We start from the raw sequence: 59,391 nt of genomic DNA, 5'->3' as shown, positions 1-59,391 counted from the left end.
TCTCGTTTTTCGCGCGCACGTTTTTTAAACTGTTAAACGATGCTTTTTTTTACAAAAAGTTTCTATATGAAAGTTGCTTAAAAAAATTATATTGATCCATTTTTGAAAAAAAATTAACTAATCCTTAATTAATCACGCACTAATGGACTGTTCCGTTTTCCACACGCACTAACGCGCACTGTTCCGGATGGTAACCACCAGCAACCAACACAGCTTTAGTGCTGCATATGTGCAACCTCCTCAGATTTTCAGCTGTGTTTCATGTAAGCCCTTTTGAAAGGGAAAAACAATTGCTCAAAATAGGGGTAAGGTTGTAGGGTTTTTTTTGGGGGTGACTGAAGGGTATGGCAATAATTTCAGTGTCAAAACACCATAGAACATTTGATCATATAAATTAGCAAGGTGTGTATTGATTATTGAAGGGCAGATTTTTACTTTGGAGTTATTTGACTGGGGATGTTAAATCATGAGTTCAATTTGAATGGCCATCGATCAGTTAACATCAGAAAACGAGGCAGCCCTTCTGAAATTCTTGAATTTGTGTAGTGATGATGAGCATATAAAGCATATGAGCAGGAAAAGGCAGCCAGCAATATCAAATAAATATAGTATGAACAAAAGTGAAGTTTGTTGTGCCTTTTTTTTTCCTTATCTGTTTCTTACCTTTCTCTCATCAGGTAAAATAAAATAGAAAAACAAAAAGAGAAGAGGGCAGGAGATATGAGCAGAGCAACCGGCTTTGCTTCTTCCACTTCTACTTTATCCTGTTTTCTTAGCATTAGTGCATTGTTCACCTTCATCGCCATTTGACAACAGCGCTTAGTTTTTTTTTTAAAAAAAAAGAAACTGACAATAACTCTCCAGTACATTACTTAACTCATCGACAATAGGAAAAAAAAAGAAATGTATATGGTGATTAATCAAACACTCAAAATCACAATTATATTTTCTTCTAGCTAGGAGAAGCTCAGATATATTTGTTTCATAACAAAGGTGAGGTTGTCAAGATGATAGGTGACAACAGGGAGTGATTTGTATGAGGAAAAGGGATCTGGTTCTGGAGTGGCAAGGGAGCTTAGTATCTGTCTAACTTTTTTCAAAACTATATATATACTAAACAAATTAGAAAGCAAAGAGAGCATCTCCAATCTGTCCATGAAATTCTTGCCTTGAACAAGGGAGAGGAGCATCAAGGTGTTTGGGGCAGTGCGGGGAGTAGGATCTAATGGCTCGACTAGCAGCTGTCTTAAATCTGGAAAGTGTGTGGTTATATATTGTGTTTAAAAGCACTACTACTATGTACTACCTCCGTCCTAAAATATAAAAATCTAAAATTTGATATGTTAAGATACGTTGTACTAGGAAATGTCTCATCCAATTCTAGGTTTTTATATTTTAGGACGGAGGGAGCAGTAGTATTAGTAACTATTCGCATGTGAAATCTTCTGTACTCCTCTTTTCCAAATTACCTGTTGTTCCAGTTTTGTCCTAAGTCAGTATTTGTATCTTTGATCATTAGTTTTCCGAGAAGAGTTCGTATAATTTAACATCATAAGGTTTGTAATTTTAAATTTACCATGAGAAATACTTATAAGTTTATATGTTGTTAAAATATATGAATTTATAGAAATTAATGGATAAAGATATTATTTGACTTACAAGAAAGCTAAAAATAAAAGGTATGATGAAAAAAATAATTTTGTTTTTGGGCATTTGCAGGTAATGCCTCTTAAGCTGTGTTTGATATAGCTGTTGTTCTTAGCTAATTAGTGGCACGAAAAACGAGACGATCCATTAGTTCAAGATTAATTAAGTACTAAATATTATAAACTTTAAAAATATATTTGTTGATTTATAAAGAAATTTCAATATAGTAAGTTTTTCTATAAGATGTACCATCTAATAGTTTATTAAGTATGCTCATCCCAGCACTACCTTAGTGCAGTCTCAATCCTCTACCTCAGTTAGTTTCCATAGTATTAAAATACTACCATATAAGAAAAAAAAAAGCCAAGGTAGTAAGAGAGTTAACGAGGAGAGAGGGGAAAAAAATATGAAGAAACAGCTCTACGCAAAAATTAAAAATGAAAATGAGGAGATATGTGGATGAAAGAAGAGAGAAGACATGTGATAGAAGATAATTTATTGTGAAAAAAATCATCCATTGAATATATAGTTTCTATATATAATGTCTATATGACATGGTGAATATGAAAACTATTTTATAGCTTCTATATTGCGATTGCCCTTGGAATGCATACTTAGTTATATACTGTGCATATCTTACGGAAAATATAAAGTAAATCAATTTTACCTGAGGTAAAATATCGTAGATGTAGAGCATGCTATATCAAGTGTGCATGCAAAAACGTATTTATGCACCGTGAAAAACTTGTTCCTTTAAAATAAAAGAGAGTGAATTGCACTTTGGGCCGGCTATTATTGCATGAGTTATATTTTAGACTAGGTTATTTCTAATGTTATCACTTTGGTCCAGGATTTCTTACCCTCTATTGTACATTGAACCACTTTTTTTGTCTGCCACTCCTTGATTTCATTAGCAATCTTATCAGCAACACAATAAACCAATCAATATTTCATCTAACCTTGATTTCTTTACTCCTTGATTTAGCTGCTTGACTTCTAGTTTTTCCCTTAAAAAATCATGTGAGCTTAGAACAAATCACTCTATTGAGCTTGCATTCGGCAGCTACAACAGCCAGCGATCATGAGGCTTGGTTTTTGTTGGCTCCTCAAGCTCGGGAAGACGGGAACAGAGCAGAGAGAGAAGGGATCCCAGTGCTATGCTTGATCATCTATTCATCCTTCAGATCCATGGCGCAGGTGCTTAATAGAAAAAAAAGGAGGAAAGAGAAGAGATGGAGAAGAAGGGTGGTCCAATTTAAAACTATTGTAAATTTATATAGTCCAAAATGATAAGATAACTTTACCCCTTGTCCAAAGTAAAATTTTGGTAAAATTTTATAGCCTAAAGTGCAATTAACTCAAAAAAAATATATAGATCAGGTATGACGATCACAATTCATGTTGAAGAATAAACAAAAAGTAAACAAGAAGATAAATATGAAATCAACAGTAAAGGCTTATCTTTGTTATCAAACTAGATGATGCCCCGCGCTTTGCTGCGGGATGTATGTTACATATTGGAGAAATGATGAAATGATTTGGATTGAAATATTATGAAAATAATTTGAGAATGATGATTTAGCATGTGTATGCATGTTTAGTTTTAGAATGAAATAAATTGCAGATATAATTACTATATACTTGTATGTTGAGTTTTGTGTGTTTAATGGGTTGGTGTGGCATGCTTGCATGTAGGTTTTAGACATGCTAATAAATACTATGCTTGCATGTTGAGCTTTAGGTATTTAGTGGGCAGTAGCTTTATAGAAAAAAGGGATTAAATCATTCACTCTAGCTACAAATCATATGATTCTCCATGGAGGGAGTAATTTCACATAACATTGTTTCTTTTGTTTTGCACTCACCTTTAGCTAGTGAAAATGATAGTATTTAAGAAAGGGAGAAATATTTTTTCCAGGAAGAGGAATCACATTTTTTTTTTGACGAGAGGAATCACTGATTTAGTCCCTCAAGTTCCTTGCAGCAAAATTTTTCCACCTGGGACCCTAAATTTTTTGTTTTGCTTCCATATTGTTGATTCTTTCTTTTACATAGTTCCATATTGTCAATTCACATTAAAGAAAAGGAGGAAAAAGGAGAAAGGGTGCACATTGAGTTTCATATGTAGGGGACCCACTGCTACCTAAGAGCATCTCCAGCAATAGGCTTTATTTTAAAGCCCCTAAAAGTTAAATGAGGGCTACCCCCATCTTCCAAGGATCCAAAAAATACCTCTAACTCTAGCAATAGCCCCTATTTCTTAGTCCCTACTCATGTTTCTCTTTTATTTTAACATGCAATCCTTGTTTACACAATGTTTAACACCACAATAATTAAACATAAATATTTCTAACGCGTATAATTGAACCATAGTTAAATTTACAATTTCAAACGCCACAATTCAAATCCAAAATCAAAATTTTCAAACATGTAAATATGGTGTGGGCAGAATGCCATATACAACAACATGCAACCAAAATTTATAGTTCACCAATGAAAACGAAAATTGCTCACCAACATGTCATTGTCTGTCTCCATATCACCACAATAGGCTATGTGAACCCAGTGATGCATTATTTTTTTTTGCGGAGATGCACTATATAATTTAAAAATAACACACCCTACAAGAATGAATGGTTCAATCATAAAAATAACAAATCTAAAAGTAGTACATATCCTACTAGCAAATGACACTTAGATAATTGCAGAAATTAACACAAAAGGACTCCAAGAACCAATCGTGGAAATGACATATCCTACTAGCAAAGGACATGTGGATCATCCAAAACGATCCAACTTATTCCATCGAAGTGCTCAAACTTCTCCATTACCGTCACCAAACTCACCTCCAAAGCCACTACTACCATCAAATCCAACATTAAGGGCAGCCACCTTTGAAGCTGCAATTTGTGTCCTCATAGCCAACACATATGTTCTCACATCTGGTTCCAATGTGGAAACATCACAAAACATGATCTTCTGTTCTTGATCCCACACTAACTTACGCTCAGCAAATAAGAGCTTGTGCTCTTGAATCTCCTTAGTTTCCTTCCATCTCTCTTCTTTCACTTTAGCTTCTTTCTCTTTGGCGTCAAGCAAATCTTTCATCGCCTCCTTGTATGGTCCATCTTCTCCATTCTTCATCTTCTCCTTTGCTTGCTTCCTACCCATTGGTCTTTTTTTAGCACTTGGCTGTAATAAATCAGGAGTTGTACTCTTCCTAGCATCATCTCCTTCTTCATCTTCTTCACCAGCACTCTTAATTGGGGTGGAAGACTTCCTAGACCTTGGCCTCTTGTGGGATTCTAGAGTTTGAAACTTTGGAGAATTCCTCAACTTGAGCCAACAATGATTAAACTTAAATGCCCTATTCTTCGATGCATTGGATGAGTACAATGCCTCAGCTTCAAGAACCTGAAGCAAAATTCAAGTGTTAGTTCACATACATACAAGATTGTTATTAATAATAATGAATAAACAATTTAACTTACAAGCTCTTGATGTGGTATGCCACTTGGATGTCGACGCTCAATTTGCTCGTAGCAGCCCTGAAACTTGCTTACTTCCTTCTGAATGTTACCCCAAAGTGCTCAAGAGAGTTTGCATTCCTATCAGACTCAAAATCACAGTTAGCATGGTAGTGCTCTGCAATCCTTTGCCAATATGCCTTCCCTGGTTGCTCATTGCCAATAATAGGATCCGAGCTAATGCTTTGCCATGAAATGCACAGTTGAATGTCCTCCTTACGATTAAAGTTGCTTGATCTTTTGGCTCTTCCTTTTGCACCATTTGTTGAAGTATGAAGGTCTTCATTTTGCATTGGCAAGGAATATGCCTCAACATGGGTCTCTTCGGACATCATGCACATAAAGGAATCACATTCATTTGCCATCACAATCTAGTCACTGCAATAAGTAGATAAATTGACAACTTCTCCAATCAATCTCAGGAAAAATGGCAGATGCTAGCTAATATATGTTGGTAGAATGCATAATGGTAGCAAATTTTTCCAATCATTAGAATTTAGAACAGGTTATGCTAGAGCTCTACAAAATTGAATTAAAAAGAAAACCATATAGCACCCCAAAGCAGCTTATTTTTTTTCTCTTTTTTAACAGTCTACTCGAAGAACCTGCATATAACTAACATCGGTACAAATAAAATTGTGTAGCTCAGGAAATTAAGCAGCACTACACCCATACCCTCTAGAATACGATCACAAGATTTCAACTGGCACAGTGTCTCAAAGTCATGCATATTGAAAATCACACTGAAAACCATATAGCACTATCCAAAACTTACAATTCCCAAAACCATATTAGCTTGATCCAATTTATCTTTCCCCCTGCTAATTTCAGTTACAGTTTTTTTTTGTGTTGACCTTATTACTAATGCAATTGTTTAACTACTTGAAATCAATCATCATTACATGAGCTCACCTGACCATATTATACATGGATTCAGATTTTCATTTGTCAATGAAGGAGTTACTATCCAAACTATGTTTCCTATACGCGTATGCATGGCTATTTTTCATATTTCTGAAACTACAAGATTAGGAACCTACTTTCAATAAATTAGATTATTCAGGAAAAAATCAATCAGATCATTCCAAAGAAAGTATAATTACATATGGATTATGAGATTAATTATTGTATTAATTAACAGTCAAACATTTGAGGAAAACAAAATCACATAATAAAACAACAAAACCATCTCATCGTGGAAGGTTAGTTCCTACCCATTTCTTCTCCAAATATACATTTTCGTACTGACAACTTTTCTCTCAAACACGCTAGGTGCTACCATATAACTCAATCCACAAATCCACTAGAAAAATGAAAACATGATACCTTCAACTAGCGCAACTAGCACCAGGGAGAAGGGCGTCAGGATCCAGGAGGATATTGCCAGGTGGGCAGGTGGCCGGCCAGGAAGGAGGGCACCAGGGAGGACGCCTGCAGGGGAGGAGGGTGCCGCCGCGCCAGCCAGGAGGAGGATGTTGGGAAGGAGGAGGCCTACCGGGGAGGAGTGTGACGGGCAGGGAGGAGGGCGCCACCCGGGATGAGGGCGTCGGCAGGGGAGGAGGGCGCCGGCCAGGAGGAGCGGCGTAGATCCGTGGAGGCGCAGCTAGCGGGATATTTCACGTGAAAAAAGAAGTGCCCGCGTGTCTCTGCCGCGGATGGGGGCTGCGGAGAAAGCCCCTGGGACTGGGGGCCTGAGGGGATAATTTGGAGGCCTTCCTATTTTAGGGGCTTTAGTAGGGGCCTTATTGGACCTGATTTTTTAGTCTCAACTCTCAAAATTAGTATAGGGGCTGTGTTTAGAACCTCTACTGGAGATGCTCTAAGGGAAAATATATGGAATGGAGCCTCTGCAACCCTAATTAGTGTGGATCCATCTTATATATATTGTCATCACATAATATTTCATGATAGGAAAAACTATAAGCTATAGAACTTTAACACCGCTGAGGTCGATAACATAGCACACCTCAAAGTTTAGGTGGATCAAACACGTTAGCCACTTGCCACTAGGTCATGGCTGATCAGTGACAGTACATGGTGGATTGGTGCCGCCCTGATGCTTAGACCATTGCTAAGATTTTCAGCCCGTGTCAAAAGACAAAAAAAGAGGTTTCTATTTAACAAATACTAAATAAACAGAGTACATTTTACTTCAATCTATATAAATATAGAAAAATTGCATGAATTTCATGTGATCAACGTCAACTAGAGCTATACCAAAGGAACTTACTAACTGACAACGATGGTGATGATCATGACTAAGTAGGAACTAAGAAGAATTATCATATCATAAAGCAGTGATTCAGTTCTCCTTACTAAGCGAACAAATATAGTGGAACCTTTACTGCCTGGAATGCACATTCACATCATCATCATGAGCTTTAGTTCTTTGAGGTAGCTGTAGCCGAGAAAAAACAAGCTTGTTCTAGCTAAATAAGTGAAAGAGAAAAAGAGACTTTAAAAAATAGAACAAGAAGATCTTAAAATTATATTAAAAGTGCATTTGGCTTTGACTGGATTATAAAATAAGAGGTTATTTTTTGAAGGGAAGATGTTGGGTTCTGGACAGCAAAGTTGGGTCACGTGTTCCACTATGTCATATAGGACGCTCCGTCTTTGGTTGAGGTAGTGCACTATGATTAAATTTACAATTTTTGTAACCTGTTATTGAATTTAGGTTTCGTAGAACTCCCATCCGGTTAATGAAATGGTCGACAATTTTGTCGACAAGAGTTTTTTTCTTTAAGAATTTTGTGTAACACAATATATAATATATGTTTTGAGATAGGAGATACAGTAGGTAGCAAGGCCCTCGTAGCGATGTCGCAAACTTACAATAGAAGGTCAGGCCAAAGTTATAAAATTTGATAATTTGATTGTATTAACACTTGTGGCAATGACCACGTGGGACCTTCTCGAGTCTACGACGGTAAGTCAGGATGTCAAATAATCAAAGTACTCCCTCCGTCTCAAAAAAAGTAAACCTAGGAGGGGATGTGACATTTTCTGGTACAACAAATCTAGATAAAGGGCTGTCCAGATTTATTGTATTAGGAGATGTCACATATTTGCTTGAGTTTTTTTTTTTGACGGAGTACAGTTTATATAGGATGTTAAAAAAAGAAGAGAGAGAGAGAGAAAGATATCTCTGGGCCAAAGGTAGGGTCGGACAAATGGGCCCAACAGCCAATACGGTACTAGTTACGTAGCCCAGCAACATGGCGCCATCCGTGGAACGGAACGGGCGTCCCCTTCCCGTGTCTTATCCACTCCCAACGTTCCATTCTGTGGATGCTTCCGCCACCGCCACCGCCCAACGACCAGCAGCAAGCAGCTCAGCCAAGGGGCTCCCCATCGTATCGATCCCCATTCGCGCCGTCCTCTTCTTCTTCTTCTTCTTCTCGATTCATAGGTGTGGTTTCCATTTCTTGCTGTGGTTGCTGGTTGAACTAGCTTTTGCTTTGCTTGGATTGTGTTTTGATTGAGGGGTTTGTTAGTGTTAGCAATCTAACCCAAGATATCTTTGCAATTATATGCTCCAGTTAATCCGTCAGGCTTTTGTTGCTTGCTGCTGCTGCTGCGGTGGCGGGTGGGGAGGAAGGATGCTGATTGCGGCTGATTTCCCGGGAGATTCGACGGTGTCCCGATGCGCATTCCCCGGTTTGTTCTGAGTGATGATGCGGTCTCCGTTTCGTGATCTTTGATTGATGAGCCGTTCCGCGGTAAGCTCTGAAGGCGGCATTGCGCTCCGGCTCTTCGTGGACTGGAGGATCCGGCGCCGGAGGGTCTGCGCATGCAAGATGTTCGACACTGGTTCCCAAAGGGGTAGGGTGAAGCAGCTGGTGGCTTTTGCCAAGAAGAGGAGGCGGCCCAAGAAGCAGCCGTCGCGGCGGCCATGGTGGAAGGCGTGGTTCTCGGACTGGAACGACGAGGAGGAGAGCTTGTCTGGCTGGAGGGAGGATGAGGAGCTGCTCGAGGAGGTTGGCGGCGAGGAAGGGCTGTCGGACGACGAGAAGTTTGAGACGTGGAAGAGGAAGGCCGAGGCTATTGTCGAGCTGCGGGAGGCGCGGCAGGATGCCATGAACGCGGAAGGGCGCTCGTGGGAGGATTGGATTGGCGGGGGCAGTAGCACAGCGGGGGATGGCGGCGGTGACTGGGGTGGGGATTTGGATGTGTCAGACCTGATAACGGATGATCCTACAGAGATAGTGAGGGATAAAGGTTTGATTGAAACTTTCAGAGACTCTGTAGATGAAGATTACAATGACATGCTGTTTGAAGACCGGGTTTTTCTGTATGCTTCAACGAATTCGGTGAGCTCTTTACCTATCTTGTTTTCTGTCACCAAATGTTATAACCCACTGTCCAGTGATAACCATGAGATACTTGTAATGCTTTTTGAATATGATGAACTACTTCCTCCGTTTCATATTTTAAGTCGTTTTGACTTTTTTCTTCATCAAACTTCTTTAAATTTGACCAAATTTGTAGAAAAAATTAGCAACACCTATCACACCAAATTAGTTTCATTAAATATAGCATTGAATATATTTTGATAGTACGTTTGTTTTATGTTGGAAATGTTACCATATTTTTCTATAAACTTGGTCAAACTAAAAAAAGTTTGACTGGTAAAAAAGCCAAAACGACGTATAATATGAAATAGAGGTAGTACTATATAATATTGGAGTGCATAATATAGCAACAAACTTTAATCTTTACACCTTACAATATTATCGAACGCTGAGGGTCCATTTTGATGGTAATGATTTTGCATCTGGTGGCTGGTGTATTTTGACCATTTTGATGATTAAAAATTAAAAATGTTAAAAAGTGTAGCAGCATTATATTGTTATATTAAGACCCTAGCAAATTGGATCTAACAAAAGAAAGTTTGCACTTTCAGGCCAAATTTCTAGCATTATTGATTGTGATTCCATGGGTGTTGGATTTTCTGGTTCATGACTATGTTCTGATGCCATTTTTGGAAAGGTAAATCCTCTCACAGTGTTCCATTTTTACTTTCTTAACTTTTTCCCCTCACTTCTTAATGTAAGAAAATGCATTCCATGTACACCCAATCTGATGTTTAGGAATTTATAAGGTGAAGTTTCAAGCACTGATGATATTCTCAGTTTCTCACTCTCTGTGCTTCTGAAATTACATGCGATCAATAATCATCTATGCTAAATGCAGAATTGATTACATGGAACATTACACAATAACAGGTACGTCCAGAAGGTACCACTTGCTGCTGAGCTGCTTGATGTAAGGCGCAGCCAGAAACTCCTGATGGTAAAGGACATAAATACTGAGAAAGCAAGATATCGTTTTGAAGTAGAGATTGGTAAATCTCCTCCACTTTCTGATGATGAGCTCTGGTCAGAGTTACGGGAAAAAGCGTGAGAAACACTCTAACTATTATACTTTCTTGCCTTGTTGTAACTTCTGTTGATGCACTAGCATTGTCTGACATGAGCAATGGACCTTCTATCCTGCAATTTCATATGTTCAATCTTAACAGATCTGCTCTGCTACTTGATCAGGATAGAGTTGAGAGATGAATGGAGATTAGAAAACCGAAAAGCGTTTGCAAATATCTGGTCTGACATGGTTTATGGAATTTCCCTATTCCTTCTTATGTACTTCAACCAGAGTAAAGTATGTTTTATCAGATAAGCAGCTTTGTTTTTTTTTTCCATCTTTGATTGTGTTCCAATAAATTTTTCAGCTTTCTGAGTGTGCATGTGAGCTAAGTGATTGGTTATAAATAAACACCCCACAAGTTGACAAATTTCTGCACTATTAGGCCTCTCTCAGAGTTATCCGATTTCTGCTGTTAATACATAGTACATGATGATTTTGTGCCAAAAGAACTGCAGTGATGAACTGACCAGAGTATTCCCCCATTCTATTTGTACCTGGTTATACATCATACTTTTCTGACCTAGTGCAGTAGTAAGACCACCTCAGTTTCTGCAATATGTTTGATTGTTAGTATCATTTAGTAACACATACCTGGAGTCCATGATTTATGTACAATGAATTCATCAATCTATCTTATCCATCATCGTAGCCTATTTTTCTCTCCCATTGAATGCTTAGTGTTATCCTGCGTACAACTTATTCTTATTGCCTGCTAAGCTTTCAGGTTGCGATGCTGAAATTCACAGGATATAAGTTACTAAATAATATTTCAGACAGTGGGAAAGCATTCCTTATAATTCTAGTTTCAGACATCCTTCTAGGGTGAGTTACAATTCATTTTTCTTGAGTTCATATATACATGTGGTTTTAGTGTGAACCTAGTTTGTAACAAAGCATACACTAAACAATTGTGCTATTTCTTTTGCTGGATAATGGATGTCAGCAACCTAACTAAAGGCAAATAACATGAGTTCTAACCTACCTCTCTCATGTGTTACCTGCTTATCTAAAAAATCATACATTTAAATAAGTAATTCTTGTTAAAAGAAGATTCGTCCAAAATGTTCAAAGAAGTTAAAGAGGAGGCCAGAGCTCCCTCCAGGGGAGAGTGCCTTTTCTTTTCAGAAACTAATATCAGGGGGATACTCAGCAGCATGTTTTAGAAAGCAATTCATTATATCTTGTCATCATGATTCATGAGCGATTTTTTAAATATTCTCTCATAAGTATGGATAAGTTTGTAAAAATGCATGGAAGAAATATTATAGCTATTTTTTTTGTCAGGAATGAGGCAGATGGTTCTGTGTTTCTTCTTCGTTCGCACTTCAAATATGATCTTAATATTTCTTCATTTTTCTCTCTCTTCAAAGATGTTTGTAGCATTCGTGTGGCAGAATCTTATTTATCATCTAGTTAGAAACTTAGAATAGTGAACCTAAGTGGTACAGTATCCCGTTAGAAGTTAATTCACACAAATGCATATGAACTGCTTTGCGAATAATGGAATTCTTCCTGTTCATGCTTATGTTATACATCATGACATCTTTTCTGTTTCAAACAAACTATGGATAGTTTGTAATTTTGTTTCTGCTTTTTTTCTTGTTTTCATGTAAACGTAACACAAGGTTAACATTGTTTTGGTTTGTCTGTGATCTTGTTGACTATATTAACATCATTTAGCTGCATTTTCACAGGTACCATTCAGAGTCAGGTTGGCATTCTTTGGTAGAAGTCATTCTCGAGCACTACGGCCTTGAAGCCGATCAAGCTGCAATCACCTTCTTTGTTTGTCTGGTTCCTGTTGCCTTGGATGTATTTATAAAATTTTGGGTCAGTCCACTTCTTGCCTTCACACAATCAAGCTAATAGGGCTATGAACATTTATTTTATTCTTTAAAAAACATTTATTTCATTTTATCTTTTTTTAAAAAAGAATATAAGTGTTTGTTAAGGCCTCATAATTTATGACTAGTTTCACCCAAAGTTGATAACATTATAGATTCACGTTTGGCTACTCAGCGCTAACATTTCAGATAATATTAACTGAAAGTTTTATAGTCTTTCTACAAAGTGATTTGAACTTTATTGCTGGGCCGACAGTTATTAGGAAGACAACCTTTTGTAGATACAATTTCATTTCCTGACACTGCTCTTAAATCAATTGTTCACCTTGCATGTGCTAGAACCCATTGCATTTTTTAATAACTGGAAATACATGTTCTCTTGATAAGATCAACAATTCGACGTACTTAATTTTATTTCCTTATTTTCCAGGTATACAAATACCTTCCAAGATTATCACCTAGTGTGGGTAACATTTTGGATGAAATAAAGCGTCATTAGAGACTTTCCATCAGGAATTTGATCTGCTTAATTCATTCCATTAAGAATTTGAAGGAAAGACCATCCTTCCAGGTATGTATTCGGTGTTATATACCTTTGGCTTGTATTGTGTTGTTATCAAAGGTTCATTAGCAACTTTTTGTGATGGTGTTTGCGAGGTGCTTCTTGATTCTTTCTTAAATTGTTGAAATATTGGCTTTCTTTCTTTCTTTCTTTCTTTCTTTTTGAACCAGACTGTGAATGAAACAGAGATAAACATGTCTGATTGACAAAAGAACTAGTTACATATTGCTGTGAGCAGTTAATCGTTCATTGAGAAAGCAAATTTGAATCTGAGTTTCTGAAGAAAGCTACTCTGCTGCAGGGCTCACTCGGGGCTAGTGTCTGATTGATGAAATGCCAACATAGTTGCCATGGATTGCAATTTCGGAGGTCGCCCTAACCAGTGCTTACCCTACAAAAGGCATACATAACATTCTGTAGTATATATACTCTCCACATAAAAAAAATGTGCTGATTACACATATCATCCAGGAATATTCAGGTTGATGCGGTATTCACCGATAATGAGCGATTTTGTCCCAGGATGCTCACATATCGAACCTTCTGTGTTTTCATCTTTTTGTTATGTGAAATTCGAAACAACTATGTATATGTATACAAACAGCAGAGGCTGCAGTAGGAATTTGCCTTTCCCCCTTTTTTCTCCATTGTAGTTCCTTGTGGCATTTGTAATGTTATCAAGGAATTTAGGCCAGTCTAAGAAAATAATTTAGGTCCAATTTGGTGTGCGGGATGAGACTATTTTCTTGTTCCTGCAGGAAATTATTCAATTCATGCATGTGAGGAAATACCTATGCTTCAATCAGAAATTGCTCCCTTTTTTACAAGCGGTGAATTCGATCTATGCGTTGGATTTTTTTTTAAAAAAAATATCTTTGTGCCTGGTTTAATTGCATGCTGCAATATGTAGCAGGAATTTTGTCTGATGAACAGAAAAGGTGGGTACAGGTTGAAGGCCTGTTTGCAGAAGTCGATCTGAACATTCCTGACTTCCTGAAAAGATCTGATCCTCCTACTTCCGACCACATGAATTTTATGAGAAATTGGAAATATTTTCACAAGAGCTAGTTCAATTTTCTGCACAAATCTGGAAAATTACTTGGTTCTAATGGGATGCTTTTAAGCTGAACAAAATGCTGGTGACGTGCTTCATTACATTCTTCTTATAAGCACAAACATAGTACTAATAGTACTTATCTCTAACTACTCGAGTCAAAAACTGACGTAGTTGCTTCAGCGTTTGAGTGCCTAGTGATTACTACCTCCATCCTGTTACGCACTTCGATAAGTCTTGTTACGCATTTTTTTTCTTAGTTAACCTTCTTTATGCTTGATTAAATTTATAGAAAAATATATTAATATTTTAAATATAAAACAAAAATATTATCAAAATATATTCAATGTAAAATTTAATGACACTAATATGGTGTCATAGATGTTATTGCTTTTTCTATAAATTTGGTCAAAACTAAAGAATTTTAACTTAAAAAAAGTCAAACAACTTATAATATGAAATGAAGGAAGTATTTCTCTACATGCGTAGCAAGAAGAAATGTCTATATTTGTGAATGGCAGATTTGACTGATTATTTTCGATGGTAGTATGCTTGCATGGATAACCAATATTTAATAATGGCTAGCTATATTTCTGTTGTCATATTTTTCAAGGAAAAAGGTTAAATCTTATACTATGCTATATCTTATACTTTAAATTCCATATATTTATACTATAATTTTTGAATCTTACACTGTATTTTCCAGTGCTCACCGTAGTGGAGAACTAGGAAAAAGCAGTTGATTATGTATTTGATTATGAGAAAAATATTAGTGCAAATTAACATTTAAGTAAAAGAAAGAATGATAAGGAGTTATGAGAGATACCAATACATGTAAGATAAGTTAAGAGAGATAGCCACTACATATAATGGGAGTAGTTATTTTTGAAGGAAACTATGCATTTTTGGTAGCTTTGTGCTCCATGATTAGAACCTCTAAAGGGCCCTGATCATTCACATTAATTTTAGTAAGTAGAAAGAGTGCGGAAGCTACTATTTAACGAAATAAGCTTGCTTACTGCATTTGTGCCAAAGGAAAGATGCATTGAAAAGAACAGCTATACACATTAATCGATATAAGAAAGAGGAATTTGAGAAATGGTTATCTCTGGTGTGCTACGAATTAAACGAAATGAAATGATTGATTTTGGATAAAAGATAGGTTACACATTTCATTGTGCTGAGATGCAAGGTGCGCATGGTGATGGTTACACTATGCGCTAGCACCTCGATCTCTCTCTCTCTCGCGCGAGGATGTGGCTAGCACCCTTGATGTGCAATCTAGGATCTGCTTATGCTCGTGAAAATCTAGGTTGACCCTCTAACCTAACCAGATGTATGAATAACAAGCATATAAATTTTTATTTTATCTCGATGCCCTGTGTTTTCAAGAACTTCATGTCAAACCGGCGCTTATTCCAATCCGTGCTTGACCGCAAAATGAAAGTGACTATGTAATTGAGTGTTCTTATTTCAGCTTGATCAAATAATCAACGTGTTATGAAAAGCCATAGGCTGCGTTCGAATGTCCAACAATTGTTGAATGAAATTTTAGATTCTCGTGACACGCATTTCAAACTGCTAAACAGTGTGTTTCCCGTAAAAACTTTCTATATGAAAGTTGCTCTAAAATACCAGATTAATCCATTTTTCAAGTTTCTAATAATTAAAACTCAATTAATCACACGCTACTACCATCTCGTTTTGCGTGAAACACTTAATCTTTATCTTCAGGATTTTCAAACACCACCATACTGTCAAAAAAATCTACTCCCTAGGTACTATATTTCTTGATGTTTGACGCTTGGGTCCTTTGCATGAGAATTCTTGATGTTTTGGCATTTGAATGATTACTTTGGACTTCTATACCCTTGCATACACTCGAATGCTTTCGTCTCCAACAGTGCATCAACTCCAACGAGTTCCTAGACAACCAGCCAACAACGCATAAACTCCTGTGTGCATTTTAATTGCAAGTGCGGCTGCATGCTCACCTTGGCTTGCCTCTAGCCGCTCGCTGACGTCATGGAGCCCAAGAAGTTGTGTGATGGCGTCACGTAGGAGGACGATGTGATTGCCAGAATGCCAGCGTCATAACCATGGGCCGGGTCAGGTTGTGCTAGAATATGACGTGAAAACAAAGCATCACCAAACAGCTCGTGCAACATGGTGAGATAAACGTCGAGCCATGCGCTAGAAGACGACGTGATGACAGGCGTCACCAAGCAGCTCGCGCAACACACCAAAAAAAATAAAAAAAAAAGAAGCATAAATTGAGGTGCCAAGAGTTGAACCGGCTATATCAAGCTTTGAGATAAATGGCTATAACCACACAAGCTGCATACAAGTACCGATTGAAAATACGATAAGATTATATTTAATCTCTACTATTATAAAAATTAAAGATGTTTTTGTCGATATTTTGATACGTCATCCGTGTATAAATTGGTTTTTAAGTTCGTTTGCTTTTGGAAATACATATCCATATTTGAGTCAGTTTTTAAGATCGTTCACTTTTGGTGATATAGAAGAAACCATATAAGAAATATGTTTAAAAAAACTTACATGCTAACTTGAGATGATCAGATTGCTAACTGCAGCTCATGATTTTCTATATATATATATATATATATATATATATATATATATATATATATATATATATATATATATATATATATATATATATATATATATATATATATATATATATATATATATATATATATATATATATATATATATATATATATATATATATATATATATATCCAAGCAAACTTCCAGAGTGAACTTCATCTTAACTAAACCATATAACAATAATAAGATTAAAAATAGACTTCACCCGTTACAACACACGGGCATTTTTTCTAATCTCTACTACTTAAAAAAAATAAGAGGTGTCATCATCCTTAATAACCAAAAAGGGTGAAAAAAAATTTTTTAAAAAAAAATCCGATTCAATTTGCTTCCATCGTCCGTAATAACAAAAAAAAGGGCGAAAATAACATAAAAAAAAAGAAAGTCCAATTCGATTTGACACTTAATGCGAGTCCGAATCAAATTTGGCCAAATCCTAGAGAAAACACTGTTACAAGAACACAAGAACATATTTCATCAACAACAACGACAACACAAGAACATCACAAGCACAAAAACACCGACGCCGGAAGGGGAGGGTGCCATCGTCGCAGGGACATCGGGCTGCCGCTTCCTCCCCTCCCGCTGGATCCGATAGAGGGGAGGGCGCTGCCCCTGCCCGCCACCTTGGGAGGGGGAGGGGAGCAGCGTCGTGGCGGTGGGGGAAGGGGAGGGGGAATGGCGCCGCCGCCATGGCGGAGGGGGAGAGGCACCGTTGGCGCCGTCATTTAGAGAGAGAGTGAGGGGGAGGGGAAAAGATTTCAGGGTTAGGGTTGGGATGCTGAACTTTTATATAGATCCGGATCAATCTAGACCGTCGATCAGATCGGACGGCTGCGGCTTCTCCCACATCAGGCCGCGGTTCCCAGGCCGCCTCATGGGCATGGAATAAGTTCAGTTTAGGTCCCTTAAGGTTGAGTTCTTTCCTTCTAATACTACTAAACGATGCATTTTTTCGCAAAAAATATCTATACAAAAGTTGTTTTAAAAAACACGTTTTTCGTGACAGCACTCCCTAAGAAAACGAAAATGGCTAATCTTTATCTCTACTACTTAAAAAATTTGAAAATGTTTCCGTTGTTCGTCTAAAATGAAAAAAAGAGTGAAAAAAGTCCGATTGTATATAAAAAGGGCAGAAAAAAGTCCGGAAAAAAGGTCCAATTTCTATCCGATTTCATCGTTTATATATTCTCTATCTCTAATCTAATGTAGGTTTCCAGTGAAATTTCCGTCCGTCCTCAACCAATTTTTGTCCTGCAATATCCCAAGTCCAACACACAACAAATCATCCAGAGTCCGCATCAAATAACACTCCACCTTCGGTTACCCAGAAGAGAACGAACGGGAAATTTCAATTCGCGGGTTGAAGAATAAATGCTGAAATTATGTTTATATTATCAAAATTAGCAATTAAGTTTTGAAAATTTCAATAAAATTTCAAAGAGTGTAATTAATTATGAAGAATTTTGAAAAATTAAATCCAACCATATAACTTTTTTCACACTTATTTTACTTGTAAATTAATTTAATTATACACCTACCAACTTAAATAATATCCAAATTTTTAAGGAAATTTGTACTTCAACTAATTACATAATATAAGTCTTTTTTAACTTTTCCTTGATTTTCTGATCTTTACACTTCCCGTTGTAACGCACGGGTCTTTTGCTAGTATAGATAAAATAGAAAAGTAGGAGTAAGATCATCCTCAAACGTTAGAAAATTAAAAAACCGAACGGAGTAATAAGCATAATTGTATCCAAAATCATTGTTTAGCCTGGTCAAACTGGTCAAGTATCTCCCGTCCACGTTCCGCTGTTCCTATAGTTGGCCATAAGGCCCGAGGCCCGAAGGCCCGGCCCACGGCACGCCTTTTTGGCCCGGCCCAAGCACGGCACGGCCCGACTTGGGTCGGGCCCGTGCTGGCCCGGCCCGACCGTCGGGCCGTGCCTGGGCCTCCCCACCGGCACGCTGGGCTGGCCCGGCACGGTCGGGCCGGCCCGGCACGATGGGCCGGCAGGCCAGGCCCGGTACATAAAGTATGGGGGACTAAAAATAGACATATAAATGTAACTGTCTAAAGAATAGGGACCTTAAATAGACTTATTTTAGCTATTTATATACCCCAGCCCAAAGAAGAGGGAGAAAAAATAGACTTTTTGTAGCTGTACATATGTCACAGCCCAATAGGAGGGAGTAAATTTAGACTTATTCTGAGGAAAAGCACGACGGCCCATCGTGCCTTCGGGCCGGCCCGGCACGGCCCGAGGCGTGTTGGGCCGTGCCTGGGCCGTGAGTGCGGCACGTGGGCTGGCACGGACGGCCCGGTGCGTCGGTCGGGCCGTGCCGGCCCGACAAGCCTCGGCCCAGGCACGGCCGGGCCTGGGCCGTGCCGTGCCGGGCGGCCCACATGGTCTATAGCTGTTCCTGGATTTTTGACAATCTGGCCCTTTTAGAAAAAGCTTAATGTATAGATAGACCGCTGAAAGGCCTTATCCACGAAAACGAGCTTTTAGGAGGGTCTATTTACAAAATAAGTTTTCTAAAAGGGGCTAGATTGTCAAAAACCAAAGTCTTCCCGTTCCCCTCGGCGTCGACTCCCCCCCAAACTCCGTCTCCTCGCGCGAGTTCGCCCGCCGCCTGCGCCGATCTCCATCCGGCGAGGCGCCGCCGTCCGCCCGGCTGCTTCCGCCGGTAAGCTTCCATCGTCCTCTTCCTCATCTCTCTCTCTACCCACGCGCTCTTTCTGTTTTTCTCCCCTCGAATTCGCGTGAACCCTAGCTTCTGTTCTAGATCTGGGAAGGTTTTTTTTTCTCTCTTAGTTTGCGTTAAATTTGGTACTAATATTGTCACATGTTTGATCCTCCCCTCCCCGCCCCTGGGAGCTAACGCGTACAGGACAGTTTGCTATCGAGGGGGGAAAAGTTGGGAGAATTAAGTAATAATTCCGTAGTTTGGAAATTTACGCCGGTAGGAGTACGAGCGGGTAGGTGGTAATTCACTAATTCTAGTGCGGTTAAAAAGGACTAAAGCGTCCTCTCGACTCTGGGTAATCGGAGGAGGTATTTGAATAGGTCGCTGCTGCTGCTGCTGCAGTGTTGATTTGAGCATGTTGGTTATGCGCTGTGTATGCAAAAGGCTGATTTGCAGTGTTGATGAAAGGACATGTGCAATTGTAAAGCGTTTATTAAATGCTTGCTCATGTAGAACGAGTTGATAGTTTTGGTGGAGTAAAAACCATAATATGCATTTATGGTTTGTAGGATATAGTTACTTTCTATATATATTTATATATCTGTGGAGTTACTTCGCTCATTTTTTAAGTTTTGATAACCGCTATGAGGATGTTACAATCTTTGTAACTCTGCTTGTTATGTAGATTGCATGATTCCACCACAATCAGAAATTGTAGGTGAGAACAACGCATCCAAGAGTGCTGCTAAAGAGCAGGTAATTGTCTTATCAGTTTTTTTTCCCTACAATAGGTGTCGCGCTATTTACTAATGGTTGATTTTCTCTGCATCAGATTCTTTCTAGTACAAATGAGAAAATGACTACTAGTGTTCCCCAGGGTGCTAGCTCCTCAAAATCACCAAAGGGTGCACAGGAGAAGGCTAGTTTTTTGGGTAAAGGTGGAGAACAACCTTTCTACCAACCCAATGTGTACGCACCTCAGCCACAAACAATCTATTCTGGAGGTTAGGTTACATTCATTTTTATGTGTTATTATTGACGATTGAACTCTGTTGGACAATTTAATCCCCAAATGTACACAACCATGGTATTAGAAGATAAAGTTTCAGATATTTAACTCTAAATTTGGTTTTCTCTGTACTAACATGATTGATTGTTGCTATCAGTTTTAAGTGTTCATCAGTCCTTACTATTTTGATCTCACTATTGTTTAACTGCCTCTATTGAAATCTTGAGAGAGAGAGGCGAACATATTATTCAATCTGCGTATCTTGTTCTTTAACAAGGTAACTCCTTTGGAAGTGTTATTATTTAATATTCTTTGCTTTTTTTTCCCCTGTAGGATACCTGAACCATTTGGGCCAATGGGAAGAATACCCCCATTATGTCAATATGGAAGGACTCCATTCTGTATCACCTGTAAGTACTATGACTACTGAAGTTATTTTCCATTTTTCATAGTTTAGTTTTCTTAATCTTGTTTTGCTGAAGGGAATTTACAACGACAACCAGTCAATCATGTTATCTCCTGGATATGCAAACAACCCTCAAATGATGTATGGAGCTTATTCTCCTGGCGTTGGAGATGGCCAGCCATACCTCCCATTGCACTTTCCCTTCTCAAGTCCTTACTACCAGCCACCAGCCTCTCCTAGCATGGGATACTCTAATTCCGCCACTGGAATGTCTCAAGGAGATCCTATGCTGCAGCAGGAGTACTTCCTTCCTGACGGCCTTCTCTACTCGCCAACACCAGGTTATCATCAACCATTCGGGTCTTTTGACAGAGGTAATATTTCTCCTTTTCAATCTTTGCTGTTCTTCAAGTCGAACTTTTGATGATTGCAAGTTATTTCTGTTGTAATAATTGATTAGGCCAATGCTTAACATATCATGAATTTCTTTTGCAGCATCCACCCAACCAAGCAGCACTCCTGGTTTGTTTGGTCAAGGGAACACACCGCTGGCTTTTGGAATGGTATGCTTTCTTGCAATTGGGCTTTGGCAAATACTGGTTGAACTAAAATTGTCAGTCCTAATGTTTATTGTGCTCTTCATTGTCCAGCACTGACGGTGTATGTTTTTGCAGCATCATGGGTCAATGTATGCCCCTGGATCCTATAAGCCACGCCAACAAGGTGGTAAGTTTGGAGGCACTACTCCAAGTTGGAGTTCTGGTCGCAGATTTGGTACTTTTGACTTAAGCGCCAATCAACAGAAAGGGAGCATGCCATTTGGTATTCAGAATGGTGCTCTTGAGTTCCTGAATGAGCAAAACCGTGGGCCACGTGCTACAAAACCAAAGAAACAAGACACAGAGAACTCTTCAATAGATGACAAAAATGAGAAAAATGTTCCTCTGGTTGATAGTGAACTGTATAATCGCCCTGATTTTGTCACTGAATACAAGGATGCAAAATTTTTTGTAATAAAGTCCTACACTGAGGACCATGTACATAGGAGCATTAAGTACAATGTTTGGGCCAGTACAGCTAGTGGGAATAGAAAGCTGGATTCTGCTTATCGCTTGGCCAAAGAAAAAGAAGACTATTGCCCTATTTTTCTATTTTTCTCGGTAAGACAAGCCCCTCTTTTTTTATTATTTTATTCTCTGTACTACGGGAAAAAGCAAGTAACAAAAAGCTGATTTTCTATAAGACTACTTTTGATCTATGTCCTGATTTTTTAAAGATTTTATTTAAATTGATCCATAACCTCGTTTTTTGCAGGTTAATGGCAGTGGTCAGTTCTGTGGTGTAGCTGAGATGATTGGACCCGTCGATTTTGACAAAAGTGTCGATTATTGGCAGCAGGACAAGTGGAGTGGCCAGTTCCCTGTGAAGTGGCACATTATTAAGGATGTCCCGAACAACCTGCTGCGGCACATCATTCTTGAGAACAATGACAACAAACCTGTAACTAATAGCAGGGACACCCAGGAGGTAAAAAAGCTGTCTTTTTGCCAGCTTCTGTTGATTTAATCCTAATCTTTCCGTAGAGATCTCTGCTTTTCTGAAACATCTAGTGAATGTAGCTTTTTCTGAAAATGGCTAACTTGAGAGACAAAACATGCAGGTGAAGCTGGAACATGGTCTGCAGATGTTAACTATCTTCAAGAACCATGAATCGGAGACGAACATTCTTGAAGACTTTGACTTCTATGAGCAGCGGGAGAAAGCCTTGCAGGAGAATAGACGTCAGCAGCAGCCTGCCAGCCCAGAGCTGCAGAAACCAGCAGAGAATAAGGCCCTAGGAGAACTTATGGCCCACATCTCAGACACATTTGGTCAGACTGTCCAGCTAAAAGAAACTGAGAATGGCGAAAGCAAGCCTGCAGTTGAGGGTGTTTCTTCAGCTGATGAAGCGTCCACCGCAACCACCAAGGCTGAAGATGGAACGGCGAGCACGAACGCTAGCCCTGTGGAGTAAAGCAGTCGATTTTCTCCCCCATATCATTTACTAATTTGGAGCAGCAGTTGGATCATATGATGCTCTTATGGAGGTGAGAAGGGTTAAAAGAGCAGGTTGGTTATGTCAGGTGTTGCTGCTGCTTCAGTTGTACAACATTATAGGCTTTGTTTCACCTCCCTTTAGGTTATAATTCCAATTTCATAGTTCCGAAATTCTTGCTGTCAATCTTCTTTCCTGTCTCAATGTGTTCCCTTTCGCTTTTACTTGTGTTGCGTCATGAATGCTGTTCAATGTGAGTGGTGGTGTTTAGCCATAAGAAGCTGCATAATTATGCTGCCGGTAGCTTTCCAGTCTCATGTCTCTCTGGTTCCATCCTTTGTATATTTGCAGAGCGCCATTCTTTTCTTGTGAACTTGGAGCTTCTTAAGCTCTCATGTAGCACAATTCTGTAGCAAAGCTCCTTTGGTCACGCGGTACTTCATGACTGAAATATTCAACTTGTGATACAAGGGGAACCTAATTGGGAAGCATTCAGAACTGAAAACCCAGCTGATCCACTGAACAAACCTGAAAGCATTTGGTACGGTTATTATAGCAATCAAACTAGTGAACACATCACAGGATATACCATGATATGCTCAAGAACCCACAAGGAGGAAATTGGCGTGATGCCATGACAGATTTACTTGGCATCATTCTAAACTATGAAACACACATGCCAGATAACTGTACATGCTATATATACCATTAAGCATGTAGGTGTATCATTCAGAACTATGGGAACAGGGAAAAACACATGCTAGTTAATAGTACATGGTATATAACATTAACCATGAAAGCTGCATCAATAAGAAGTTCAGAACTATGGAAGCAGGTTAAAAAACACATGCCAGAACTATAAAAACAGGTATGACACATGCCAGGTAATTATACATATGCTATATATACTATTAGGCATCAAGCCTTGCAGCCTTGCACATGTTCCAAGCAGGATGATTACAACAGATAACATACAGCAGGAACATGCGGTTGTTGCAACAAGAGCCCTGCATGGTGTTTTTTTGTTGTCAAAGATAAAAAGCTACCGCTAATACATTCCAGTCTGACGATAGATACTAGGTATTGTCTAGGGTAAACGAAGAGAACGCGCGACGCCAAGTACACTCAGCTTGGGCTTTCATCTTCTCTGCAGAACAGGCCTATTAATATGATAGGTACACAGGACTTAACTTTTCTCCAGGTTGCCTTTTTCCACCCTGGATCCTGGCTGTGACTCAGTCTAGGGTCATTGGCTGGGAGATGCAACACCGGAAGCGGGCCCTCCGGACAGTGTTAACGACCTCCATCTCCACTTGCTCCAGCATCCTGACCACCTCGGTGAACGGGGGACGGGCATCAGGATTTGCATCCCAGCACCTGGTCATGATCTCTGCGAGGGCAGGGAGGCAGTCATGGGGTATGGCTGGGCGGACACCCTTGTTCACCACCGCAAATGCAGCTTGCACTGCTGTCATGTTTGCAAAAGGAAGGTTCCCAGTTACTAGCTCCCACAGGACGATGCCAAAACTGTAGACATCGACTTTTTGGTCATATGGTCTGTGCTGGATCACCTCACTGCAAGTCAAAATAAAAAGTTATCATGACTAGAACCAATGAAAAAAAAACACAATGAGCAATAATTGATCCAATTCTAGCATACTGCACTATATTTGAACATGAACATCATAGAGATCCAATAATTTATCCACCTATCCAGGTTCCAGGATAGGCACTATAATCCCAAACACTAATTCATACTTTATAAGAAAATATGCTGGTCCAATCTAATGGATAAGAAAGGAATAAACTTGATGCTCTATTTCTATGAGAGAAAATGCTCCATAACAGGCCAAGACTAGTGAATAAAAGCTCAAGCTTGACTTTTTTGAAGTGCTAGTTATAATTGTAGTTAGTAAATCTGCCAGATATAAACAGCATTTTGCACCAAGAACCAAATAGCATACTTTTCCTCTCTGCAAAGTTTTAAATAAAACCCACCACTTTGTGCTAATTTGCTAATATTGTAACACAAAACACTCGCTATTCATGCATCATGCACAGCAGAAAGTTCATCATAGGAACTTTTTTGCTTCAAATAACACATTTTGCCAGGTAGTTACATGCATGCAATTACCTTACTGTTTAAGCAACATTACATTATACATGAACATTTTGATCTTTTGCACCTTAGCTTAGCTAGGAACACACTTGTGCATTTAAGCTATAGTTAAGAGAGGTGAAACTATTTGTGCAGTTGCTTACCCTTAAAAAGGGTAAAGCACAAGTTTGTTTTGCGCAAACACTTCAAACACAACTTTTTAGTTAATCTTGTCTTAGAACATAAACAATTCTATTAGGAACAAGAAAGAAGGCAAAGCTACTGGACAGCATCATGACCTAGAGAACGTGGAAACTGCCAAGGGCTTTGCTGTGATGGGTCAGCAGAGGACTCAGCCCCCCTATGGAACGCAGAAACTAATAACACAGGAATCAAGCAACATGGTTCAATTTCTATAGGAAGATGATAGAACTTAATCCTTTGTTTCAAAAGCTTTCCTAGGCTATGTTATTCCTACAAACCAAAGGGGTCCTTAAACTGAAAATAGTTAATTATCCAAGCAGCACAGATCGTGATGGTACAATCATGGAGCACATTTCAATTTTTCCAGTCAAATCATACCAATGGCTGACCAACGCAGGTCATCTGGCTGGCAGGGGCAAGATCTTTGATAGGATTACTCATAGATCCCATGGACGGGAATTGATGATTGTGGATAATCGCATGGAGTGTATCATGTTGACATGCTGCTCTTGCTCTAAAGCTTTCCTACCTACACAAGGCTCTCTTGGGGGTGCAGATGCTTTCATTACCCATGAAATCACCCTTTATCGGCAAAACAGGTCTTCAACATTCTAGCTGGTAGCATGCCTTACCTAAGGTTAGGTTAGCTACGGAAGCCAGGAGACATATTATTTCTAAGGGCTAGGGTTTTTGCGTTACTAGGTTGTACGGTTAATAGTTTTTGTCCAAATTATCCTTATGTGGCACTGATATCCAGACTACCCGGTTAGTCAACATTGAATGAGTATTGATTGTCTGTTAAATCCAGAAACCCTATCCAAATAATCCTATTCATAATTGATCCATCTTCACCTAATAAATAGTTGGTGTGCCTAATGCCAAGGATAGGCCTGAGTTAACCGATGCTGCCATCTTTTCTTTGTAGCCGAGAATTAGCAACAAATATATCTTGAACAAGCATCTAAACTAGAAGATTCAAGCTGCAATTTCAATGCTCTTAAGATGAACACCTTGTGCATCTATCAGCAAAGAATGAGGGTTTAGTGCATAAATGCTTTCATAGGGCACGGTTAATGCAATCCAATACCTTAAACAGCAATAATTTATTAAATATTAGCACCCACGAACCAATTATAAGCGTATATAGGTATGTAATGAAAATTTTAGAATGAGATCTCTTGGACTATGTCTAAATAGCATTCATATATTTCAACCCATGAAGCTACACACAAGAATTTACAAGACATCTCCTGTCACAGCATATGCTTGTTTCACATATTATAAAATTTGATCTGCCAAACTAGATTTCAGAGGAGAATAAGAAAAACAGAGAACAAAAAAAGTAAAATATTACAGTTATGGGCAGCACCAGTAGAAAAGTTTTACATGCAAATGACCATGCATTTTCACATAACTCAAGTATTCGATGCATGAATCATTCAAGATAATAACCAGCCTTAGCAAAAAAAAAAGGATAAATTATGGATAACAGGACTGGCACAGTGCCATTGCATGTAATTAGAACACATGTGCATACCTAGCTACTAATTCACATGAATAGGTTACTGCATTTTATCATACAAGGACTGCAAATGTGTTGCATTTACCATTTGAGAAATACTGTGGCCTTGGGTAATGCCGAGTGAAGAAAAATAAAACAGCATTGTCTTAATACGAATTTGAGATAATTACTGATTAAAATAAGCAAGATAAAGAGCATGTATGCCAACTTACGGAGCCATCCAGCGGTAAGTTCCTGTTTCAGGTGTCATTCCCTCAGTCTTCACTTCAATCCTAGCCACTCCAAAGTCAGCAATCTTGATAGATTTGTCTCCAGAAATCAATAGGTTGTCTGACTTAAGATCTCTGTGAATAAATCCAAGGCCATGAACATATGCCATGCCACGTGCAACATCCAATGCCTGTTTCACTGCAAGCTTCAGTGGGACAGACCTATTCTGCCTTCTATTCAAAAAATTCCTAACGGATCCGCCCTTCGCATACTCAGTCACAATACACCAAACCATTGGCTTCCTGCATGCACCAACAAACTTGACAATATTTGAGTGCCTCAACGTTGCGAGCATCATGACTTCTTGCACAAATTGCTGCTCCAACAACTGAGCTTTCTCAGGGTCAGCCTCTGGCCTCTCCAAAAGCTTAATTGCGACATCGCCTCCATTGTAGGTTCCCCTATAGAGCTTCCCAAAGGCACCTTGTGCAAATGGCATCCCTATGTGCAGCTTACCCAAATCAATGGTCCACTCCTCGTAATCCTTGAGTGTCTCAGTGGGGAACCTAGAGTCCATCAAAGCCTGTGCCAATGCATCATCACTCAAGGCATGCGACACACGCCCTGGACGGAAAATGCTGTTCCCGACAGAATAGCTAGACACAATGACTGGACCCCTGAGGCCAGGATGCTTAAGCATCCCGGTACGAGAGTCACTAGATGCAACACTACTGTTGTCCACTGACATTGCAACCGAACCACCGTATATGCTTGTCTGCATGCTGTTAAGGCTATCGATCGACATGTTGGAGCCCTCCCCTAGCTTCTGGTAGTACCCCATGTCACAGAAGTTCCCGCCAACATCATGCGCGCCAACAGCGCCAACGATCCCATGGAATTTGGCACCTTCCGCCATCCTTCAAGAGTCGCTCCACGACTCCTCGCTCCCTCCCGCAGTTCCTCAGAAGGCAAGCAATTACCTGCAAAGGAGGAACCCCAAGAGAGATCATAAGCATGCATGCTCCTACAGCAAACCGAACGGATCAAAGCTTCCCATTCCTACAATCACACCACGATTCTTCGCCAAAATCATCGGTACCAACCATAAAAGCAACCCAAATAAAATTCGATTTTCTGAGATCACACCAAACATAGTACCAGCATAAACCGCAAAGATCACAGATTTGGTTCCAACAAGCACTACAACTCGCTCGCCCAAACGCGGGGCATTTGGGTGTTCATCTGAACAACACCCCCCACCCAAAAAAAAAATCACCTTTTGGAAACAAAAACAGCTACCACTGCTGCACCCACCACCCACACATCAAAAAAAGAAAAAAAGAAAAAAAAAAGAAGGAAACCGGGACGGAATTAACTGGACGGGTCAATTTGGGAAAGAAATGAAGCCATGTCCGAACGGATCCCTAATCCGAGCCATGCAAAGCGCCCATCCATCCATCTCCAGTGGCGCGGCGGTACGAGAGAAGAGCCGATATACCTCTCCAATTCGACTCGAGCCAAGAAGAATGAATCAGCCGGTGGAATGATGCCCTCCTCCTCGCCCCCCCACCCCCCTGGTTCTTCGTCGCCGCCGTGCTCCGACGGGGCCGCACGTGGGGAGGGAGGAGTAAGGAGGGCGCCGCCGCGCTCAGCTCGCCGGACGGCCCGCCCAAGGTGGATTGCGAGGTGAGGCGAGGGGAGAAGGCTTTGCTTGCCTCCGCCTCCGCCGAGCTTGAGAGAGAGAGAGAGAGAGAGAGAGTAGAGAAGAGGTGAGGGTTTGCTTCGCTAAAAAGAAGAGGAGTAGAGGAGGTAGAAAGCGGTGCCAAAAAAAGAGAGAGAGAGAGAGAGAATTATATTGCTCCAAAGAAAAAGAAAAGGAGAACTTGAAAATTTCCTTTCTTGTGTTTTCTTATTTTTATTAGGATTACGTACAAATGGGAGCATTGCAATCCTTCCCTCTTGCATTGAGCAATCAAGTTTTGGTCTCTCCCCTTTTTGCAACGAGTTGTTTTGTGATAGGTGTAAGTTGTAGCTAATGCTCATAAAAGAATAGGTGTTCATCTACTATTTTTTTTAGAAAATGGAATTTTACCTTTTTGAATTTTTGTAGCAGCAGTGTCGATCATGATCGGCAAAGAAGCCCAGCACAATCGGTAGCTCGTCGGAGAAGAGTAGGAAGCGAACACGAGATCCGCGAAGCGTTCGAGGATGCCTTGAAGAATCTGAACAAAATCGTCTCCCATATCGGCTATGATGGAAGAGAACCCCCTCTCTCTTCTGACCGGTTGGACATGGCGCCTGCAAGGTCATGATACGGTGGTTTTGCTGTGCGGCCGATGATGATGACCGGAGAGACTGAGGATGAGAATCGAAATGCCGACTTCAAATAGTGATGACTGAGGAATAAGAGGAGGAAGAGACCGACGGGTTTGGTTTCACGTGCTAGTTGATGTAAGTTTAATGACAATGCTACATCGACTTTTATGTTAACACGTTATGTAGGAATTTTTTTTACATTCAACAAATATAAGACTTTTATGTCTATATGGTTTATATTTTTGAGTTTATAAAACCTAGTTCACATCCGATAATATATTTAAGAGTTGTTGTACATTTTACAATAATGTGGCTATATACATATAAGCAATTGATGCAATGAGTTACTGGAAAGGAAAACATATTTGATACATACTCCAATAATAAAATTATATATATATATATATATATTTTACAGTTGTTTTCACCTTCATCATTTGTATTTATACCTTCATCATTTGTATTTATTTGTTTCTTATACCTTGTTAGTAAATAAAAAATAATGTCTAAGATGACTAAGATTTTAGCTTGAAAGACTTAGATGAATTTTGTTGCCCTATTTGTGGGGACATACGAAGATGTTTCATACATTACTAATCGAGGTCATACATTATCAAGAGAAAATTATTGCCCAAATTAGTAAGGTGCTAAATAAACTAAACTCACCCTAAAAAAATAACTAAATAAATTTTAAAGCAAGAATCAACTCCAAATTTAAGTCAAACGATCTCTCTTCTTTCTTCCATTCACAAAGGGCCCCATTGTTTGGCTTTTTTCTAATAAGCCAAAACAATTTATTAGAAAATAAAAATGAATTTGTAGGTAAAACTTTTATATATGTGTTCTCGGTGATATAAAAGCCAATGCTGAAAAAGAAACTACGTTAAAAAAATATCTTAAAATCAATCTTAATTTTGAAAATTCAAAATTTGGCTTTTTCTTTGGCTTAATAGGCTATCCGATGGGAGAAAAAAAAATCTACTTGGCTCATACTCTCAGACCATCACTCATATCCCTCTCGTACAATAGGTTTATCTCCGATTACTATATAAGTTGGCTTGTTAGCCACAACCAAAGTCTAAATATTAAATTTAAACTAAGTCTTGCAAAAACAAAAATGTATTAGGTTAATTTTGGATTTTTAAATTACAGCATCTATAAATTATTTTTGGTTGTTCTATTTATTTTCTTAAAATAATTCAAGCTTTCAACTGTAGCTCAACCAAGATATTTAAAGTGAAAAACAAAGTTAATCTTGCCCATTTTGCTACCACCCACACTCGGAGAAGACGAATACCGGCATTGGCAACCTCGCCGGCGACCAGCCGGACGCCGGTGCTCTACGCCAGCGAAGCCAAAGGGGAAAGGAAAAAAAACCGCCGCTGGCCGCTGCGGTTTGACCTAGCTGACGTCGCCGCCGCTCACCGCCCACCGCACCCCCCACCCACCGCGTGAGGCCGAAGAAGCTGTGCGGAGCCAAAAACCCGAGGGCGTCACTGCAGGCCGCCCCTCTCGTCGTCTTCCTGCCACGCGGCGGTGCTCGGTGATCTGACGCGTCCGTCTTGAACGGGAGGGGGGCAAAGGAAGCGGTGGGTTTTGGTGCGTGTCCTGGACTTTGCTTGTTTGTTAAGGTTAATTTTGAGCTTAGATCCACTCCAATCCCCACAGGTGGATTGGATTGATTGCAATGTAGGGCTTGCAGCCGTCTTCATCTGGCATCCATTTATGTGATTAGTTCCGTGAGTCTGATTTTACCAGGATCTTAAATCTTAAATCATGCTAGGTTTTACTGATTAATGTATTGTAATGTGGGGTTCTTTTCTTTTTAATTAAAAAAAAGTAATAGTATTATGACATCAGATTTCCTCTCATGGATGTTTGTTTTGATGCTCTTGCTATCGTGCAGTTGCCAAGCAAAATATGGCTGAGGTGCATCTATCGAGTTTTGCAATCTCCGTTCTTGGAAAAGCGGCCTTTTGTGCTGCCAGCGAGATTAAATCAGCGTGGAATTTCAAGAAAGAAGTGAGGAAGTTGGAAAGATCTCTGAAGTCCATCTGTGGTGTTCTTAAAGATGCAGAGCGCAAGCAGTCTACTTCTTGTGCTCTTAAAGTGTGGCTGGAAGATTTAAAGGATGTCGTCTACGACATTGATGATGTTCTGGATGATGTGGCCACCAAAGATTTGGAGCAAAAGGTTCATAATGGTTTCTATGCTGGGGTCAGTCGGCAGCTTGTTTACCCATTCGAATTGAGCCATAAGATAACAGTAGTTCGTCAAAAGCTTGATGAGATAGCAGCTAACAGAAGGGAGTTTGCATTAACAGAGGAGATCATAGATACGCAATTTTTCAGTAGCAATACCAGGGAAACACATTCCTTCATCAATGAGTTAGACATTGTTGGTAGAGACGAAGCGAAAAACAAGATTGTTGAAATCATACTGAGTGCTGCGGATGCATATGCTTTTTCTGTGCTTCCTATTGTTGGTTTAGGAGGCATAGGGAAAACTGCACTGGCCAAACTAGTGTACAATGATATGAGGATAAAGAAAATGTTTGAGAAGAACTTATGGGCTTGCGTATCTAATGTATTTGATCTAAAGAAGATACTGGATGACATAATCCAGTCAGATACAGGTGAAAGCAACAAACAACTGAGCCTGCAAACGCTACAAAACAAGCTTCGTGGGTTTTTACAGGAAAACAAATATTTACTAGTTCTCGATGACATATGGAGTGATAATGTTAATGACTGGGAACAACTTAAAAACCTCCTATCTAGTGGTGGAAGAGGAAGTGTTGTTGTAGTTACCACACGTAATATGAATGTTGCGTCGGTGGTGAAGACGTTGGAGCCATACTATGTGCCAGAGCTTTCATTTGATGAATGTATGCAGGTATTTATTCGCTATGCATTCAGAGATGAGGAAAAAAAGGACACACTCTTGTTAGAAATTGGCAAATGTATTGTGGAGAAATGCCACGGTGTTCCCTTGGCAGCTAAGACATTGGGGTCTGTACTGTTTGGTAAACAGGATGTTAAGGAGTGGTTGCGTATTAAGGATGCAAATCTGTGGAATATTGAGCAAAATAAATGCGATATATTGCCAGCCTTAAAATTGAGTTATGATGCACTTCCACCTCATCTTAAGGCATGCTTCTCTTGCCTATCTGTTTTTCCAAAAGACTACGTGATTTTGAGAGAGCTTTTAATTATGTTCTGGATGGCACTAGGGTTATTGCATAAAACCAGAGAAGGAGATGAAATAGAAACTATTGGAGGACAATACTTTAATGAACTGGATCAAAGATCTCTTTTCCAAGACCATTATGTTATTTATAATGGCTCAATTCAAAGTTGTAAAATGCATGATCTTGTTCATAATCTTGCGATGTTTGTGTGCCATAAGGAGCATGCTATTGTTAATTGTGAAAGTAAAGATTTATCTGAAAAGGTTAGGCACCTTGTGTGGGATCGCAAGGACTTCTCAACAGAGATTGAATTTCCTAAGCACCTGAGAAAGGCAAACAAGGCAAGGACATTTGCAAGCATTGATAACAATGGGACCATGACTAAAGCTTTTCTTGACAACTTCTTGTCAACCTTTACACTCCTGCGTGTTCTTATTTTTTCTGACGTTGATTTTGATGAGCTACCGAGTTCAATTGGAAATCTTAAGCACTTAAGGTACCTGGATCTACAATGGAATGGGAAAATTAAGTTCTTACCGAATTCCCTATGTAAGTTGGTGAACTTGCAAACACTGCAACTTAGTCGGTGCGACCAATTAGAGAAGATGCCAAAGGACGTGCATAGACTTATAAGCCTTAGATTCTTGTGCCTCACACTGAAGAATAAGTATTTATCAGAACATGATGGATTTTGTAGTTTGACTTCACTGACATTTCTGTTCTTAAATTCATGTGCTGAGTTATCATCATTGACAAATGGATTTGGTAGTCTAACTTCCCTCCGAAAGCTCTACATCTTCAACTGTCCAAAGTTGGCTACTCTACCCTCGACCATGAATCAACTCTCCACACTTCAAACATTATCGATTAATAATTGCCATGAGCTGGATTTGTTGGAACCTTCAGAAGCCATGGGTGGCCTGGCTTGCCTTGATGTGCTCCAGCTTGTTGGGCTTCCGAAGCTAGTCTGTTTTCCAGGGAGCTTTATTTCTGCTGCTACCTCTCTTCAATATTTTGGTATTGGAAATTGCAATGGATTAATGAAACTGCCAGATTTCATTCAAAGTTTCACTTCTCTCAAGAAAATTGTGATCAATGGCTGTCCTGAGTTGAGCAGAAGATGTGCTGTTAAATCAGGGGAAGACTTCCATCTCATTTCCCATGTTCCCCAAATAACAATTGACAAGAAAACATATCGGAAAATTACTCCATCACATCCAGAATGTTCTTCAGTAAGTTGAATTACTTAGTTACGTATTTCATTATAGATGGGAAATGTTTTACTTACCTGTCCATTTCTTGATTTATCTTAAACCTGTATTTGTTGCCTTGTAATGAAGTTTCATTCATTTCTCAGAAATGTGTGATTAGTCACCGAAGGAAAAGTCTATCTGTGACTGTCAAGCTATATTCCTGCTAGAGATTTATTTTGCCATCTATGATGAGTTTCTGTTATAATTGCATCTGAGTTTAATTTTCCCTAAATTGTTTCTGTTTAAAACTTTAAATGCACCGGAGAAGTCTGGTTTCTGTTATGGTTGTGGCCTCCAACTCCACTTTCCATGTCAGAGGCCACGGTCTGGCCCTGATCCCTCTACACCATAGCAACGCGAGATGTATTATGGAGTGCACCACTCTTTGCTTTCCTCTAACCCCACAGGCCACGCCCAACACATTATATGTGTTTTTTCACCTTCAGAATTCACTTTCATGCATTGTATTGAACACATATTTTTGGTATTACTAGAATAGTTTGTGGGTTTCTGTTAAATTCTGTGCTGCCTTTCTGCTGTTGGAGCAAAAAGAGGTGTGTTAGCATACATTTAGTACCAAAGTTTATGTTAACAGTATCATCACTATAACAGTTTATGAATTAGGTTTATGGACCAGGAAGTTGGGGCAAAGTTTGTTATCCTTTTTCAAAGTACCTAAATGTGAAATGTGATGTACATGTTCTTGCACAGATCTAAAGAATGTACAAAAAATTCATAAGGATCTCATAAAATCGACCAAAACAATACAGCAGATTCTAGATTTAGAGTTTTGTACTCTTTCACATGACCTACAATACACTGGACTGTTTGCTTGATTCTGCCAAGAAATCAAGTTGGCGCTGTTGTACTTGCTGAATTCTTCAGAGCAGCATTGCCAGCAGATGGAGCTATATTTGTTTGCTTGATGCTAGAGGTCTGATAGTTCTGAAATACTAATTTCTGATACTCTCCAAGAGCCCATATTGGGAATATATTGCGATAAGCCATATAACACAAGGGGCCATTTTTCAAGAAACTTCCGATCATTTCCTACAGCAAAACAAATAAACTATTAGTAAATGAGTGTGAACAGCACTGAGTGCTAAGGGTTTAGGCTATTTACATGACCCGCTAGCATTTGGACAATTCCTAGAGAATATGAAGGGTAATAATGGGAATGCAGTACAGATTTCATTGTTTAGTTTCAAATAACTTCCCATACAATTTCTAAAAAGTGGTAAATTATTAGTAAGCAACTCATAACAAGAGTCATCTATTGCCCAAAACCTGTAATAGAAAGGTTGGTTAGGGTGTTCTGCAGGAAACTTAAACATTATTTTTTTAAATTTCACTCAGATCTCTTTAATAATTGTTCCATTATGCTTAAATTTCTTATACGATGGAAAGTCAAGAGTTAACATCAAATTGTATAATACAAATGTCATGTAGCAGTCACCTCTTGTGGAAAGTCACCATCACTGAGCTGCATGCTCATGATAAGTCTTGCTGCTTTGTGCAGAGGAGCGGGGTCTCTCTCTACCTGAACTCAGAAGAAAAGTTGGTTAAATACTTAAATGCATTGAATTATACTCCAATATAATATGAGTCTTTAAGCTACACAATTGGTTGAATTATTCTGGGCTAAACATACATTGACTGCACATTACTATTGCCGTTCTTTGCAATTTGACCATTTCAAATTCTTACTGAGAGAAGTAATACCTGTCCAGCTTTCATGAGTGCCAACATTGCCCATGCAGTATTGACTATATGTGATTTCTCCCCATCTAGGTTTGTGTATGCCTGTTTATGATTTGAAATAGCACACAATCAGCCTCAAGAATCAAATACAGCAATGCAAGCCAACTTCAAACAATCATATTGTAAATAATGGAGTTTTGTAATTATTATGAAAGGAAAAAAAAGATGCAGATGGCCTCTAATTAGTCAAATATCAGCTATTACATTTTCTTTCAGTGACATTGCATGCTCTTCTGATTTTTCAGTTTTTGTTTCAATTAATGCATGTCATTTACTTGTTTGTCCTTTTTTCTAGAGTGACCCTGTCGGCTAATTAATCTAAGGATGATTTTAGCTCCTAGTGTTATTACCTGATTACCAGTTCTTAGAAAATGCTATCTGTTTGTCTTCAATTTATTTCAAGACAAAGAAAGATAGAAGTTTTCCTAAACCCGATGCTTAATCTAAGCTGTCAAAAATTAAAGTTGATTGACACAATAAAGCATTCCGGGAGTGTTACCTTGGTTCTGGATGAAAGATGACTCTCCCCCCATCCACCATTTGTTAGTTGCTTTGATAACAGAAACTTACAGGCTTTCCGAATGCAGGTGCTGTCATCATAACACTGCCCCACGGCTGACAGACCCTCTATTGCAAACCATGTTCCATACGTGAAGCAAATACCCCATGATCCAAACCTGTAGAAAAAAAAATATTAATCCAAATTACCAATCTCTCAACCAGCTATCAGTATTACATTTACTTGTAGCAGTGTTTTAAAATCTAATATGTACCATTGAATTTATTTAACCTCGATCCAGTCTATTTTTTTCTGTTATACAAAAGTCTTTACTAGTAATGCTATCGGCAACTGATTCTCTTAATATGCTTTGCTACTGTATATTATCTCAATTTTCATTGTTTTCTTATCTGTACATAAGTACATTGTCAATCCGAAATATGTGTTGCAACTCAGAACGTGATGATCTAGCCCATTCTGTTTGGCGATTTGGTGAATCATTTAGTTTCACCGGATTAGGCATACTGTCTCTTAGATTTTGGCAAGAGCACTCTAAACAGAGGCAGTGTGCCAGCAATGCCATCATTCTCCTATGTAACTAGGATTATGTTAATTGATAGATTTAATTAGTACTTCAATTTTCTATAGTATTTTTTTTAAGGAGTGCTGACCATGATCCATCATCATTCTGTAACTTCTCGATGAATTCTGTTGCTTTCCTGATGCATTGATCTATTTCATCTTTCCGATGCCCAGGGTACTTCTCCCGGAACAATGCCAATGCTTGGATGACTGATGAGGTACACTCTACGTACCTGCAGTATGTGTGCATGTTATAGCATTCTGCAATAGGAGAATTTGAGAAAGAAAGATTGTAAAATTCTCACTGATGCTCCACAATGATGTCTGCATATATCTCTGTCATGTTGAAAATCTGCAAAACGTAATTCAAATTCTCATTATTTAGTGCTTCAGATGTATATAATTTGTTACTGCCATGCTCCTCTAACGTTAATTTCCTTAAATCCTTGATATTATGTGCCATCTAAGTATTTAACTTATTCAGCTAGTTTGCTTCCATTATATTCTCTTATTTATGTATCCTAAATGTGAATTCTGCAAGTCATAGCATACTCTCCTTCACCTTTGATAGTCCTAATGCTCTGAAGTATGCCTTGTGACTGTGAATAACACATTAATATTTTCTCACTTCTTTTCTATGTTTGGAACTCTGAGCTGACAGTATATTCTAGATATGTGTAACAATAACAGAATGCAGTGGCGTTAATCATATAATTCCTAAATCAAATAATAGGATAATAAAGAAAGAGGATAGTAGCATACGTAGGCCATTACAGTTACACTATTTAGTGCATTGATACAGTTATTAGGTTGAGGTGCTGAGCAGATTTACCTCCATCCATGGATATGTGCGAGCTAGCTCCCATGCTCCATACCCACCATTTGGGTTCTGCATAGAATTCAGTCAAATCTTTATTACTCTACATCTATCCTTTCTCTTGTCTATTCATTGCTTTAATTACAATGGAGTTTCATGGTCCCTTTTATATGATAACTTGGACTTCTACAGTACCCATGGGTGCTGTTCACCGTTCACGTGATGACATGAATAGTACTTGACCTCAAGAATAGGGCCCTTACTTTCCTAGCTACTCCCTGTGCCTAAAAATGTAGCTATTTCTGGCTTCATAACCAAAAATAGCTACTTTTTTTTTGGGACAGAGGGAGTAACAGATAGGATAGCAAAATAAATGATTAATGTTCTAGGGAACTAGAGAATTATTTGGGCAGTAGATTTTTTTTTAAGGTGAACTCTGTCCAAATCATATGCTATAGTATGTGGTACTGTCTGCGCTGCAGAATAATCACCTGTAACGAGAGTAATACATTCACCGCGTCAAAGTAGCAGTAGGTTTCCATTTGATAATCTGCACCATCTGACAAACACTTTGACAGCAGTAGCAAAGCCTGAAACAATAAACTGTATTACTTTGTTGTAGATTTGTGTGCTCCATCTTCCATGTATGGTATAATGATATCAGATGGTATCGTAAACTTAAAGACATTAACACCAGATTTGGGGGGAATTTAGGTGCATATGTGCCATGCTCCATTTTCTTGTTTTCAGTTTTGGTTTTACTTTCGAGCTATCAGTCAGAATCAATTAAACCTAGACAGATGAATATAGACTTGGAAAATCAACCCATGCCTTTTTCTTGTTTTCAGTTTTCGTTTTACTTTCGAGCATAATCGATCAGAATCAATTAAACCCAGACAGATGAATAGAAATGGAAAAATCAACCCATGCCTTTTTCTTGTTTTCAGTTTTCATTTTACTTTCGAGAATAATCAATCAGAATCAATTAAACCTAGACAGATGAATAGAAATGGAAAATCAACCCTGCTTGACCCATGTCTGCATCAGGTAGCGCTAATTTGTTCTTCACTTAATATTTAAATTTTGATCTGCACCTTAAGAGCTTCTGCTGTGCAATCTGAAACCTGCCACCCCTGATCTGCAACCTGGAAGGCCCATCCTCCTTTAGATATGTGACGGTACTTTCTGCTGAAGTCACCAGAAGGATTGTCCATAATCTTAAAATTTAAGTTAGTAGTGTTAAGCAGTAAGTTGTGAGAAAGATACTAATATAATTTCAATTCTGGCCAAAAATACCTGGGAAGTTTTTATGAAACCATGTGCTTTCTTAAGGGTACTTCCAAATTCTTCTGCGATGCTACACGCTAATATCGCTTGGACTGCGAAAGCAACATCCCATAATTGACCCGCACAGACCTTTGAATGGACAATGGTTTGTGTTTACCAATTTTGGCGCACAAATTATTGCAATCCGATGTAGATGTATAAAATGAACTGATCTTATATTTACCCGAACTTTCATGCCATCTTCGCCAACCCATAGAAAATCAGCTACTCTAGCCAAATGACGCTTGAATGCATCTGAATTGGGATTTTCAATCCAACAGCACAACATGGATAATGCCTGTTCAAAATAATGTTCACTCACATGCTAGAGCTTAAAATTCAGGTCAAAAGAAATGCATAGAAAAAGAAATTATGTTCAGCAGGCTCATTATTATGGAATGAGTGCACTGTGCAGTGTTCAATTAATGAAAATACATGGTAAAATTGGTGCTAGAGTTTTACCATGTATTTTCAGAAGTAAATGATGCTAGAATTTTACCACGCATTTTCAGAAGTGCACTCATTCTGTAAAAACAAGTCTGCTGAACATAGTGTCTTTCACTATGCATGTATAAGGAAGCCTGAAATTTACCTTTAAGCACTTTCTGAGAATAAACATTTAGCTAAACCTTATATATATGCTAAATGTGTATTCGATTTAACAATCTGTGTAAGATTTTGCATCTCCATGAAAATTGATTAATTTTAAATATCAAAGTCTTATTTTGTTTTGCATTTGTCTGCGCTCTGCACATGCATATTCAGTCTCGACCTTTTTTTTAAAGATATGCAGTTTTAACTTTCAACCAAGTTCTCTGTACTATGTACTTCTTGTTTCATGGGGATGCTTGTAAAGCAAATGAATGCAGTTGATGCAGGATTTGCAGGCTCATGAGAAACTTTTGGACAAAAATACTAGTTGGTAATTCAGCTTCTCAATCTGTTAAAAGGAAACTGAGAATAAGAAGCTATTACTGCTTTTTTTTCTTCTGAGATTTCTAGGGTAAGTATGAGTCTCATTTTGACAAGGAAGAACTCCTACCTTCTGTGCAGCACCAATGCAGATATACTGAGAATTTTCATCTTCATACTTCAAGAACTCAGCAATTTGGTATAGAGCTCTTTTTCTCATGTAGGAAATTGGCCAACGTGTAAGAAACGGCTCACCAAAACTATAAAGGCAGTCAGATAGGCACTCTTGTAGCCACATATGTGGATTATAGGCATCTTCCTACATTTGAATTCACAATGAAAGAAAATTACTGCAGTTGATTCAAGCTATACGGACTTTGAATCTTCTGATAAACAATCTGATATTTAACTACAACAAGCATGCGAATATTGCAAGCATTGGAGCACATCTTAGCTCTATTTCATAGTAGCTGATAATATGATGTTAGTAATTCCTGACATATCTAGATGTCTATACATAGACCATAATATTAGTTGGCATTATATCTAAATATTCCTGAGGTGGCCTAGCGAGCACCTGTTGCTGAGTACCTCGCTAAATTTCTCGTGCGAGGCAGAAATGTGTTAAGTTTAGTGAACTGACCTTTGCACATAATTTGCGTGCCTCCTTCCAGTCAATCTTTTTATAGGGATGAATATGTAGCTCTTCCCTTAATGATATAACCAATCTTGTTATAGGACCGACAAACTTTTTTCCATACAAATAAGACATGGGAATAAAAGCCATTCGGAAGTGACTCCATAATCGTCCTGCATACAAAAACAAAATTGCACCCATAATGATATTTGATTTGTTCTATTTTACATAGCTACTCTATTTCTACAGATGGAACAACTGTAAGATAAAGTAATCGAATAATACAAAATTATCAACATTTAATGAGTGAATTGATAATGCTTTTTATGCTAATGAAGTTCACTTCATCATTGATGATGGTGATCACCTGTAATTTTCCTGTCAACATATCTCTCTAAATAGGGGCTTTATTGTGGACTTCTTGCTCAGTAATTGCAGAAGACGACTTGACCTCAGGAACTAAAGCATAATCTATATGTTCTAACTAGCATGTTTCATTTCAAAGTCTGGTGATAAGATCTGTGCTAATATAATTGAACATATAGCAAGGAAGAAAATTTTACCTGGTTGGATAGGAACGAAAGATGGAAGAAGAAATAATTCTGGGGGAATAGGATTTACACCTGACCAGTCAAAAACTCCAAGCACCTGTAATATTAAATATACAGTTTACAATAGGGGAATGTAGATAGTGGAAGATCCACTCCCATAATCAAATGAAATTTGCATAACTAACATACTACTAAAACAATACTTGATACTTTTGATAACCTTGCTTTTCCAAATCATTTTGATGTTCTCATTGACTAGTATTAACCATTTGATTTCTGTAGGTGGAAAGATCTTTAATTCAGGTGAGGTAATTATTATATTTGATAAATTAAACTAACTTGTGGAAACTTGAGATCCCAAGCCACCTTAGTAAAATTACTAGCTGAAAACGTATTTGAGTATAGAACTAGGATACAGCTGAAAGTATTGTTACCGAGAGCCACACTTTTCCCAAGATCGGTATCATTGTTGCACCTCCATGGTCATGTATCCATTTTCTTGCTTTATGCATGGATATATCTGGTCCATCATCAACATTCTCCCCAAGTAGTCTCAGAGCAGTATAATTGAGAGCTGTGCTAAGCATGGAACTTTCACCTTCTGCATGTAGTCCCCATCCTCCATCGATGTTCTGGTTCACAAACTTTGAGTTAAGTCTTGTTCACATCTTATATGAAATATAATTAATCTTTTAGGTGTATTTACTTAAAAAGTAGCCATTAACTTCCTGTTAACTATTGAGTGTTACCTGACGATTGTACAGATATCGACAGATCTCCTTGTGATGTTCCGATGACAGTGTAATAGTTAATGACTCTGTGACATATAGAACTATGATCTGCAGTTGGAACAAACAAACATAAGGATCCCTGTCAAATTGAATTGATGCTGGAAACTTGATGTATGATATGATGGTAATCCCAGGAGACATGAAGTTGATTGTGTATGTTACTATCTTACCATGGTTGCAGTGGTAAACAGTGGGCCTGGGAAATCCCCTGGCCAGTGCCCATCATATGCCTGTATGGCTGAGAAATAACTGAGTGCCTTCTTCAGTATATCTGATACTGTAGCTGTGTCAATATTTATGGGGTTTCCATCTTTTTCTTTCTGTAGATCAATACTGAAGTTGTTCGCCTTAGCTAACTGCAAAAATGAAAATTCCAGATGGATACTAAACATCATATTGTGCTGTTCCCTTTGCTGTTTAGTTTTGTTTTTCAGGATTAGTTTCATGCTTGTTTACACATCTATAAATGCATATGCTTGTGGCTAATGTCAGGTGTTACAAGGACTGGCGTGAGTTTCTTATAGAGCTATACAGATGCTGCTGCGGTCTGATTTGAGGTACGAATCAAGCTCTTTGCAATAGTTGAACTTAAGTTTTCATTATACCTGCATGCGAGCCAAAACATCGGAGGTGTGTCTTGTTCTGAACCTATTCTTCTGGAACTCTATCCGTGCAGCCTCAACCGCCTCCCGCTCTTCACTTGTTCCAAAATTTGGGTCAAATTCCCATGTTTCTCTTCCAACATGACTGTTTCCACTCTTTAGCCATGGTCCTCCCTCGGCAATCTTGAGCTTCCACATATTGTAGAAACTATTCTGCTACTTGTAAGTCTTACCTGTTGGAACAAAAAAAGAGTTTTTAGGACAAACCGATATATATTATCGTTGTAGAAGTTTCCAAAAAGGATATTTTATATCTAGATATTGAGATTATATCATTTACTGTTGTACGTTGGAGTTTTTCCAGCTGCAAGAAAGCTAGTCGGTTTCACATATATGTGTACGTGCTTGTGGCAGATCTGACTGAGGTGACAATGATTTGGCACAGCTAGCTACTTTCTTACACAGCAAATTTAGGTTGGTGTATGCCCTTTCTGATCATACAAATATTAAAACTTTTTACTTGACAGGTTGATTCTTATTCCTCCTTGAAAGATCTGAAATATTGTGTCATGAAACTTTCGTTAGTATGAGCATTTCCTTTCTGAAACCATTGTTACATTTTATGCGATTCTTGTCTACAAGCAAGTAGCAAATCTTTTCGATGTGCACCTTAACCTTAAAAGCAGCAATGCATCATCATCATGGTCATAAACAGATGCTAAAATGTAGGAAAACAAAGAGGGGCATTGTACTTACACTTAAGCTTTAATTGCCTTAGTTTCAGGTGTATAAAAGCAACCATCTATCAGAAGACGAAAGCTGGCCAGACCAAATCGGGCGGATCGATCGATGAGGGTGATCGAATGGAGATGCCACGGCTAGATTATTTATGCCCCTAGGATTCTGGGAGCTGAGGAGGAGGATGATCACATGGAAGTGATGAGGCGGTTTCACTTGAGCTGTGCACGCACGGGAGGAGCGAACCGCAAGCCGTGCTGGGTGAAGCTTGGCAGCTGAAAGCATGAGAGAAATGGCTTCTGCGTGCATGATGAGCATGAGCCTTGTTCTGGCTTCCTCTGCCTCCTGGTCATGCGAGTCTGATGCAACTGGGTGCATGTGTGTGCAAGCAAATGCCTCCTTGTTCAATTGGAGCTCTGGGAGAGCCAGAACCAACCACTGAAATCTATCTCAGGAGGAGGGGATCAGCCAAGTGTTCATGGAATACTTGGATAAGTTTGTTGTGGTTTTCATTGACGACATCCTGGTATACTCACAATCAGAGAAAGACCATCAGCAGCATCTCCGTCTGGTGTTGGGAAAGTTGCGGGAACATCAATTGTATGCCAAGCTTAGCAAGTGTGAGTTCTGGTTGTCCGAAGTCAAATTCTTAGGGCACGTGATATCCGCTAAAGGAGTTGCTGTGGACCCTGAAATAGTGACCGCCGTCACTGACTGGAAGCAACCCAAGACAGTCACTCAAGTCCGCAGATTTTTGGGTTTGGCAGGATACTACCGAAGATTCATCGAGAACTTCTCCAAAATCGCTCAACCCATGACACAGTTGCTGAAGAAGGAGGAAAAATTTGTGTGGACACCGCAATGCGAGAAGACATTCCAAACTCTCAAAGAAAAGCTGGTTTCCTCGCCAGTGTTAATCTTACCGGATACTCGCAAGGACTTCCTAGTGTACTGTGACGCTTCGCGCCAAGGATTGGGGTGCGTGCTCACGCAGGAAGGCCACGTGGTAGCCTATGCCTCCCGCCAGCTTCGGCCTCATGAAGGCAACTACCCTACCCATGATTTGGAGTTAGCCGCTGTGGTTCATGCTCTAAAGATCTGGCGGCACTATCTCATTGAGAATCGCTGTGAAATATATACTGATCATAAGAGTTTGAAATACATCTTCACTCAGTCGGATCTGAATCTTCGGCAGAGAAGATGGTTAGAGCTCATCAAGGATTATGATGTGGGAATCCACTATCACCCTGGTAAGGCCAACGTGGTCGCAGACGTGCTGAGTCGAAAAAGCTGTTGCAACACTCTTGGCGTCCGTGGCATTCCACCGGAACTTAATCAACAGATGGAAGCCCTGAACCTAAGCATCGTTAGCCATGGATTCTTGGCTACTCTAGAAGCCAAGCCTACCTTGCTCGATCAAATCCGCGAGGCTCAGAAGAATGATCCAGATATGCATGGGATCCTCAAGAATATGAAACAGGGTAAAGCCGCTTGTTTCACAGAGGATGAACACGGAACCCTACGGAACGAAAATCGGGTATGCGTTCCAGACGACAGGGAACTTAAACAGTTGATACTTCAGGAAGCTCACGAAAGTCCCTATTCCATCCATCCTGGCAGCACGAAGATGTACTTGGACTTGAAAGAGAAATACTGGTGGGTTAGTATGAAGTGGGAAATTGCAGAGTTCGTGGCCCTTTGTGATGTGTGCCAGCGTGTCAAGGAAGAGCACCAACGACCGGTCGGACTTCTCCAACCTCTACAAGTACCAGAATGGAAATGGGATGAAATTGGGATCGATTTCATCACCGGACTTCCAAAAATCCAGGGCGGGTATGATTCTATATGGGTAGTCGTGGATCGACTAACCAAGGTAGCTCGGTTTATTCCTGTGAAGACCACCTATGGAGGGAACAAACTAGCCGAACTCTACTTCGCTAGGATCGTGAGTCTCCATGGCGTTCCTAAGAAAATTATATCTGATAGGGGAAGCCAATTCACGTCTCACTTCTGGAAGAAGCTCCAAGAAGAGTTGGGTACCCGATTAAATTTCAGCACCGCGTATCACCCGCAGACAGATGGACAGACCGAGCATCTGTCGCGTCCCAAAACGACTCTAAAATACATCCTCGAAATTATGCATAGAATAAGTAAAATCCATGTGAAAGCCTCCAACAATTAAAATGTGCTAAGTTAAAAGTCAAATAAGGCTTGGAGGATTTTTGTATATTTCATAAAAGCCTAAAATGCGTAAATAAATTTTAGTGGAATTTTCAGAGCACAAATATTAATTAAGAAGAAAAAAACAAAGTTAAAATGGTTTTGTAAAAAGAAAAACCCTAAAAGTCTTTTTCCCCCCCCTCTCCCCCTCTTGGGCCGGCTCGGCCCACCTCCCTTCCTCTCTCTCCTCTCCCCCGCGGCCCATTCGGCCTCCTCCTCGCGCGCGTGCCGCTGACGGGCGGGCCCGCCCGCCACCCTCGCTGACGGGTGGGGCCCACCCGTCATCCCCTTCCTCCCGCCGCTCCCGCCGCCTCGCCCGTGCCCTAGCGCCGCCGCCGCCGCGAATCCCGCCGCTCCCGTCCGCCCCGCGCGCAATCAAGAGGGGGGAAACACTCCCCGTGATTCCCTCCCTCTTTCCCCCCACTTTTCTCTCTCTCTCTCCCTCGGATTCGTTCGGAAACGTTTCCCCCTAAACCTCGCCGGCGCATCAATGGCGGCCGGATCTTCCGCGGCCGATTCCCCCTCATCCGGCCGCTCTCTCCCCCTCCCAACCCTATATAAACACTCCCCGTGCCTCCCTCCACCGTTTCCGCCACTCGCCGCTCTCTCTCTCCGCCGGAATCGAGCTCGCGCCGTCGCTCTCTCTCTCCGCCGTCACCGCCGAGCTCCGGTCCGCCGCCGTAGTCGCCCCGGACCTTCTCCCGCTTCGGCGTCGCCTTCTCCGGGTTCGCCGCAACCTCGCCGACCTCGTCCACCCCTCCGTTTCGCCCGCCAACCGCCGGAACGCCGCCGTCCCCGTCGACCCGAGCCGCGCCGCCGCCTTCCTCCGCTCCGGTCGCCGTTCCCGTCGTCGCTGTCGACCCGGGGTGAGCCGTGGACCGCCGTTTCGCTTCCCCCTTCCCTCATCTCTCTCGGGCGCCGCTCCGCCGCGCTGGTGGTCGCCGGCGGCGACCATCGGGGCGCGGGTGCGCCACCTCCCGTCGGCTGTGCCGGCGTGGCCGCCTTCGGGCGCGCCCCGCGGCTGCCATGTGGGGCCCGGTCGTCAGCCGCCCGCGCCCTCGGGTGCGGCTGACGCGTGGGACCCACGGCGCCGGCCGGTGTGAGCCGGGTGCACCCGGTCCACCGTGGACCGTGAGGCTGCCGCGTGGGCCCCACTCCCGTGGACCCGGTCCGCGCGCTCCTCCCCTCGGCTAACGCAATAAATCCGATTTTAAATTAAAATTTAAATGAAGAAATTCGCAAATATCCATTTAAAGAGCATATAAACTTCAAATGGCCATAACTTGACCATTTGAACTCGGAATTGGACCGTTCAAGTCTCTAATTTCTCCTTAAGAAGTCAAGAACCCATTTTTGTGCTTTGTTTCTGCTTGTTATATGGAGTTTATTAGAGTATAAGCCTTTTCTTTTCCGTTGGTCGTGTAGATGCTGCAGCTTCGGAAGATCCGCTCTTCGTGGAGGTTGAAGCCGACGTTTGGGAAAGCGAGCAAGGCAAGTCACATCATCCTTGAACATATTGAATCCCAGTTTATAAAATTATGTTGATTTAAATTATTGCATTATCGCTTTATTTAAATTCCCGCGTTATCACTGTTTTATCTAGCCATGCCTATTTACCTTTGTTATGACCTTATTATTGTATTGTTATTATTACCTTGTTCACCCTAGAATAAACAAAACCCCAACTAGTGGACACTCTACTCATGGTATCACTTGTATGATTTTAGTTAGATGCTTCGCTTTTTAATTAGGTAACATTAGGTGGTTTTTCAACTCTAGACTTTGGGAATATTCATATCACCTGGATACTATGGAATGGTTTGGTTATTGTGGAATTGGCTTCACACCGCTCCTTCTATTCAAAATCCCCAAAATGGTTTTAGGCTGGGCTCGGGGTGCATGGTTTTGATAGTAGCACCTCGGCCATATAAGGACCGGTCTTCGGGCCTCCGTTGCATAGCACTACCGTACTTCCACATGTCTAGTGGGTAAGGCTTAGTTTGTGGCTCAGTCTGGTTATAAACAAAAGTACACGGATGGAGATGGAAGAAGTCGGGGGTCGATGGACATCTCCAGGGCAAATGAAGGCTACACGAGCTGCGGCCCAGTAGTCGAGATGTCATGGCACAGGGCCGGTGTCCTGCTGCTAGGGGCTCAGTCCTGCCTGCCTGTCCCGGGGGTTCCGGCCGTAGGTGGGATTGGGTCGGTACTCTTGTCTATGGCTAGGATGGGTTGGAAACTATGTCACGTCTTCTGTCTGTATACCGTGGTGGTATGTGGCACGTGGTTACACGTGAGGAAGATGTGTCTTGTGGGTAAAGATGTACACCTCTGATCAGAGTATAATTTATTCGAATAGCCGCGCCCTCGGTTATGGGCAAGCCGAGCAATGTACCCAAGTTAGTGTTTTAATTCTTAAAACCTGCTTAACAACTAAAATGTGGAATGGTTAGCCTGGGTTGGCTTGGGACGAGCTGGGACCCAGGGTCGGGTTGCCAGTTCGGTCTGAATCATCGTAGGCCTTGGGTTAAGGCAGGTTCGTGTGGGTTCACGGCCTTGATAAATAATATTGTTTAGTTCTAGAATCGTGTTTACCAAATAGCTTTGAGCAACTAAAGATCTTTAAATGCTGTTTACTGTAACCCTAATCCTTTATAGTGTAACTCCTTTGTGGGTGTGTCTTGTTGAGTACGGTGGTTGTACTCAGTCTTGCTCAATTTTTCCCAAACCTAGAAGAGGAGCCCCTAGAAGATGAAGGCTTTGGTGTCTAGCTCGTGCCTGCCGTCAAGCGCCTGTGGTCGTCGCCCTAGTCTTCCGCTGTTTCTCGGTTGTCTTTGTGTGTGCTGGGCCTTCGCTGCCCATGTAATAAATTAACTATTTACGCTTCCGCTTGTTAAACTCTGAATTGTATCAACTTCTGGTGTACCTTGCCTCCTGGGACAAGGAATAATACACGCACGTAAGGAACGCCCGTTGGGTTATTTCCGGTCGTGACAAGTTGGTATCAGAGCCACCCTTAACCCTAGGACGAGCCGTAGGTCCCAAGCCTTAGCAATATTTTCGAAATAAAAATCCTTTGTATTTGTGAAAATCCTCTAGTCTCTCTCTGTCTTGCTGCTTCGTTTATCGCCAAAATCTGACCTTTAAAATGTTGCTTTTCTTTTTGTTTTTGTTTGTAGATGGCCGGCAGCGTCAGCCGTCGTGGTCTGGACATGACTGGTTTCGTCTTGGAGCTGCGGGGCATGTGCGTTGTCCTGGGGTATCCGCATGGAGTGGACTACCAGGGCAGGCCGCTTCCGGAGCAGGAGGGTGACGATGCAGAGCCCCACGCTGCTTGGGAGGTTACTGCAGTGATCCTCACTGGCTCTCCCGAGCGGACTTCGCTGGCAGTCACCGCGGGTGGAGATTCTTTCTCCGCCGCTTGCCAGAGCGCCGCTCTCCTCGCCATCTGCACTCTTCACCAGCGCTACCCGGACGAGTTGCAGCACTCGCCCTACCGCTACCACCCTCGCCGCGGAGGAGCCCGCGACTACGCCACCTTCCGGGATGCTAGCTCGGAGGATGACGCTACCATCATGCACCTGGCGCGCATGGTGGAGGCGTACGACGCGGCTCGTATCGACTTCCATCAGATGGTGCGCCGTGGGATGGTCGAGAACAATCTGAAGATCCTGGAGCTGCGTCAAGAGAACCTGCAGCTCAAGAAAGACCTAGACGCAGTGGAGGCGCAGCTGCATCAGCTCAAGATCGCCCAGGGAGAGGTCTGCCGCCCCAAGCGTCGCCGCGTCTGCCGCAGCCAGAAGATCACCGCCCGCAAGAGCACCTCCAGGCCCGAGCTTGTTCGTCAGTCCCTGGCATGGACTTGCTTCGTCGAGAACCCTCGTGCCGAGCCCGCGTGTCACGCCCGGAAATTCACTAGTAATTTCCGAACTAATTTGTGCATAAAATCCTCGTCCAGGAATCAGCCGAGGTACACAAACTGACAATTTAATATACAAATCCATCTTAATAATAACGTTACATACTTACAAAAGAAAAGAAAACAGCAGCGGAATTAACGGTCTAGCGATGGCTTCAGCTCCACTCCCACAGGCAGCTCAACTGGGGTATAAGCCAAACGTCTTCTCCTTCTGGATCCTTTTTCTTCAACTGAGGTTGATTGATTATTGCAAGAATGAGTATATGACATACTCAACAAGCCACACAGCAAATATGCAAGTGCACAAGGATTCCAAAGGAATGGCATAATATAGGCTCATTTGCAAAAGCAGCATTTAGCAAAGAGTTAAGATAAGTAAAACAGTAGAGTAATTAATCATCAATTTTAATCAACACTGAACAACACACCCATGCTGTACAGGCCCAACCATCCTGAACAACCATACCCGGCTGTACAGATCTAACTCCAAACCAGGAGCTAAGCAAATTATTACCAATTATAACATCCATAATTATTGTGAAAGGTGTGAGACTAATCACGAAAAACATTGCTCAACCCGCCCATAACCGCGGGCACGGCTATTCGAATAGTTTTACTCTGGCCAGAGGTGTACCACTGTACCCACAAGACACAACCCCACATCATGTCACCATGTGCCTCAGTACCACCACGGTACCTCGGAAAGGAGTTGTGACAATACCCCTTGCACAACATAACCCATTATAGCGCACCTTTCCTGGATCATAATCACCCCCTTATAAACAAGGCATGGACTCCCCAGCGACCCCCGTGGACTTCTCGCCACTTCTCAGTCTGGCGCACTATAATGAATCACGCTATACAAAAGATAAAGCCGTTGCCCACGCTGGCTTGTGGTTGGCACGATAAATGTCTCACAACAGTAGCTCGCGAACCGGTCCTTAATTGCCATGAGCACGACCTTCAAAACCATGTGCTCACAACCCACCACTAATCATATTTTAATTACCAATTAATTATCATAACACGATTAACCATCGTGAGCTACCATTAAATATAACCATAAATAATAATGTAGTATAAATGATTCATCCCATTAGTGAGCTAATGTCTCTAAGCATTGCTAAGCAATTATATATATAACATTCAGCTGAACCAAACCAATACATAAGGTTCAAGCTAATCAATTTATTACCCAAGGTATCAAGGAATAGGGCATTCAATGCAAATTGGCCATAACAAAGGAATAGGTTCACACCACCCGGTGACATTCGAAAATAAATGCACAGTTGAAATAAATAGAGAATTTAAATATAGGATCAACATGCTCAAAGGATTGTGTTTAGAATCTGTGTGACTTGCCTTGCAACAATCGATCTTCAATTAATCTTCTTGATCACTTCCGACGCACTCACGAACCTTCGCAACGACGGAAACGACAAGCTAACACGCAAAACGAAGAAAAAGACTAATAAAAACCAAATAAACAATACATATAAAATAAACAAACATGTAGATCATAATTTTAGATGAATTATGAGACTTGAACAGCCTTATTCTGACTTCAAAAGAATTTATTATGAATTTTACAAGATTAAATCTAATTAAAGCCCATTTAAAAAGAATTAAATAAATTTAATTCAATTTATGGACAATTTTAATATGTAGATCTTTATTTTAGAAAAATTTAGCAACTTGAACCACCTGAAACGGATCTACGGTTATTTAGATATGATTTTCCGAAGATTTAATCTATTAAAAGAAATTGGAAAAGGAGAAGATGATGACGTCAGCATGACGTCACCCACGGAGGCCGGCTAGGGTTGGCGACCTCGCCGGAGCTAGGATGGTCGGCCGCGGCTTTGGAGGACATGTACACGTAGAGGACGACGAGACGAACCCAACGGTACTCACCCTCGAACCAAACGACGAACGACGACGGCCGGCGACGAGATGAACGGCGGCGGCGGCTCAGACCTCGCCGGAGATGGAGCTCCGGTGGCCGGCGACGAAAGGGGACGGGTGGCCGAGCTTCCTCACTCCTCGGCGCACCTCTTGGCGGCGGCGGCAACGGCAGCGACGGCAGGGGCGGCGGCGCGACCTCGCCGAAGCTCGGCCGGCGGCGGCGGCGAGTTGGACGACGCGGCGACGAGGCTACGGGGCACTAGAGAGCTCGGGAAAAGGGGCAAACGAAAGAGGAGTACTAGAGGGTCCTATTTATAGCCTTGGATTGAAGAGATCGGACTCCTCCCGCAAGAAATCGATCCGAGAAATCAAAAACTCGGTTTTGGAGATAAACTCGAAAACGAGTTTGATTCGGATAAAATACCCAACGATTTGCTCCGATTCTTGAGGGGAAAGATAGAGGAGAACGAGAGGATAAAATCCCCTCAAACAATCGGAAGAAAAGAGGCCGGATTGGGTGCGGATTTGAGAGGAGAAAGGAGCGGCTCGGGCTCGGCATCTCGGCCGGCTTGGGCGAGGCCGGAGGTTGAAGAAACCTCTGACATGTGGGCCCCACATGTCGGCGGCTAGAGGGAGAGGGGGCGGGCGGCGTCGGCTGGGCCGGCTTGGGCCGGTTCGGCCGCGCGCGGGGAGAAAGAATGTTGGGCCGAATTCAGCCCAACGACTTAAGGGAGGGTTTTTAAAACTTTTTCAATTAAAATAATTCATGAAATGATGTTTCATTTATTAAAAATACTTCCCTTGCTCAAACAATTCCCAGAAAATTCTAGAAAATAGAGGAACAAGCAAAGTATTTAATAAAATTTTATCTAGCTCAATTTTATATTGAGATTTAGCAAATTAAAATTAGATCTTCTCTTTTAAGCTTTTAAAATCATTTCTAATAATTCCTTTTAAACAACAATTTATAACTTAAGGATTTTAAACAAGAAAAGCACTTAACAATTATAATTAGATCATTATTGATCAAATAATTACTGAACTGTTCTTTGTATCATTTAGGAATTGAGCTCCGAAAAATCCGAGAAAATTCCAGAGAGTATAATTAACCATGGAGAATTAAAAAAAATTAAATCCATCCATGCTTTATATTTAGGAGATTTTATTTCCCACAATTAACTTCACTTGTAAATTAATGAACATTTAATATAAATTCTATTATTAATTTATTAAATAATTTATAAATCCTGAAACGAAAATCAGGATGTGACACCGCGCCCGTGGTTCCCCAGGAGGGGGAAGCCTCCGGCGTTGGCAGCACGGAAGATGCGCTGTTGCTCACCTTCCGTCCTGGCCCGTCGCAGCGGTAGACGAGCAGTTAGTAGGCTTGCGCGTGTGTTCTTTCTCGTTTGTCTTCTTGTTGGAGTTGTGTGGGGCATGGTTATGCCGGTGTGTGGCATAACTGTGTCGGAGCCTGCCTTTATTTTATTTGCCTAAGCAACTTGAACTTTAATGAACCAATTTAATAGCAGTAATAAATTCAAGAATTATGGTAGTCGTGGGTGGTTAGCTTTAATTGTCAGCTCTCTCTGTTTGTTGGTTCTGTGTGGGGTTTTCAGATGGTGATGACCAGGAGAAGTGCTAGTACCGGTGATGGCAACCAACCTGAAGGCAGCAACCACAACCACCAGGGCAGCCCACCTCCACCTCCTCCTCCGCCTCCACCACCACCACCAGATACCAACGCCATTCTCACCCAAATCCTCGCCCAGCAGGCCAACATGATGATTGCTTTCCTCCACCACCTCCAAAATCCGCCACAACATAATGCTCCACCACCACCCCCACAACACTCTAAACTCGCCGAGTTCCTCCGCATCCGTCCACCCACCTTCTTTAGCTCCAACAACCCCGTGGATGCGTTGGATTGGTTGCATGCCGTGGGGAAAAAGCTAGACACTGTGCAGTGCAGCGATGAGGAGAAAGTCATCTTCGCCGCCCACCAGCTGCAGGGGCCCGCATCTCTATGGTGGGACCATTTCCAGGCTACGCAGCCAGAGGGGCAGCCTATTACTTGGGCTCGCTTCACTGCCGCTTTCCGGAGAACCCATGTGCCCGCCGGAGTCGTGGCCCTTAAGAAAAGGGAATTCCGAGAGTTGAAGCAAGGCAACCGCTCCGTGATGGAGTATTTGCATGAGTTCAACAACCTGGCCCGTTACGCCCCGGAGGATGTGCGGAGATGAGGAGAAGCAAGAGAAGTTCTTGGCAGGAATGGACCCTGAGCTGTCCGTCCGTCTAGTTTCCGGGGACTATCCGGATTTCCAACGTCTGGTGGACAAGAGCATCCGCTTGGAAGCCAAGCACAAGGAACTGGAGTCGCACAAGCGCCGCTTGGCGAATTTCCGCAATCAACAGGGTGCTAACCAAAGGGTCCGCTACACCAATCCCTATCCAGGGGGATCGTCCTCGCAGCAGCAACCTCGCTCCGCGCCCCGACCTCAATTCGTGGTGCGCGTCCCACAGCCGCAGCAACAGCAGAGTCAGCAAGGGACTCGTGCGCCCCGTCCTCCTACACCAACTGTGCAGCCTGGTCAAGGCCGCAGGGACGCTCAAGGTCCGCAGCGTCTGTGCTTCAACTGCTTCGAGCCTGGGCACTTTGCGGATAAATGCCCGAAGCCGAGGCGCCAGCAAGGCCAAGCGCCTCCCCGCTCCAACAACGGTGGTAAGGATGTCATTCGGGGTCGTGTGAACCACGTGACGGCCGAGGACGTGCTGACAACTCCAGACGTCATCGTTGGTACGTTCCTCATTCATTCCATCCCTGCTACCATTTTGTTCGACTCTGGAGCATCCCACTCGTTCATATCTGTGCCATTCGTGGGGAGAAATCAGTTGGGGGTAGAAAGGCTTAGGAACCCTCTGCTCATCACCACCCCTGGAGGGGTTATGACAGCAAAGTATTATAGTCCTGCCGTCCCTATAGAAATTCAGGGGATTCCTTTTCCCTCGGATCTGATTCTTCTAGACACCAAGAACTTGGATGTGATCCTTGGGATGAATTGGTTGGCTCAATTCCAAGGAGTAGTGGATTGCGCGAGACGCACTGTTACTCTGTACCGAGGGCCGGAACAACCGGTTGTTTTCTTTGCACCCCCAACCTCTGTCAGAAGTTCAGAACTTCATCAGATAGTACTGTCAGAAATCCCCATCGTCAGGGAGTTCGGAGATGTGTTTCCGGAAGAACTACCCGGTATGCCGCCCAAGCGAGAGATTGAGTTCCGGATAGATCTTGCTCCAGGAACCACTCCTCTGTACAAGCGACCCTACCGTATGGCAGCAAATGAACTGGCCGAATTTAAGAAACAGTTGGAAGAGTTAAAAGAAAAGGGGTATATACGTCCGAGTACTTCCCCCTGGGGTGCTCCTGTGATTTTTGTGGAGAAGAAAGACAAGACGAAGAGGATGTGCGTTGACTACAGAGCTCTCAATGAAGTCACCATCAAAAACAAGTACCCTCTTCCCCGGATCGATGATCTGTTCGATTAGCTTAAAAGTGCCACGGTATTCTCCAAGATCGATCTTCGTTCCGGAAATCACCAGTTGCGCATTAGGGAAGAAGATATTCCGAAGACCGCATTCACCACGCGATACGGACTGTATGAATTCACGGTGATGTCATTCGGTCTAACCAATGCTCCTGCCTTCTTCATGAACTTAATGAACAAAGTGTTCATGGAATACTTGGATAAGTTTGTTGTGGTGTTCATTGATGACATTCTGATATACTCACAATCAGAGGAAGACCATCAGCACCATCTCCGTCTGGTGTTGGGAAAGTTGCGGGAACATCAATTGTATGCCAAACTTAGCAAGTGTGAGTTCTGGTTGTCCGAAGTCAAATTCTTAGGGCACGTGATATCTGCTAAAGGAGTTGCTATGGACCCCGAAACAGTGACCGCCGTCACTGATTGGAAGCAACCCAAGACAGTCACTCAAGTCCGCAGTTTCTTAGGTTTGGCGGGATACTACCGGAGGTTCATCGAGAACTTCTCCAAAATCGCTCGACCCATGACACAGTTGTTGAAGAAAGAAGAGAAATTTGTGTGGAGCCCGCAATGCGAGAAGGCGTTTCAAACTCTCAAAGAAAAGCTGGTTTCCTCGCTAGTGTTAGTCTTGCCAGATACTCGCAAGGATTTCATGGTGTATTGTGACGCTTCGCGCCAAGGATTGGGGTGCGTGCTCATGCAGGACGGTCATGTGGTGGCCTATGCCTCACGCCAGCTACGGCCTCATGAAGGCAACTACCCTACCCATGATTTGGAGTTAGCCGCGGTGGTTCATGCTCTAAAAATCTGGCGGCACTATCTCATTGGGAATCGCTGTGAAATATATACTGATCATAAGAGTTTGAAATACATCTTCACCCAGTCGGATCTGAATCTTCGGCAAAGGAGATGGTTAGAACTCATCAAGGATTATGATGTGGGAATTCACTATCATCCTGGTAAGGCCAACGTGGTCGCCGACGCTCTAAGTCGAAAGAGCCATTGCAACACTCTTAACGTCCGTGGCATTCCACCCGAACTTAACCAACAGATGGAAGCCCTGAATCTGAGCATAGTGGGTCGTGGATTCTTGGCTACGCTGGAAGCCAAGCCCACCTTGCTCGATCAAATCCGCGAGGCTCAGAAGAACGACCCGGACATGCGTGGACTCCTCAAAAATATGAAACAGGGTAAAGCCGCGGGTTTCACAGAGGATGAACACGGAGCCCTATGGAACGGAAATCGGGTATGCGTTCCGGATGTCAGAGAACTCAAACAGCTGATACTTCAGGAAGCTCACGAAAGTCCTTATTCCATCCACCCTGGCAGTACGAAGATGTACTTAGACTTGAAGGAGAAATACTGGTGGGTTAGTATGAAGCGGGAAATTGCAGAGTTCGTGGTCCTTTGTGATGTGTGCCAGCGTGTCAAGGCAGAGCACCAACGACCGGCCGGACTTCTCCAACCTCTCCAAGTACCAGAATGGAAATGGGATGAAATTGGGATGGACTTCATCACCGGACTTCCAAAAACCCAAGGTGGATATGATTCTATATGGGTAGTTGTGGACCGGTTAACCAAGGTAGCTCGATTTATTCCTGTGAAGACCACCTATGGAGGGAACAAACTAGCCGAGCTCTACTTCGCTAGGATCGTGAGTCTCCATGGCGTTCCCAAGAAAATCGTATCTGATAGGGGAAGCCAATTCACCTCTCACTTTTGGAAGAAGCTCCAAGAAGAGCTGGGTACCCGATTAAATTTCAGCACCGCGTATCACCCGCAGACAGATGGACAGACCGAGCGTCTAAATCAGATCCTAGAAGATATGCTTCGCGCATGTGTCCTAGATTTCGGGAAGACCTGGGATAAGAGTCTCCCCTATGCCGAGTTCTCCTACAATAACAGCTACCAAGCCAGCATACAAATGGCACCTTATGAAGCGTTGTATGGGCGCAAATGCCGGACACCGCTCTTGTGGGACCAAGTTGGGGAAAGTCAAGTGTTCGGGACTGATATCCTGAGAGAAGCTGAAGCGAAGGTCAGAACCATTCGGGATAATTTAAAGGTGGCACAGCCACGGCAGAAAAGTTATGCAGATAACCGTCGCCGTAACCTGGAATTCGCGGTGGACGATTTTGTGTACCTTCGAATCACGCCATTGCGGGGTGTACACAGGTTTCGGACAAAAGGGAAGCTCGCACCTCGGTTCGTGGGTCCTTTCCGTATCATTGCTCGGCGCGGAGAAGTCGCTTACCAGTTGGAGCTGCCCGCCTCCTTGGGCAACGTGCATGATGTGTTCCATGTGTCGCAACTCAAGAAATGTCTCCGAGTGCCATCCGAGCAGGCCGACTCAGAGCAAATTGAAGTTCGCGAAGACTTGACCTACGTGGAGAGGCCAGTGAAAATCCTGGACACCATGGAGCGCAGGACCAGGAACCGGGTAATCCGTTTTTGCAAGGTCCAGTGGAGCAACCACGCCGAAGAAGAAGCTACCTGGGAGCGTGAAGACGAGCTGAAGGCAGCCCATCCCGATCTCTTCGCCAGTTCTTCCGAATCTCGGGGTCGAGATTCCGTTTAAGGGGGGTAGGTTTGTCGCGTCCCAAAACGACTCTAAAATACATCCTCGAAATTATGCATATAATAAGTAAAATCCATGTGAAAGCCTCCAACAATTAAAATGTGCTAAGTTAAAAGTCAAATAAGGCTTGGAGGATTTTTGTATATTTCCTAAAAGCCTAAAATGCGTAAATAAATTTTAGTGGAATTTTCAGAGCACAAATATTAATTAAGAAGAAAAAAACAAAGTTAAAATGGTTTTGTAAAAAGAAAAACCCTAAAAGTCTTTTCCCCCCCTCTCCCCCTCTTGGGCCGGCTCGGCCTCCTCCCCGCGCGCGTGCCGCTGACGGACGGGCCCGCCCGCCACCCTCGCTGACGGGTGGGGCCCACCCGTCATCCCCTTCCTCCCGCCGCTCCTGCCGCCTCGCCCGTGCCCTAGCGCCGCCGCCGCCGCGAATCCCGCCGCTCCCGTCCGCCCCGCGCGCAATCAAGAGGGGGGAAACACTCCCCGTGATTCCCTCCCTCTTTCCCCCCACTTTTCTCTCTCTCTCCCTCGGATTTGTTCGGAAACGTTTCCCCCTAAACCTCGCCGGCGCATCAATGGCGGCCGGATCTTCCGCGGCCGATTCCCCCTCATCCGGCCGCTCTCTCCCCCTCCCAACCCTATATAAACACTCCCCGTGCCTCCCTCCACCGTTTCCGCCACTCGCCGCTCTCTCTCTCCGCCGGAATCGAGCTCGCGCCGTCGCTCTCTCTCTCCGCCGTCACCGCCGAGCTCCAGTCCGCCGTCGTCGTCGCCCCGGACCTTCTCCCGCTTCGGCGTCGCCTTCTCCGGGTTCGCCGCAACCTCGCCGACCTCGTCCACCCCTCTGTTTCACCCGCCGACCGCCGGAACGCCGCCGTCCCCGTCGACCCGAGCCGCGCCGCCGCCTTCGTCCGCTCCGGTCGCCGTTCCCGTCGTCGCTGTCGGCCCGGGGTGAGCCGTGGACCGCCGTTTCGCTTCCCCCTTCCCTCATCTCTCTCGGGCGCCGCTCCGCCGCGCTGGTGGTCGCCGGCGGCGACCATCGGGGCGCGGGTGCGCCACCTCCCGTCGGCTGTGCCGGCGTGGCCGCCTTCGGGCGCGCCCCGCGGCTGCCATGTGGGGCCCGGCCGTCAGCCGCCCGCGCCCTCGGGTGCGGCTGACGCGTGGGACCCACGGCGCCGGCCGGTGTGAGCCGGGTGCACCCGGTCCACCGTGGACCGTGAGGCTGCCGCGTAGGCCCCACTCCCGTGGACCCGGTCCGCGCGCTCCTCCCCTCGGCTGACGCAATAAATCCGATTTTAAATTAAAATTTAAATAAAGAAATTCGCAAATATCCATTTAAAGAGCATATAAACTTCAAATGGCCATAACTTGACCATTTGAACTCGGAATTGGACCGTTCAAGTCTCTAATTTCTCCTTAAGAAGTCAAGAACCCATTTTTGTGCTTTGTTTCTGCTTGTTATATGGAGTTTATTAGAGTATAAGCCTTTTCTTTTCCGTTGGTCGTGTAGACGCTGCAGCTTCGGAAGATCCGCTCTTCGTGGAGGTTGAAGCCGACGTTTGGGAAAGCGAGCAAGGCAAGTCACATCATCCTTGAACATATTGAATCCCAGTTTATAAAATTATGTTGATTTAAATTATTGCATTATCGCTTTATTTAAATTCCCGCGTTATCACTGTTTTATCTAGCCATGCCTATTTACCTTTGTTATGACCTTATTATTGTATTGTTATTATTACCTTGTTCACCCTAGAATAAACAAAACCCCAACTAGTGGACACTCTACTCATGGTATCACTAGTATGATTTTAGTTAGATGCTTCGCTTTTTAATTAGGTAACATTAGGTGGTTTTTCAACTCTAGACTTTGGGAATATTTATATCACCCGGATACTATGGAATGGTTTGGTTATTGTGGAATTGGCTTCACACCGCTCCTTCTATTCAAAATCCCCAAAATGGTTTTAGGCTGGGCTCGGGGTGCATGGTTTTGATAGTAGCACCTCGGCCATATAAGGACCGGTCTTCGGGCCTCTGTTGCAAAGCACTACCGTACTTCCACATGTCTAGTGGGTAAGGCTTAGTTTGTGGCTCAGTCTGGTTATAAACAAAAGTACACGGATGGAGATGGAAGAAGTCGGGGGTCGATGGACATCTCCAGGGCAAATGAAGGCTACACGAGCTGCGGCCCGGTAGTCGAGATGTCATGGCACAGGGCCGGTGTCCTGCTGCTAGGGGCTCAGTCCTGCCTGCCTGTCCCGGGGGTTCCGGCCGTAGGTGGGATTGGGTCGGTACTCTTGTCTATGGCTAGGATGGGTTGGAAACTATGTCACGTCTTCTGTCTGTATACCGTGGTGGTATGTGGCA

General features: G+C 42.0%; 5 protein-coding genes and 1 pseudogene across 9 annotated transcripts; 4 read left to right on the top strand and 2 right to left on the bottom strand.

The window, feature by feature from the left end:
- The first annotated feature begins 8,463 nt into the window (after positions 1 to 8,463).
- Positions 8,464 to 13,844, top strand: LOC4344969 (protein DAY-LENGTH-DEPENDENT DELAYED-GREENING 1, chloroplastic). 2 transcript variants are annotated; one of them, XM_066303585.1, is made up of 10 exons: positions 8,464 to 8,586; positions 8,717 to 9,487; positions 10,081 to 10,166; positions 10,403 to 10,576; positions 10,721 to 10,835; positions 11,326 to 11,423; positions 12,296 to 12,431; positions 12,876 to 13,016; positions 13,309 to 13,407; positions 13,489 to 13,844. In XM_066303585.1, exons 2-8 carry the CDS (start codon positions 8,882 to 8,884, stop codon positions 12,942 to 12,944), a joined length of 1,284 nt encoding a protein of 427 aa, XP_066159682.1. In that variant the 5' UTR covers positions 8,464 to 8,586; positions 8,717 to 8,881; the 3' UTR covers positions 12,945 to 13,016; positions 13,309 to 13,407; positions 13,489 to 13,844. The 2 variants fall into 2 exon arrangements, with proteins under 2 accessions (XP_066159682.1, XP_015648443.1); XM_015792957.3 differs by having other exon boundaries at positions 13,309 to 13,844.
- Positions 13,845 to 19,281: 5,437 nt separating this feature from the next.
- On the top strand, positions 19,282 to 23,162 carry LOC4344968 (YTH domain-containing protein ECT1). 2 transcript variants are annotated; one of them, XM_015794442.3, is made up of 9 exons: positions 19,282 to 19,395; positions 20,081 to 20,151; positions 20,273 to 20,399; positions 20,738 to 20,814; positions 20,887 to 21,184; positions 21,306 to 21,373; positions 21,485 to 21,970; positions 22,125 to 22,337; positions 22,471 to 23,162. In XM_015794442.3, the coding sequence occupies exons 2-9, from the start codon at positions 20,086 to 20,088 to the stop codon at positions 22,822 to 22,824; spliced, it is 1,689 nt and encodes a 562-aa protein (XP_015649928.1). In that variant the 5' UTR covers positions 19,282 to 19,395; positions 20,081 to 20,085; the 3' UTR covers positions 22,825 to 23,162. The 2 variants fall into 2 exon arrangements, with proteins under 2 accessions (XP_015649928.1, XP_015649927.1); XM_015794441.3 differs by having other exon boundaries at positions 20,228 to 20,399.
- Positions 23,163 to 23,723: 561 nt separating this feature from the next.
- Positions 23,724 to 28,639, bottom strand: LOC4344967 (serine/threonine-protein kinase STY13). The gene is made up of 3 exons (XM_015794443.3): positions 28,378 to 28,639; positions 26,882 to 27,859; positions 23,724 to 24,420 (listed from the first exon to the last, which is right to left on the bottom strand). The coding sequence occupies exons 2-3, from the start codon at positions 27,793 to 27,795 to the stop codon at positions 24,081 to 24,083; spliced, it is 1,254 nt and encodes a 417-aa protein (XP_015649929.1). The 5' UTR covers positions 27,796 to 27,859; positions 28,378 to 28,639; the 3' UTR covers positions 23,724 to 24,080.
- A 1,822-nt stretch (positions 28,640 to 30,461) lies between these two features.
- LOC9270784 (putative disease resistance protein RGA1) lies at positions 30,462 to 36,872 on the top strand (annotated as a pseudogene).
- Positions 34,280 to 42,981, bottom strand: LOC4344966 (cycloartenol Synthase). Of its 3 annotated transcripts, none has more exons than XM_066303582.1 (20): positions 42,873 to 42,980; positions 42,457 to 42,670; positions 42,120 to 42,349; positions 41,685 to 41,870; positions 41,473 to 41,562; positions 41,158 to 41,355; positions 40,736 to 40,820; positions 40,179 to 40,345; positions 39,666 to 39,854; positions 38,808 to 38,921; positions 38,594 to 38,713; positions 38,392 to 38,514; positions 37,789 to 37,887; positions 37,313 to 37,369; positions 36,786 to 36,832; positions 36,570 to 36,713; positions 35,899 to 36,076; positions 35,361 to 35,441; positions 35,095 to 35,178; positions 34,280 to 34,688 (listed from the first exon to the last, which is right to left on the bottom strand). In XM_066303582.1, the coding sequence occupies exons 3-20, from the start codon at positions 42,312 to 42,314 to the stop codon at positions 34,488 to 34,490; spliced, it is 2,358 nt and encodes a 785-aa protein (XP_066159679.1). In that variant the 5' UTR covers positions 42,315 to 42,349; positions 42,457 to 42,670; positions 42,873 to 42,980; the 3' UTR covers positions 34,280 to 34,487. The 3 variants fall into 3 exon arrangements, with proteins under 3 accessions (XP_066159679.1, XP_066159680.1, XP_015650957.1); XM_066303583.1 differs by having other exon boundaries at positions 42,465 to 42,670; XM_015795471.3 differs by lacking the exon at positions 42,457 to 42,670 and having other exon boundaries at positions 42,873 to 42,981.
- A 3,524-nt stretch (positions 42,982 to 46,505) lies between these two features.
- Positions 46,506 to 49,223, top strand: LOC136351445 (uncharacterized). The gene is made up of 2 exons (XM_066303581.1): positions 46,506 to 46,565; positions 48,254 to 49,223. The coding sequence occupies exon 2, from the start codon at positions 48,254 to 48,256 to the stop codon at positions 49,055 to 49,057; it is 804 nt and encodes a 267-aa protein (XP_066159678.1). The 5' UTR covers positions 46,506 to 46,565; the 3' UTR covers positions 49,058 to 49,223.
- Positions 49,224 to 59,391: the final 10,168 nt, after the last annotated feature.

This window comes from Oryza sativa, chromosome 8, assembly GCF_034140825.1.
Source record: "Oryza sativa Japonica Group chromosome 8, ASM3414082v1".
NCBI classification, from domain to species: Eukaryota; Viridiplantae; Streptophyta; class Magnoliopsida; order Poales; family Poaceae; genus Oryza; species Oryza sativa.
Note: the sequence above shows the minus strand (reverse complement) of the source record. Positions and strands in the feature narration are given on the sequence as shown.

Excerpts from the sequence above, each read along its gene's own strand:
- LOC4344967 (XM_015794443.3), bottom strand. The coding sequence starts at position 27,795 with ATGGCGGAAGGTGCCAAATTCCATGGGATCGTTGGCGCTGTTGGCGCG. Across the intron at positions 24,421-26,881 it reads ACTTACCGCTGGATGGCTCC|TGAGGTGATCCAGCACAGAC; the intron begins GTAAGTTGGCAT and ends TTTGACTTGCAG.
- LOC4344966 (XM_015795471.3), bottom strand. The coding sequence starts at position 42,314 with ATGTGGAAGCTCAAGATTGCCGAGGGAGGACCATGGCTAAAGAGTGGA. Across the intron at positions 40,821-41,157 it reads TGGGAAAAGTGTGGCTCTCG|GTGCTTGGAGTTTTTGACTG; the intron begins GTAACAATACTT and ends TTAATATTACAG. Across the intron at positions 40,346-40,735 it reads TTTCGTTCCTATCCAACCAG|GACGATTATGGAGTCACTTC; the intron begins GTAAAATTTTCT and ends TTTTGTATGCAG.
- LOC4344968 (XM_015794441.3), top strand. The coding sequence starts at position 20,086 with ATGATTCCACCACAATCAGAAATTGTAGGTGAGAACAACGCATCCAAG. Across the intron at positions 20,152-20,227 it reads AGAGTGCTGCTAAAGAGCAG|ATTCTTTCTAGTACAAATGA; the intron begins GTAATTGTCTTA and ends TCTCTGCATCAG. Across the intron at positions 21,971-22,124 it reads CTATTTTTCTATTTTTCTCG|GTTAATGGCAGTGGTCAGTT; the intron begins GTAAGACAAGCC and ends CGTTTTTTGCAG.
- LOC136351445 (XM_066303581.1), top strand. The coding sequence starts at position 48,254 with ATGGCCGGCAGCGTCAGCCGTCGTGGTCTGGACATGACTGGTTTCGTC.
- LOC4344969 (XM_066303585.1), top strand. The coding sequence starts at position 8,882 with ATGAGCCGTTCCGCGGTAAGCTCTGAAGGCGGCATTGCGCTCCGGCTC. Across the intron at positions 9,488-10,080 it reads TGTATGCTTCAACGAATTCG|GCCAAATTTCTAGCATTATT; the intron begins GTGAGCTCTTTA and ends TTGCACTTTCAG. Across the intron at positions 11,424-12,295 it reads GTTTCAGACATCCTTCTAGG|GTACCATTCAGAGTCAGGTT; the intron begins GTGAGTTACAAT and ends GCATTTTCACAG.